Source organism: Malus domestica, chromosome 11 (assembly GCF_042453785.1).
Source record: "Malus domestica chromosome 11, GDT2T_hap1".
Classification (NCBI taxonomy): Eukaryota; Viridiplantae; Streptophyta; class Magnoliopsida; order Rosales; family Rosaceae; genus Malus; species Malus domestica.
In genome coordinates, this window is record NC_091671.1 from 5,995,362 (window position 1) to 6,064,306 (window position 68,945).

At 38.1% G+C, this 68,945-nt stretch overlaps 9 protein-coding genes, 1 non-coding gene and 2 pseudogenes across 13 annotated transcripts in view; 7 read left to right on the forward strand and 5 right to left on the reverse strand.

Annotated features, from left to right (window-relative positions):
* Positions 1 to 711: 711 nt before the first annotated feature.
* On the reverse strand, positions 712 to 5,130 carry LOC103447384 (protein SMAX1-LIKE 6-like). The gene is made up of 3 exons (XM_008386572.4): positions 3,558 to 5,130; positions 2,890 to 3,136; positions 712 to 2,724 (listed from the first exon to the last, which is right to left on the reverse strand). Exons 1-3 carry the CDS (start codon positions 4,733 to 4,735, stop codon positions 826 to 828), a joined length of 3,324 nt encoding a protein of 1,107 aa, XP_008384794.2. The 5' UTR covers positions 4,736 to 5,130; the 3' UTR covers positions 712 to 825.
* Positions 5,131 to 8,750: 3,620 nt separating this feature from the next.
* Positions 8,751 to 9,892, forward strand: LOC139189616 (uncharacterized). The gene is made up of 4 exons (XM_070808645.1): positions 8,751 to 9,069; positions 9,257 to 9,405; positions 9,517 to 9,597; positions 9,671 to 9,892. Exons 1-4 carry the CDS (start codon positions 8,891 to 8,893, stop codon positions 9,730 to 9,732), a joined length of 471 nt encoding a protein of 156 aa, XP_070664746.1. The 5' UTR covers positions 8,751 to 8,890; the 3' UTR covers positions 9,733 to 9,892.
* Positions 9,893 to 25,855: 15,963 nt separating this feature from the next.
* Positions 25,856 to 29,300, forward strand: LOC103447385 (uncharacterized). Of its 3 annotated transcripts, none has more exons than XM_008386573.4 (6): positions 25,856 to 26,012; positions 26,947 to 27,042; positions 27,314 to 27,669; positions 27,872 to 27,967; positions 28,665 to 28,724; positions 28,812 to 29,300. In XM_008386573.4, exons 1-6 carry the CDS (start codon positions 25,871 to 25,873, stop codon positions 29,013 to 29,015), a joined length of 954 nt encoding a protein of 317 aa, XP_008384795.3. In that variant the 5' UTR covers positions 25,856 to 25,870; the 3' UTR covers positions 29,016 to 29,300. The 3 variants fall into 3 exon arrangements, with proteins under 3 accessions (XP_008384795.3, XP_070664000.1, XP_070663999.1); XM_070807899.1 differs by having other exon boundaries at positions 25,882 to 26,012; positions 26,906 to 27,042; XM_070807898.1 differs by having other exon boundaries at positions 25,885 to 26,012; positions 26,930 to 27,042.
* A 2,865-nt stretch (positions 29,301 to 32,165) lies between these two features.
* LOC103447386 (putative serine/threonine-protein kinase-like protein CCR3) lies at positions 32,166 to 34,716 on the forward strand. The gene has a single exon (XM_008386574.4). It carries the CDS (start codon positions 32,237 to 32,239, stop codon positions 34,640 to 34,642), a length of 2,406 nt encoding a protein of 801 aa, XP_008384796.2. The 5' UTR covers positions 32,166 to 32,236; the 3' UTR covers positions 34,643 to 34,716.
* Positions 34,717 to 36,052: 1,336 nt separating this feature from the next.
* Positions 36,053 to 39,586, reverse strand: LOC103447387 (phosphoinositide phospholipase C 2-like; annotated as a pseudogene).
* A 2,595-nt stretch (positions 39,587 to 42,181) lies between these two features.
* Positions 42,182 to 43,535, reverse strand: LOC103447388 (probable pyridoxal 5'-phosphate synthase subunit PDX1). Its single transcript, XM_008386576.4, has one exon. It carries the CDS (start codon positions 43,408 to 43,410, stop codon positions 42,472 to 42,474), a length of 939 nt encoding a protein of 312 aa, XP_008384798.1. The 5' UTR covers positions 43,411 to 43,535; the 3' UTR covers positions 42,182 to 42,471.
* Positions 43,536 to 43,613: 78 nt separating this feature from the next.
* LOC103447390 (accelerated cell death 11-like) lies at positions 43,614 to 46,319 on the forward strand. The gene is made up of 5 exons (XM_070808561.1): positions 43,614 to 43,861; positions 43,960 to 44,427; positions 44,757 to 44,929; positions 45,590 to 45,735; positions 46,050 to 46,319. The coding sequence occupies exons 2-5, from the start codon at positions 44,224 to 44,226 to the stop codon at positions 46,166 to 46,168; spliced, it is 642 nt and encodes a 213-aa protein (XP_070664662.1). The 5' UTR covers positions 43,614 to 43,861; positions 43,960 to 44,223; the 3' UTR covers positions 46,169 to 46,319.
* Positions 46,320 to 50,786: 4,467 nt separating this feature from the next.
* LOC103447642 (uncharacterized) lies at positions 50,787 to 53,728 on the reverse strand (annotated as a pseudogene).
* A 1,072-nt stretch (positions 53,729 to 54,800) lies between these two features.
* On the reverse strand, positions 54,801 to 58,419 carry LOC103447392 (E3 ubiquitin-protein ligase APD2-like). The gene is made up of 11 exons (XM_008386579.4): positions 58,279 to 58,419; positions 57,907 to 58,178; positions 57,166 to 57,272; positions 56,956 to 57,081; positions 56,772 to 56,868; positions 56,280 to 56,354; positions 56,112 to 56,194; positions 55,867 to 56,013; positions 55,702 to 55,774; positions 55,259 to 55,607; positions 54,801 to 55,103 (listed from the first exon to the last, which is right to left on the reverse strand). Exons 2-11 carry the CDS (start codon positions 58,175 to 58,177, stop codon positions 55,028 to 55,030), a joined length of 1,404 nt encoding a protein of 467 aa, XP_008384801.2. The 5' UTR covers position 58,178; positions 58,279 to 58,419; the 3' UTR covers positions 54,801 to 55,027.
* Positions 58,420 to 62,579: 4,160 nt separating this feature from the next.
* On the forward strand, positions 62,580 to 65,022 carry LOC103447391 (peptidyl-prolyl cis-trans isomerase CYP19-4). Its single transcript, XM_008386578.4, has 7 exons — positions 62,580 to 62,803; positions 62,900 to 62,978; positions 63,319 to 63,366; positions 63,463 to 63,486; positions 63,761 to 63,943; positions 64,066 to 64,141; positions 64,641 to 65,022. The coding sequence occupies exons 1-7, from the start codon at positions 62,738 to 62,740 to the stop codon at positions 64,777 to 64,779; spliced, it is 615 nt and encodes a 204-aa protein (XP_008384800.1). The 5' UTR covers positions 62,580 to 62,737; the 3' UTR covers positions 64,780 to 65,022.
* Positions 64,244 to 64,436, forward strand: LOC114819895 (small nucleolar RNA snoR143). Its single transcript, XR_003767193.1, has one exon. It is a non-coding gene; the product is annotated as a small nucleolar RNA snoR143 (small nucleolar RNA).
* A 924-nt stretch (positions 65,023 to 65,946) lies between the features above and the next one.
* Positions 65,947 to 68,945, forward strand: part of LOC103422673 (mitogen-activated protein kinase kinase kinase 3-like) — a 5,735-nt gene continuing 2,736 nt past the window's right edge. The window contains exons 1-6 of one of the 2 annotated variants that reach the window (XM_008360737.4): positions 65,947 to 66,338; positions 66,627 to 67,091; positions 67,717 to 68,034; positions 68,342 to 68,429; positions 68,597 to 68,659; positions 68,865 to 68,945. The exon at positions 68,865 to 68,945 is cut by the window's right edge and continues 80 nt beyond it. In XM_008360737.4, the coding sequence (XP_008358959.2) occupies positions 66,649 to 67,091; positions 67,717 to 68,034; positions 68,342 to 68,429; positions 68,597 to 68,659; positions 68,865 to 68,945 (993 nt within the window). In that variant the 5' untranslated portion in view covers positions 65,947 to 66,338; positions 66,627 to 66,648. The remainder of the gene's footprint in view (positions 66,339 to 66,626; positions 67,092 to 67,716; positions 68,035 to 68,341; positions 68,430 to 68,596; positions 68,660 to 68,864) is intronic. The other variant, XM_008360738.4, reaches the window with a different exon arrangement.

Below are 68,945 nucleotides of genomic sequence, written 5' to 3' on the forward strand. Positions count from 1 at the left end.
CTAAAAAGTCAATCATGGTACTATTCAGTTTATTCTTTTATTTTATCTTTATCGTTAAAACTCAAAATTTTCAAGTTATTTTCATTAATTTTCGTAAATTTATATCCTATTAATTACGTTTGTTTGGATCAAGATCTTATCCATTGACAAGTCTAGCTGCCGGACCCAAAGTTTTGTTGTTCAGATCGAACCCAAATTAGTGACGAAAGATTTTCTCGTCAGAAGTTTGGGGCCCGTTTTAGGTTGAGTTAACAATTTGAAGACTATCTTCTAGAATTTCAGTGAAAGCCAACAGAAAAAGCCTGTGCCAGTAATACAATGCAGTTCTAGCTTTTTGCCAGTTGTGGGAGTCGATTTTTGTTGGGAAGTTGGAGAACCAACCGAAAATCAACCAAACGTTTAGTTTAGTGATATTTCTCTTTCCAATCTTCAAAGACGTCCGAAACTCAAATCCCTCGTTTCCCATTGAACAGAATGGAGAAAGAAAACCATTGTCTTTGAAGATATAAAGACTGAAGCCTAGCAGACGAAAGACACTTACATGCAACCAAGATGCTAGTTTGACGATATTCAAGCCTATCACACTACTTGATGTGGTTTAATTTACCAGCATGATATTACTTAATTGTTTTGAGATACCACTACCTTGGTCCTTGACGTCCTAGTCAGCATATACATTCTTACATAAGTCATTAATACAACACAAATGGATTCACCCAAAAAAATTATAGGACTGAGTAGAAAAACAAAGGCTTTATGTCAAATGCTATATGCCAAAAGCTACAGTTTACAACATGTACTACAAAAAGCACAGTTTCGCAAAAATTAACCTAGACCAATTCGAGCAGGAAGGCAAACGCCGGGAGCTTGTTCGTCGACGGAAAGGGTTCCAGCGGCAGCCAATTTTATTACAGAATGAGCAGTGAGACGGAACTTCAGGCATGCTTCGACAAAGCTTCTGCTGAGAACTTGTTCAACCCACTCCTCTACGGCTTTCTTCTTGTCCGATAACCAGCCAGCTGCGAGTATCTGCACCATGACTCCAAAATCAATCTCCAGCTGAACCTCATATCCGAAGATTTTCTTCAATTCGCGGTTGATTTCCTTCACTATTTTCTCAGCGAGTGCTTCAAAATCAAATGGCTTCAAAACCACTTTTTCGTTCACTCGACCAAGGAAATCTTCCAGCCAAGCTTCAGAGTTTTCGGAGATGGAGTCGCTGTCACAATCTTCAGAATCTATGTTCTTGTCAGGCTCCGCTACTGGCAGATTCAAATCGAGAAAGTTCCTTAATTGCTTGTTGGACTGCTTCTGTAGTTCAGAGAATCGCTCTAAGGAGGCATTGGTGTCAATCAGCTTTCTTTTATTTGTAGAAGAAGACGGGTTTGAGGTTCCATCTCTTGGTGCAATCCTCACATTCATGCCCTTGCTTTGATTGGCATCCCCAAGATTCCGAATTTGCATTTGACATTTCTTGGCGGCAAGTATGACCTCCTCGGAGAATTTATGGGGTTCATTCTCTCCAGAGCGGCTTTTGCTGCTGCTTTTGATAGTGGAGGTAGTCACAAAGATTATGTCGTTAATGCTGATTTCTCTCCCATGCGAATCTGGAAACTTTCCAGTCCTAATGGCCTGGGACAAGCTTCTCTGGGCAAGAAAGTCCGCCTTATCGACATTTTCAAGGAATACCACCGAATGAGGTCTCCTGCTTAACTCCCCTGCAACATAATCAACAACTGTCTTACCCCTAAACTTCACATTGTAATCATCTACACCTTCGGATTGAAAAACAGAGTTTGTTTGGCAACCCCTATCTTGGGAACACATATCAGCAGAAATTAAGCTTTCTCTGGAGCCAAAAAGTATCTCAGCAAGTGCTAAAGCAATTTTCTTCTTTCCGACTTTGTCAGGTCCAACCAAAGTCAGCCATATATCTCCTCTGAGTTTCGAACACTGATTCCTTCCACTACCAGACTTGCAACATGCCACAGCTTGACTAATACTGCAAATGGCTTCATTTTGCCAGCCAACCTTTTCTGTGAGAACTCTCCTAAGTGATTTGATATCACTTGGATCAACCTGCCCTCCAAGATCAGACGCAGAGCAGGAAGAGGACCGGGCAATATGGCGTGAACTATTTTCACTCAATGCATCAAATTCAGCAGAAATGGAACCAGAGAGGTGTCTGGAACTCTCTCTAATATCTTGTAATTTAGGACTTCTTGGCCCTTGACTGGTTGATCCATACAATGTTCCCAATCCCAAATCTGTTGCTACAGAAGTAACTGATGAAGACGATGTGTGGTCAGTGGAAAGATTCATATTGTGGATGGGGTAAGTAGTCTGGCAGGAGCTTCTCATTTCAACTTGCTGACCCTTTGAATCTTTAATCAATAGCTCTGACCGGAGGCTAGCATTCTCAGCAGCATCGGAAACTACTTGCATAGGCAAGTTCTGTTTTGATAGAAGACTCGTTTGCATGTCCATCGGCTGGCAGCGATAATGAATAGCATGTCCGCTTTCATTTAGAGATGAATCTTCACCGCTGTTTTCTTTTCTATTCCAGACTGCTAGGGAGCCCTCACCAGATGCAACTTGAGGCCCTGCTTGATAAACGTCCACTTTAGGGAATGGTTGAGGGTGATGATTTTGTTGGCAGATATCATCCCATTTTTTCTGCAGTGCAGATACTGTAACATTCGTTGTTGTTTTATCATCTTTGGTCTGCACTGAATAATGAAGCACACTTACACATGTTCTCAAGGAAATAAGGGTAACAAATTAAAATCCAACCAGTTACAAGAAACATGCTCGTTAAACTACATGCTTTTGTGTGCACAAGAGTTATTCCAACTCGATACAAAATTAAACTCTAAAGGGGTTACATACCTTTGCTAGATCGTCTCCCTTGCCAGTGTCAAGTTCGCACGTTTGCAACCAAGAAGGCAAACTATCTGACCGCTGATCAGCTGCTGAATTAGTTGATCCTATTTTCAGAACAGAAGCACCTTCTTGCTCATACTTCTCTGTGCACTGATGACAACGTTTAAAGGATTGATATGCGCTGCTCAATGGACTTTTGAAGTCGGACGGTGCAGGAAAGAATCCGCCAAATGGAACGAAGGACCCCATCAAACTGTAAGTATATCATGAGCACGGAACTGTGAGATCCAACAAGCACAAAACAGTCAGACACTTAAGTGTTTTACCTGAAACATACTCTCCATGCATTCACACAACTTATACCAGCGCTATCGACTTAAACATTATAACATGTACATCGAGACATGAATGCATATATGGATTGAATGCTCTCACTCTGAAGTTAGCAAATTATGCAGCTTACTGCCTAAACCAGAGTAATGAAATCAAACACTTCATGGCTTTAGGGAACAAAACATCATATGTTTCGCGTATCAAACCCGAAACCACAATCAAATTATGACTTCAAGCAACTTCAGACACACATCAAGCATGAATCCACAAAAGAGAATATTGAGCATTTGCCCCAACAAGTTGAAAAGGAGCATAAAACAAATTCAGAGTTAGATAACCACCTGGATTTCGAGTAAACTCCTTCCATTGAAGCTTTAGAAGAAGTAATGGGAAGAAGATGAAGATCCCAATCCTTCTCAATCGTCGAAAACCGAAGCAAAAGCTTCCTAAACACTTCATGGCTCGCCGCCCCGCCAATCAACCGCAATTTTACACCATGGATCTCCAACAAGCTCTTCAGCTGCAGCACCACAAAGCTCAGAGCTTCCTCCGCCACCACACCCTCACCCACTAAACCCTTCAAATCCCCAATATTTACAATAACACCACTTCCAGATCCAGAGCAGCGCTCCGCCATTCGACCCACCTCCTCAAACTTGCAACCCATCTCCTCCTTGCTTCCGCCATTGAGGACGAACTCAGAAATCTCCGTCTCGATGGAAACTACGCTGAAGCTAGCCACTTCAGCAGGTAAAATCCCCGCTTTACCCTTCTGCACGGCCTCGGTGAAGCTCTTCAGAGCCTCGGCGGCGCAGACGCCGAGTAGCAGCGGGTTTTTCCCGCTCTTTTTAACCAACAAGTCGGCGATTCTTCTCGAGTTCTCGTCTCCGTCTTCGAACCCGGAAAGCGGCAAGCTGAATCCGGGTCGGGCGGGGTCCGCGTCCGTTAAGTTGCATAGGAAAATGGGCGGGCATCGGGTCCGAGGAAACCGAGCCGATTGAGTCACCGGCGGGTGAATAATCGCGACCTTTATGTCACAGCTTCGAAACCCAGCTTCTCCGAAGACCCGACTGACAATCGGATCGTCCAAGATTGATATGACGAAGTGTTTCAGCTCGACCTTCAAAAGCGAGGCCGCTTGCTGCTGGCTGTGAATATGGTGCAAGTGGAAGCTCTCCGGTTGCCGCCTCTGGTTCGCCTGGGACCGCTTGATCGCCGCCATGAGCGAGTTCGATACGGGAGGCTCGTCCTGCGCCTTCGACGACGGCAACCTGTCCAAGGAAACTCCGACAGACAGCTCAAGAGCCCGGAACTGAAGGCGTGGAGAGTACGCGCTGCTCTTGGCGCGGGCGCATGCGTCGCGGAGGGCCGAAGACGGCAAGGAAAGCAAGGCCGAGACGGCGTGGAGCGACGTCGTCTGGGCGTGGCTCCGCCTACGCGCTACAGCAACCGCGTCGTCTAAAGCACGCGCCGCCTCGTCCGTCAAACATTGCCTGGCTGCACTCACCGGCGTCGGCATCGCCGGCTCAGCGTGTATAGTAAAATATAATATATGTATATGTATCCACGGACGAAAACACAAACACCTTTCTATGCGATGAATACGTGTCTTTGTGTAGCGATTTCGAAATAAAATATGGAAAAATACTGAGAAAGTTTCGATTAAATTATGCAATCTCGGAGGAGAGCACAAAAATGGTAAGAGAGAGGGGGAGGGAGAGATGAGAGAGAGATTTTGTTGTGCTGGTGGTGTTGCTGTATGCCGCGGATGTACCAACAGTTTTTGGGCGGGGAAGGTGATGGGACATTGGATTAGACATTAATACAAACACATGGCGAGCATGGCATAAATTCGCTTCTTTCTTCTCTCCCCCCCCTTTTGGTTTTTCGTTGTTTTGAAAAAGTTTAGACACCACTTGTACGAAATTATACTAGTGCAACTTATCTGTTTAATTGCAGAATTAAATTTTGATAGTTTTAGTCTACCCGATTAAATACAAATGCATCTCTTACGCTTAGAAAAACCATGACTCGTAACGTTCTTTCTATTTCCTTCATTATCTTTTCGTGTGGTCTTGAGCCTCCTTAACATTTTTAGAAGTGTCATTTATTGTATAATTAAAATCGCGCTCTTATAAAACTATTTTTTTTTAATTATTATAAAAATTTGTCATTTAGAATTACGGTTTAGTGCTATTTCATTTCATTTGTAAGTAAGATGTATTAAATTCGATTCTCGTCAATAACAAATTTAAACCATATTATTGCTAGTTAGAAAAAAATAATATGAAATTGTACTCATAAAATCAATTTACTGTAAAAGGCCAAGGCGACGATTGGGAGGAAGAATCGACCACTGGTGGTAGGAGAAGATTGACATTTGATCCTGATGCCGTGTCCACTGGCGAAGATTTACAAATGGGCCAACATCATGATATTAGCCGTCGATGTCAAGCTGTTGAGCCCCTTGAGAATTAGCCTTTCTTTATGTTTTGACGATAAATTTCCCAAATTGGTGATGTCAAAGTGAATTAAGTGATAAAGGCCATTTGGAGGAGCAATGTGAAATTTTATCTCTTACTTAGTCAATGGTTTTTCTTATCGTAATGGCATTGGCTTTTAGTGGGTGGTTTACTTATTAACTGATAAGCATTTATTGAGCAAGTAGTGTCATTAGATAAACTCTGCCAAATAAAGTCGACTCTGATTCCAAATTACGTAGTTTGATTGCTATTCCAACTTTTTAGGTTTATCAGCATAATCATCTATCAACATTACCGATATCATTCTAACTTAAAACCTATTTACTAAGTGTTGGGTTTTCTTACAAAAGGTATTGGTGATTTTAAAGGTGGAAATCTCATACTTTTACGACAAATGTCCTACAAATAAATAGATTATGTCTTGTAACCAAGATAGATTCGACCACAATTCATTGAGTGCATACAACGTGTCCAAAAACTGAAAAGAAGATAAGAATTTAGTATTGGGATAAACGCTACCTGGTCCTTAAGAATTCGATAAGTCGGTAATAAGGGATAGTATGAGAATTATTGGACGATGATGACTTGGTTACAAAACAAATTCGGCCTACAAATAACGTGTTAACATGATCCGACGTTCCTACCCAAGTTTTTTTCCTCCTATAGTCTCAAGTCTCAAATAATAGAGGTGTTTGATTTTGACGTGTTGTTTTTGTTGTTTGTACTCGTCCTTTGTTCAACCTTTCGTTTTCCTTTTTCCTTGCTTTTTTTTGTTTGTGCTGCATTTACACACACAGGTAAACATATGAATGTCAAAAACAGTCTGAATACACTACAAACTAAAATATTGTGTACTTTTGACACACATACGTGTATTACTTAAGTTCATTGTCCTATTCATTTTTCATCTCCATCGGAAGGAAGAGATCAATTTAAGTTCCTTCTCTTCTAGCCACCTCCTGCAACCTTTGTGATAAGCCTTTATTTTTCATGTATCATGATGACACCTGAAATCAAGAGTCGAACTCCATATTTCTTTTAGCCATTCGTCAAGTGCTTAAGTGTATCACTTATTTTACCAAGCCCCTTTTAACCTATATTTGTCCTCCTCCTGCTTCCTTTGTTTTTGGTTATCGTCTCATCCAATCCTTATGCATATTTATTATATATTTTATTAGTCCTTAAGTTTTGGAGTCGCCTAAGGCACTATTTATAGGAGCTAAGGCATCTCCAATTGACCCAGCCAAATGGTTATAGGGCTAAAAATAGCTCGAAATGACATGAAAATTGTCTTCAACTGAGGGCTAGGCCAAAGGGCTCGTGGGTCCCATCAGGTCAAAAATGGGAAAACTAGCCAACCGGTTGGCCAAGAGCAGCCAGCCCCAAGCCGGCCCAATTGTTTGAATGCAACGGCTACCTTGTGTCAGCATGACGCCAGCTAGCAACGGCTAGATGAAGTCATGTTGACGCCAGGTTACTATTGCCTTTGAATTTTTTTTCCTATAAACACCTAAGTCATTCATACACCATTTCTCACATAATTTTTACCATTTCATACTATCTTACCTCATTTTAAATTTAATAACATTAAACTTAAACAACACAATCTCCACCCTAGTACTACTTGGGGGAGTTATTCAAACTTAAACAACATGAAATTTAAACAACATTAAACAAACCATTTAACAACATAAAACTTAAACACCTACTTCATGGTTCTTTTGGCCCAAAGATGTGCACGAGATTATGTTGTAGGTACTTGTTTGTGGCACGCAAATGTATCATCCTATGATGCCTCATGTACTCATTTAAAGAGATATTACCAATTCTTAGATCCAAAGGCAAATTAGACTCATCATATATTTTTGCATGATCCCTGATTGACCTATTTGGATTATCTTGGTTGTCATCAAACTCTCCATTAATATAGCTATCTCGCTCATCCTCCGCAATCATGTTGTGTAATATGGTGCATGACATCATGATAGAGTTCAATTTATCTCGACTTCACCCTTTTACCACTTCCTTAATGATATTCCACCGTGCTTATAGAATACTGAAAGCTCTCTCAACATCTTTCTGGTATGCCTCTTGGTGTAAGGTAAACCACATTTGAGCGTCATCCACATGGTTTGCAATTGCTTGGACAAGTGTCGCTCACTTTGGGTAGATGTCATCTGCCAAGTAATACCTTATATTGTACCGACAATCGTTGAGGTTGTAAGAGTGACCAGCAATAGAGCCACCCTAATGAGGTTGTCCTTCAATTGCTTCGCACACCATGACCCCACCATTGCTGCTATATATGTTGTGTTGTGCCATGCTTCATCTTCTTCATCGGACTTTTCATCTTCTCGTATCATCTGCATCCATTTATCTTCCAATTCAGAATTGGATGAGGACCTCTAGTTGGAATGCAAAGAGGATCCAAAGTTAGAATTCATTCAAACTTGAATTGAAAGAGATACTGGAAAAGGCAAAGATGAAAGTGTGTGAATTATACCCCAATATCCAGCCTATGTATTAACATTGGAAGTTGAAAATAATAAGTGCCACATAGATAAGAATCCTATCTAAAATTTGCACAACCAATTACATCTTGACATGTGGCACTCGAAATCCTATCCGAAAAATTATTGAGATTACATTTCGACAAGAAATCTGAAGAGTTGCTCACTTTAGGGGTGGGTTCAAAAAACCGAAAACCGAAAACCAAACCGGACCGAAGCCGAAAAAAACCGAACCGAAAAAAAAACCGAACCGAAACTCTCAAACCGAACCGAACCGAATCTGTTCAGTTCGGTTTCGGTTTTTGAGGTTCGAAAACCGAACCGAACCGATATATATATTTAATTATTTTTTTCAATGTTTATAAATAGTTTAGTCATACAATTATAACAAAACAGAACTTGTTGTGAAGTTGGTTAGTGAAACTTTCCAAGTTGGTGGAGGGCATGAGTTCGAACCCTCTTCACGCCCCTCGGATTTTGGGATTTTTTTTTTAAAAATTTTTTATAATCAAATCAATAAAACCCTAGCAGCCACACTTTTTCTATTTGTCACTTCCCTCATCTCTCTCTGCGCAGCCACACCTCCAGACAGTACTTCCTCCATGCCTCCAATTTCTCCCTCTTCTCTCTCTCGTCCCCTCTTCTCTCTCAGTCCTCCCTCAAGCTCCAGCACCGATCCCCATGGCTGCGAGCGTGCAGACCCTGCAGCAACCCTTCCTCTCACTCGCCGTCGCCGTCTCTAGCACCCATCCTCGTCGCCGTCTCTCAGCGATCTTTCTCTTATCCCTCTCACTCGCCGTCGACTTTCTCTCGCCGGTTCAAGGCTCAAGTGTCGACCCACAAATCCCCTCCTTTGCAAGGTTAGTCTCTCACCCCATGATGCGTTTTGCAGATTTTTTTTTTCAATTTCGTTGGTTTTGAACTTCTGATGAATTTGATCTGTAGCTTCTAAATTTCATGGTTTTGCAATTTGTTTTGAGTTGCTGCAGATTACTTGTTGTTTGTTGTGTCTGAGATTGTGAATAACTAGTTTAATCCATCTGGTAGTAAATTTAAAGTGGAAGCGGAGAGGAAGATCATTTTGGAGGTGAGGGAGGGACAAAATAATGAAATGGCTTGTGAAAATTTAAGTGGGAAAAGAACCGAACCCAGCCCTACCCGAACTTGCCATTCAGCAGATCCTTCCTTTCGTAAAGGTTGCACATCTCACTTAACCTATGGTTATACTTTCCCTAAGAAGTTTGTTGTAGTTTTTAGGCAGTTCTAAATACTGTTATGCTTTTACTTACTATGTTTGCCTGCCATAGGAATTGTCGACAGATTCTTCCCAGCACGTTCGTTCTGCATTGGCTTCAGTAATACTGGGAATGGCACAAGTTTTAGGAAAGGCAAGAAAATTTTGGGGCTGTTATTTAATTCAAATTCTTACTTCGAAGCTAATTTTTCTCCCTCTCACTGCAGGATGCAACTATAGAGCAGCTGCTGCCTATTTTTCTTTCTCTTCTAAAAGACGAGTTTCCTGATGTTTCAATATCTCATGTTTGAAGGCTTCTGGTTTGAGTATTGATGTTTCAATATCTCATGTTTATCTCTTGGCTCAGAAAAGCAAAAAGAACAAGAAAAGGAGTGATGTTTATGGGTTTTTGTTTCTTTTCCATCATCATATACAATGAATTTGCTGCCTATGATGGTTAATCAACTAAAAACATAGAATCCTTTTCTGTGGGTGGTTGACAGGTGGTGTGATTTCAAAATGTATAAATTGTAGTATTCGGTGATGCAATATTGCCTCGTTTTAGATCTATTTTACTGAGAAAAAAAAAAACCGAAAAAAAACCGAAACCGAACCGAAAAAACCGAACCGAAATTTCGGTTTGGTTTCGGTTTTGGCAAAAAACCGAACCGAAAAGAACCGAACCCAGCCCTAGCTCACTTTAGCGACACGTGTCACTCGAAATCTTATCCGAAAATTTATTGAGATTACATCTCGACAAGAAATCTGAAGAGTTACTCACATCACGTGTCACTCGAAATCCTATCCGAAAAATTATTAAGATTACATCTCGACAAGAAATCTAGAGAGTTACTCACGTTAATGACACGTGTCACTTAAAATCCTATCTGGGAAATTATTGAGATTACATCTCGACAAGAAATCTGGAGAGTTACTCACGTTAGCGATATGTGTCACTCGAAATCCTATCAAAAAGATTATTGAGATTATAGAATGATAAGAAATCCGGAGGCTTATTCATTTGGTGACAAGTGACACTCAAAATATGTCCGAAAACCTTATTTTAATATGGTAGTTTAATTAAGTAACCATATTAATTCAATTAAAATAATAAATTATGTTTGGCCTATGGCCCTTTGGCCCCCTCGGTTGGAGATGATTTTTTATCAAATGACTATGTTTTGCCTATAGCCCTTTGGTCCCCTCGGTTGGAGATGATATAAAATCTGGCATGGCACTGTTCATTAAAATATAATTTCTTGGAGGGCTATAAGGCTAAAGGGAGCCTTCTGGCCTTCTTTCGGTTGGAAATGGGCTAAGCTCCTTGTTTTTAGTACTTGAGGCAGCATGCAATGCATGCTTAATAAGATCCATACAATAGAAAGGAAAAAAGAGGGTGAAAGATAGAGAAAGATAGTGTTAGGGTTTTACATGTAGAGTTTGTATTAGCATGGTTGTTTTTCCAAAGTTTGGATTATCGAAGTGAGTAGTTTATGTAATCTGTTCTAACAAATTTTATTTTCAGATAAATGTGAAAGCTATGAGCTATTGTGGTTTTACTCTATGTTCAAGTCAAGGATGTTTGATTTCGTGTAATCGCTTTCCATATGTATAGCAGTATATTTACACATTTTATGTGGAATTGTTTGAGATGTTCATAGAACATGAGAACTTTAGTGTTGCATTAATACAATTTGGCCTCGTTTGGCAGCTCAGACTATACTGACTATTTCTGTCGGATAGGATAAATAGTCACTGGATAGTACTGACTAAATTAGTCGACTGTTTGGTGTAGTATCAGACTAATGATCGTATTATTTATACTATGTTTAGTATTATACCGGATATGAGGAATCAAAATTAAAAAACAAATTAAAAAAAAAGTGAAATCATATTTTTGTTCCTAGATCTCTCCGCACCCCCTCCCCAAAACTACCTCTCTCTATCTCTCCCTTCTTCTTCTTCCCCGACTACAGAAGAATCCCAAATAATTGTTCCCCAGATCTCTCCGTCACACCCCCAAACTCCCTCCCTTTCTTTCCTTTATTCTTTTTTCCCGACTGCAGAAGAATCCCAAATAAATTCAAACAGCCAGTTGCAGAAGAATCCCAAATTGAAATCATTTCTCCACCACACCATGTTTCTTTGCAAGACCCAGTGGCAGGGGAGGACGGCGAGTAGGCGATGAGGAAGGCCACAAGGAGAGGATGACGAGGAAGGCGAAGAAAACTAGGAGAGCAGAGATGGCGAGAGAAAACGACGTGACAGAAGACAATGGGGAGGACGGAGATGGCAAGAGAAGGTGACGGGGAGGACGACGATGCTGAGAGAAGGCAAGAGAGAGAGGGTCGAGTTCGCTAGAAAGGAGAGCGAACCCGACTAATAATCCAAGCGTTTTGGTTGGTTTTATTAAGTAGGCGTAAACCGTGTTAAATAACCGGTTAAATTAATCCGGCGCTTATTTAGTACGAGGGAACGCCAAACACCCGAGTCCGTATAACTAGTATTATCCGATCATTTACTCGATCTGCCAAACAGGGCCTTTAAGTCCTGAAATTTAGGTCTGGAGTATTTGATGATAGTCATTGTTCATAGAGCTATATTTTTGTCTTTTATAGTAGACCTAAATATTTGAGTTTAGGTCCAAGTATTGGAGTTGGTATAATCAAATATCATTTGTATAACCATCGTTTTGAGGTATTTAGTTTTTCAAAAGCGGCCTTTTTAGAAGCATGTCAATATTTTAATCAAAATGCACGATATTTTAATCAAAATACAATGTTCTTTTTTCTAAAAGCACTTAAGTGCTTTTGACATCAGACCATTTTTAACTTTTTCTTCCAAATATTATTATGAACATTTTTAGGATGTGTTTCTTCTAGGAGCTGGAACCCGACAATTTGAGACCCGTTAGGGGAGTTGGCGTGTTGGGTTGGTGATTCAACAGCGGATGGCGTGAAAGTCCAAGCTTTCCAATAGATGTGCGATAGGCGGGAAAGGGAAGGGAAAGGAAGTAGACGAGCGCAGTAGAGGAACAAAGTAGGTCTTAGCTAGTCCTATGGTTTTCCGGGACTCTCACTAAAAACTTCTAGCAAAGCTATGAGTCTTGGCTAATCTCATTAATGTTAGTCCTGCATGATAACAAACACTGGACTACACTAGGAGTTAGTTCAGTCTAGTCCAATGAAACTTAGTGAAGCCAAACAAACGGTACCTTAGTGATTTTAGTTTTTTCAAAGGACATTGTTATTGCCACTCTAAAAATTCAATAACATAAGCATGCCTAACTTTGTGTCGAGTTTGACTCACATCATAATTAAATTAGTAATCATAAAGGCAAAGCTGCAAGAGTCTAAGTTTATAGCATGTTTACTTATCATGAATGAGTATAAAAAAATAAAAAAACAAGTTGGCTACACATTAAGATTAGTAATTTGATACTTTTCCCCGATTTCAATTTCACAGTCAAATAACATGATTGGTCCTCAGACCAAAACAAAAACAAAAAACAAAAAACAAAAAACATGAATGGTCCAACATGTTTCTATCTCAAAATTTTTAGGTCATTTTTTCCCAGTACATATAAATCTTCCCCAGAAGCAAACATTTTATTTATTTTAAGGTGTTGGACCGGACTAACCCTAACCCAATAAGCAAACTTAAAATTGTTCATGTGAACATAATCTCTCCATCATTCTCTTTATATTCATATCGTAATCCCTCATTCCCTTCTCTCTTTTTCTCCCTCTCTCTCCTATAAATGTTGGAGTTGATGTTTATGGTTCCTAGTGCTATCTTTGCACGGACTTGGATTCTCTGCCCTCCCATTTCGGTGCCCTTCCCGTGCCCTCATGTTTTGTACGGTCACGGTTAATCCATGCTAACATTTTATATTGTTTTTTATAAAAATAATAAGACAAAAAAAAATAGTAATATAAAATATTAACGTGGCTTAATCATGACCACACAAACAGAAGGGCACGAAGAAGGCACCGAATTGGGAGGGCAGAGAATCCAAGTCCATCTTTGCACACATCAATTTCTCCACCTCTTAAGTCTTACCCTTCCAAATACCGCAAGAGTCACCTCCCAGGAATCACATCCCATTCCCATCCCATCCCCCACCCCACCAAAAAGCTCTTTACTCGTGACAGCCTCTTTTGGACTAGCATGCATCAACTTGCACGTCCAACTCCACTCCACTAGAGTAATAATTGTCTGTTAATTCGGCAAAGATAATTATTACTAAGAACAATTGTTCAAATGCATCTTCACCTGTAAATGAATTGTCTGGATAATTAGTATTGAAAAATTAAATTTAAAAAAAATTAATAGGAGTAAGTATATAAAACTCTCCAACGTTTTAGTGTCATACCAAATTGGTCTCAAACTTTTTAAACATTGTAAACAAGTACCCAACCTATTAAAAATGTCATATCCGTTAAACCCCAGTTAATTTTCAAACATAAATTATATTCAAAACCCACTAATTGGGTATATCATGGTTATCATTAATTAGTTGCCTCAAAATTTGAATTTGAATCATAGATTATATACTATGGAATGATCAAACATGTTTGAATTGAATCGAAAATGGACTCAAATCAAAATTGACACAAATTGAATCTCATAACAAAGAAAAGGGTTAAGAATTCAGGTAAAAATTCAAGGAACTAGTTTCCGTTTATGTCATTTCCTCATTCATCGATTCTCAACTCTTAAAGTTTCTAGTTCTTCTTTGTGGATGGTAAAGATAGTGGTGGCCGCATCATGACAATCCAGATCATTTCAGCAATCTCCATGACCTTCTTCTCGATGTTGGCGGCTTGAGTTATACGGTGGAGTTTGTGGTTTTGTATTGGGTTTGGAGGTGATGGAGTGATAGGGGTGGTGGTGACCTTAGTTGGTGGAGACTATTCTTCCATGACATTTTATTGATTTAGGAGACAAAGTAAGCACTACTTAATTTAACATATTTTTAATTGGGGCTTAACAAATGTTACATTTTGAATAGGTTGGGTACTTGTTTGGGATGTTTAAAAAGATTGAGTTTAATTTGGAATGACACTAAAAGGTACGAAGAGTTTAGGTACTTAATCCAAATTAATATTATGTTTAATTTTGAATAGGACTTGTGACCATTCTCGTCAATGCCACGTGTCATTGTCTGAAATTACAATCCTGTCTCATCATACCATGATTCATATTCTCTTAATTTTATTTTATTTTTTGCGTTTTTGTGGTATATTTTTATAATTTTTAAACATTTTTTCTAGTTCAATTAATATGGGCCTTTGGATTACATTTTTTTATAATCCAACAGCCCATATTGTGCCACGTGGACCGAATAATAAAAAGAGAATTTTTCAGATATTTATTTTTTAATTGTTTTTGTCAGAAAAATCTGGACCGGAGGATAGGTAACCATTAGAAATCTAACGTTTGTAGAGGTGAGTGTGCCTCCAGCGCTGGCCCCAGGGCGATAGAGTTGTCGACTCACTCGCTCATTTTCGGGGTGTGTAACCCACGCGGTAAACGCAAAAATAAAATGAAAGTGGCTGACGTCAAATCCTTAGGCTCAAGATCGGGCTATTCCTGCCCGATTCCTCTCAGTCCGGCTCGCGTGGACTTTCCTATAGCCCGACTAATTGCCCAATTAGGCAATTGGCAGGGAAGGACTTGCTCCTCTAAGTAGAGTTCCAAAATGTTAATAAAATGGACCCTCAGATAAAATGTTAACAAAAATAAGAGTATTTTCCACAAGGATTAGATAAAAGCTTTACTTTGATAGCTGATGTGATAATTTGTTAATGAGATGTGATTTGCCCAAACATTAGGCAAATAGTCTTATCAAACTCCGTTAGGTATTTTTGTCTAGTCATTTGCCTAGTTTATCGAAGGGAGGCAAATTGTTGCCCTTTAGTTTGGGTGTCATTTTCATCTCCTTCTATTTGTACGATCATGGTTAAATCATGTTAATATTTTATATTCTTATTATTTTTTGTCTTATTATCTCTATAAAAAAATTAAAATATAATATTAATGTGGCTTAATCGTAACCGCACAAAATAGGAGGAGATAGAAAAGGTATCCAAACAGAGGGCAGACAATCTGCCTCCTTATCGAAGGGTGATTTTGCTGAACATGTATGGCGCATCAAAATAGAACTGCCTGGTCGTTTGATTAGGCTTTTGGAGATGCCGGCTGAAGGACAATGTTTAATTCTTTACATGTAATAACTCGTTCTTTCTTAAATGAGGACTTTGCATTGTTTTATCATACAACTTTTATAATCATAATCATTTATTCTCTTTATTATCATTTAAACATCATCTTTAGAAAATTTTATTTGATTAAAAGATAGTTTAGTTATCCATGTGAAACAAACTAACTAGTAGTTTATTATAGGGATGTTACTTGTTTATGTAATAGTTGATTTATTCGGCAAATATATGGCTCGTTTGGATGTGCTTTTAAAATGATTAAAAACGCTTTTAGAGAAAATATTTTTTGGTCCCAAAAACACTTAAAGTGCTTTTTGCAAGAAGCACTAGTTATGTGCTTCTCCATAATTTACTTACATTTTTACTAAGGATTGGTTATAAAAACATTTTCATCAAAAATATTTTTAGTCATTTAAAAAGCATATCCCCACGAGCTCATAAATGATTAAGCATTCCAAACAAAATAAATTTATGGCTTTTTAACCAAAATGATCTTTCACTTTGGTCCATGAGATTTAAAATTGATATAACTAGTTCCTGAATTTGTTTACTGTCAATTATTTTGGTCATTCCGTAAAAAAACCCCATTAAATAAGAATAAAATGACAAAAATACCGTCAATTTTTGTCAAATTATTTTGGCTCATTGTTCATTATATTGAGGGATTTTTATCATTTTTGTCCTTATTTAACAGAGAATTTTACGGAATGACCAAAATAATTGACAATGGACAAACTCAAAGACCACTTCTATCAATTTCAAATATGAGGAACCAAAGTGATGAGTTATGTCAATCTTAGAAACCATTTTGGCTAAAATGCTTAAATTTTTCTAGAAATAAATTTTAGACGAAGATAAAGAGAATCAACATTGAATTGTATAACATTTCTAAGGTCAAATAATATCAGGTCTATTTCTTACATATAAGAAGCTAAGAAATAAGAGTATATCGTCATAAAAATAATGCTAGTCCTTTACAGGGAGATGCGATTTACTCTCCTATTACCATGGGGACGTAAAGCTTATTAGTTTGCCTTGATATTTAGGCAAGTGGGAATTGCATGCAAGAGTTTTAATGGGGTCTTTTGTTGTTGCTGGTGAAAAAAATAGAGGAGGAGAGATTTTATATTCATGGGCCTTGAGTCTCACTTTCTGCATAATGTGAGTTCTGCATAGTTTGGAACACCTGCATTTGCTCCATGTTCAGTTCCCACCTCGTTCAGTGGCTTCTGTTCCTCATTTGTGCCCACACCAGACAACACACACTTGGTCTTTTTGCCAATCTCTGTATCGTCTGTGGGACTAGCTAGCTAGTCTTTAAGCTTCTAACATGTCATTTGCTACTTTTCTAGGCCATTCTAAAAGTTGCTTCAAGGAAAAGGAAAAGGTAATTGTTATGGACATCTTTCCTCATCGACCGTGTTTTTTTTTTTTAACAAATAATTATTATCTACACTAATGGAGTGAAAAAGTGTGGTAAATTTCACAATGTGCTAGCAATAATATGGTTCAAATTCGTTTTTGGCAAGAATCAAACCTAAGACCTCTCAATTTACAAGTGAAGAGGAATACCATTAGACCGTAGTACTAAGTAGTTTGACCATCACGTTACTTATGCACTCTTTAATGCACGTGAACTTATATATACTTATTTATAATAGAGATTAGTAGTGACGGAGTTAGATTTTTATGACCGATGTACAATTTGTGCAAAATCAAGAAATAATGTAGGCTTGCTCAAATTTTGGGAGGGGAGGATATGTTTGGATTGTACGATACTATTCTTGAAGTGTTAAAAAAATCTTTTCAAGAAAATTGGAATTTCCCATTAAAATTTAAAGTAAAACAAATAGACTAAGACCATCTCCAATGCACCAAAAACTTAGGACTCAAATATTATATTTTAGTCTAAACCTCACCAATGCATCAAAGACTTAAAACTCACATACGGGTCTCTAGCCAAGTGAGAGCATTTTAATATGATATAATTTGAGTCCAAGTTGTAGCCTATGCTAACAAAGAAAACGTGTTATCCTCTATAATAATCTTCAATGCACATATCCAACTTGTCAAAACTCACACTCTAATTTTATCTTCTTCAATCAAATCTTAAAACTTAAAATATAATAAGGAAAAATTAGTATCGGATCCTTAGTTATTAATGTTCTTTGATTGAAACCTTATTAGTTTTCAGATTTTGATCAAGGTTCTTAACATTAATGCAATAATGAATTTACATGTCAGTTACATAATTTTTAAAACAAAAATTAATAATTGATTTAGGATTTTAATACTCACACCTTTATTAAATTCCTAAATAATTTTCAATTCAAAACATTTCCAAAATAAAAAAAAATTAGAATAAGTTTGTACCCCTTAATTTTTTATAAAAAGATTTCCAATTTTATAATCTTATATGTACCCATTCATGTAACTTTTCATTTTTTTTTAATCTTAAAATGTACCCATTCTTAAATATACCAATTTGTTGTAGTAAAATGAACCCTTTTTTTTAGGAGTAATTAGGTTTTCATCCTTATTTTTACTACTCTATTGATTAAAACCTTATTACTTTTCAATTTTTGATCAAGGTCCTTTGTATTAATAATATCATTAATTATTTCAATAATAAAATATTTTTTATTTCTAAAAATATTCATTTAATATTAAAAATATTACAATTAGTATATTTATATTTATGGCTAAATTTTTTATCATATATTTTTATTTTTAGTTTGTACCCATTTTTAATTTGCAACCCTTTTTTAATTTGTACCAATTTTCCTTTCAGTTTTAATTTGTACCCATATATTAATTTCTTTTTGTGCCCATATTTTTTAAAGTTTTATTTGTATTGTACCCATATTTTTTTATTTATTTGTACCCATTTTTATTTTTGCTAAATGTACCCATTTTGAAGAATGTACCCATGTTTTGATACAATAATTTTTTGGTTATTTTTTATGAATGTACCCATGTTTACACACACACACACAATAGTATATTTATATTTTAATATTTTTAATCACACAAATTATGGTTTTTTATTTAAAATCTCATTACTATAAACAACTATAAATTTTAATTTTTAATTTAAAAAATATAGTAACGTACATAGAAATAAATTATCAATTAATTTCAGGGACTTGGATCAAAAAATGAAAACCAACAAGGTTTCAGTCAAAGACTATTCATAACTAGGGACCGCATCCAAAGTCTCCCTTTTTTTTATATAAAATCTATTCAATTTTTTTCTAATCCATTTTTAAACTTATATAGGTACATTCTTTTTCTTGATTTGAGAATGTATCCATGTCAAGTTCAATCAAATAAACGTACTAATGTTATTTTTTGTGTGGTTTTCAAGAATGTACCCATATTTTGGTACAATAATTTTTTTGTTAATTTTGATGAATGTACCCATATTTACACACACACACACACACACACACACAATATTGGAGAGTATACTTTATATTTTAATAATTTAAATCCACATATTATGGGGTTTTTTATTTAAAATATCATTAATACAAAATTTTCAATTTTTAATTTAAAAAATATAATAACCTACATAAAAATACATTATCAAATTAGGGATTTCGATCAAAAATTGAAAACCAACAAGATTTCAGTCAAAATGTCCCATATAATAATTTAGATATAGCCCTAGAGCCGTTGGTCCAAATGATTTTAGAAGTGCTAAAAGAGTTTTCAATTAAAAAATGAAAATATCGCATATTGGATTTTTTTTCTTATGAAGCACTTTTAAATGTTTTTACCAAAAGAACTTAAATTTGTACTTAATAAAAGTATGCTTCTAACATGACTACAAAAATATTTCTATAAACATTTACGAGCATAAATACTTTCTACAAGAATGATCTCTAACAAACCATAAAGAAATTCGCATTAATCTTTTGGATTATGAGGGGTTGGTTTGCGTAGATTGGCCGATTCTTGAATATGGATAGTTTAGACTTGCAAGTTGCAATTAAAGAAGTGATTAGTTTTATTAAGTCGTTTGAAATTGTAAAGTGATGATGTTGACTATGATTCGTGCAAAAGTCAAAGATTTGCACCCATATCATTAACCACTAGGATCATGGCATCATATTCATACTTTGTTAAATCAAGGAAAAAAACCCACCAGAATCCAGCAAAGTGGTATCGATGTATTATCAATAACTTTTACCCAAAAAATAACTTTAAGGATAACGCTTGTGTCCTTTTCATATGGAGACTTGTAACATTTACGATTAACGAATATTTATTGCCTAAACATTATAATTGGAGCTATTCACTCTTTTTCATTATCAAATCATTTGCAAAAAATGTAGATTGTTTTGTCGTTTAGACGTGTTAAATTAATCAACGATTTTGGTAACAAATAACATCTTCATGATAAACCGTTCATTTGTTTGATGCATATGAATAATTAAAAAGTCTCCAATTTGAATAATTTGTTGCATGTATGATCTTAAATGATAATAAAAAAATAAATAAGTCTGATTATAATGTTCCAACAATAAAAGTTCGTTAATTATAAGTGAAGAAACGAATAAATCCCCATGAAAGTGACAATCATTAACCAAACTTTAATCTTGCCTAGTGGTATTTTTAAGTTAAAAAAATCCACTCAGGTGCCAAAGTTTATGCTTATCTAGTTACATATCTACATAAGCTTCTTAACATGTTCTGAACACAATATTCATGATTTTTTTTATTTTTTTCTTCCCCCATCACGTGGGCACCATCAACTTTGTCATTTTTTTATTCTTTTTTCTCCTCCCTTTCATTTTTTTAGGAAGTTTTAACAAAACACTCCCGGTACTGTTCACTTTTAACGAAAAATCACATTTTTACTTTTAACTGGCACTATTCATTATACCTTTAAAAATGGCTTTTCGTTAAAAGAGAAGTTTTTTTGAACTTTTCATTAGTTTTCTTTTTTTTTTAAATTCTTTTCTCTCACCCATTTATATTTATATTATATTATATGATGACCAAATTACCAAATTACCCTTGCATGATTTGATATATTATATTGGGCTACTTTTTTTGGTTGAGGGTCAATTTTTTCCTATTATTTTTTGTTGAAGTCATGACCCCAAATTGGGGCTCTGGCTTTATATATTACTAGCCTTCGTGCACGCATTTATGCACGTGCATAAAATATTTTTTGAATCACTGCATGTTATGCATGATTTATACGTTTTAAATGTATTTATATACGTAAATTGACAAAAAGAAAGTCAAATATTTGAAGTAAATGAATAATCTTATATCAAATATCGTTTGTTAAAAAAATCAATCATTTGACAACTAATTTAATCACATTATATCCGCGTGGGAAAGATCTTTTTTATAACTAACGAATCAGATTATTATCCGCGTGGAAAATACCTTTTTTATAATCGGCATTACAAGCCTCTTAAGATATTTTAAACGTATTTAAAAATAGAGAAAATAATATTTCATGAATATTTGATTGAATCATATTATTACTAGCCTATTATAAGGTACTAATTAAAAAAAAATGTACTAATTTATCACCGGCGCGGTGCCTCTTAAGATGTTTTCAACACAACATTTATGATTTTCTTTATTTTTTATTATATTTTTCTTTCCTCTTCACGTGGGCACCATCAACTTTCACTCATCCTTCTATTTTTTTATTCTTTTCTCCCCCTCACTTATTATTTATATTATAATATTATATTTTATGATGACCAAATTACCCATTGCATTATTTGATATATTTTATTGGGCTACTTTGGATTTTTTTGGCTGAGGGGCAATTTGGTTCAATTTTTTTTGTCGAAGCCGGTGACACCAAAACAGCCTTCTGACTTTATATATAGATATAGATATAGATAACATAAAAGCAACAAACATATCATGTACGACATTCCATAGTGGCTCACAAAATTTTCGTTCGAGTCTAGACGTTGAATGTAATATATATGGGTCTCGTGAATTGATTCATATTCATAGTAAAGCCACAAAATTAATTTATACTACTACAACAATAATGTTATAAGTTACGAACTCAGACAACGTGATTTGTAAATACGAGGAATAAACTGACATAAATTATTGTGGAAAGTTTGAAGGGATAAAAATTATTTAATTTATAAATCGTTTAATCATCTATATGTGTTAAAGCAATCAATGATTTTGGTACAAGTAATATCCTCATGATAAATAGTTCATTTGTTTGATGCATCTGAATGACTAAACAATCTTCAAATTGAATAATTTTTAGACTATGATAAAGAGAAATTCCGATTATGATATTCGTATGTAAAAATACATTAAACATACGTAGATAGACAAGTAGATTACCTATGAGAGTAACACAAGCATTATCTTTTGTCGAAATCTTACTCATTACATACAACAACATATTCTCATTTTCCAATTTAAATTCCAATCTGTTTTTTTATAAACATTTCCTGAACCCTCTTATAGAACTATCGGTTGATTTTTTTTAATAAGACATCCATGATTATTTCCTCCAAAATCAATCTAAAGCCTGTGGAAGTGATTTCATGAGAAAAGCTAGCAAATGCTAATCAGATTAAGGATTTGAACTAAACAAGTTTAATTATTAGTAAAGTCAAAATCATCAAGGGCGCGACTATGAAAAAAATAAAGCTTCGGGCTCAAGAACGGAGTTATCCTAATGAGATTCACTAGTTATATAACTATCGTATTAAAAAAATATCTTTTTATGAAGATAAAGAAATAGATAAATAAAAAATCTATAAATAAGAAGGCTAGCCGAGAGGTGCAGCAGTGGCAGAAGCCCGAAGTTGGGTGGGTCAAGTGCAATTTTGATGGGACATGGAGTCGAAATGGGAGTAGAGGGGGATTTGGGGTGGTAATTCGTAATCATTTTGGGGAGTTTTTGGTTGCTGCTGCATGTCCGATTGAGATGACTCAATCTACATTTCATGCGGAGTTGATAGCTCTTCAAAGTGCAATTTTATTGGTTAAAAATAATTGTCCTCTTGGCTGGAAGGTTATTTTTGAAGGAGATTCTAGCTTGGTGCTTGCGGCAATGAAGGATCAAGGGGAAGATTGCTCACCCTTGGGTCCTGTAATAAACGATGTTAGATTCTTCCTCAGAGGATACTCACTCGAGGTTTACTCATGTGCAACGGGAGGGGAATTCAGCAGCTCATCGCCTTGCTCGTATGGGTATTGGGAGTACTCAAGAGTTTATGTGGTTTGAGGAGCCTCCGGACTTACTCCAAGATGTTTTAGTTGAGGAGGGAATGTAATTTCTTTATTGTTCAGCTAAGGATAGGTTACATTGTTGTGCGGGACACTCTTTTTCCCTTCGACTGGGTTGAAATCCCCGGCAAGATTTTTATCGAGGCCCAGTATGCATACTATTCTCAGATTATATGTATTCTTTGCCGTTTAATGAGTGTTGTACCGTTTCTCAAAAAAAAAAAATCTATAAATTAGAGCTGAAGAATACTTTGATTCCATCCTACACCGATCCTTATTCTCTTTATAAAATAAGTGCAAAAGTTGATTTAAGAAAAAAAAAAGGAGTAAGTGTAAAAAGGTAAGTACAATAGTAGTGGAAATGTATCACTTAGTACTACGGTTTAGTTCTCTTCACTTATAAGTGAGTGATCTTAGGTTCGATTCTAGCCCATTGTAAGACTAAACCCACCCTCTTAGTGTAGATAATATCATTTGTTCAAAAAAAAAATTTGTGGTGGAAATGTGTTGAGTCATTGTATGATGGTTTGGGTTCAAACCTCGTCGATGATTAATTTAACATCTAATCTAACAAAATTTATCGTTTAACAAAAAATAAAATAAAAAGGTAAATACAAAAGTGGGTGATAAGCTAACTTTAATTTAATCTATCATTTTCTCATTTAAAGATGAAGAACAAGTAAAAGTAAAATTCCTTAACCTTATCGCACATATAAAGTTAAACAAATTCAAAGGTTAAAAAGATAGATTTTTTTCTTTTTTAGTTTAGAGCTATATTTGGCTAAAGGGAGGGATTTTGTGCTAAATCATATAATGAGTTTGTTAAATATATTGGTGTGAGAGTTGAATTTAAATTTTATTTACAAATAGAGAATAATATAATTAGACCGTACAAAAACACAAATTTTGATTTCAATCCTAATATAACTTTATTCACAACATGGTTGCTTGATCAAACCCTAGGTAGTGCTATCTTGTCATTCTAATTATCCAAATTAATTATGTCACTTTTGGGGTTATTTTCATGCAATGTCGTTCTTGGGAGACTGATTAGGCAAACATGGTGAATAATTCCATAAAAATCAAGCAAAGTCTTGCATCGTGTGCCATTAAAAGATCCCAAAATTGAACGATAAGATTAGGGGTTGATCATGATGTGACACCATTGTTGCATTCTCCATGTGAAAAGGACTTGAAGTGGGGAAGAAAATAATGAAAGATCAAACTGGGGCAATGTGTTTGATAAATGTTGGATTTCCAAATTATGTACATAGATTCTTGATGAACATATTCAACCTCCCACTTACTTCGTGGCTGAAAACTACTCACCATTTGGCTTTTACCTTTTTGCCTAACCCAATTATATTTTATCTACTATTTGTGATTGTTAAGATTTATCAATTTATGCGTTGGAAAAATGAGAGATCTTATATGTACTTATAAAAGATTGAGTTAATTCTCGGATTGTCAAATGATTTTATGGTGAACCCTAACTTTCATCATGGTATCAAAGCAGGTTGTCCATGTGTGAAGTCTAGCGGTCACACGTGCCCAATTTATGTTGTCCATATGTTAGGCTTGAAAATTCGTCACACATAAGGGACATGTTGAGAATGAATCTCACATTAATAGGAGGATGGGCATTACATGTGCTTATAAGTAATTTGACTATTCTCTATATTGTCAATTACTTTAATAGTGAAAACTTATTTGCTAATACATGCATACGAATGCTCTAATCACTTAAACTCCAACACTCATTTTAATCAAGTTATCATGTTTGGTACTGGCATGTGGTCCAATACTTAGTGGATATGATGTTAGGTTCCCACTTATACGTTCCTGTCACATCCCGGCTCGGGCGGGACAATTTCCCGGGTTCGACTCCACCGTAGCACGATATTGTCCGCTTTGGGCCCCGACCACGCCCTCACGGTTTTGTTTTTGGGAACTCACGAGCAATTTCCCAGGAGGGTCACCCATCCTGGGATTGTTCTAGCCCAAACTCGCTTAACTTCAGAGTTCCAACGGAATCCGAAACCAGTGAGCTCCCAAAAGGCCTCGTGCTAGGTAAAGATGAGAATATACATATAAGGCTTACAGGATCCACTCCCTAATGTGATGTGGGATCTTACAATCCACCCCTCTTAGGGGCCCGACATCCTCGTCGGCACACTTTCGCCTAGGGATTGGCTCTGATACCAAATTGTCACATCCCGGCCCAGGCGGGACCACTTTCGGGGCTCGACTCCACCGTAGCACGGTATTGTTCGCTTTGGGCTCTGACTACACCCGGGGTGGATTGTAACATCCCACATCGCCTAGGGGAGTGATCTTTAAATGTATATTCTCATCTTTACCTAGTACCAGACTTTTTGGGAGCTTACTGGCTTCGGGTTCCGTAGGAACTCCGAAGTTAAGCGAGAAGGAGGCCAGAGCACTCCTAGGATGGGTGACCCACTGGGAAGTTGCTCGAGAGTTCCCAAAAACAAAACCGTGAGGGAATGGTAAGCCTAAAGCGAACAATATCGTGCTATGGTGGTGGAACGGGCCCTGAATATGGTGGATATTGTCGACTTTGGGCTTACCATTCCCTCACGGTTTTGTTTTTGGGAACTCACGAGCAACTTCTCAGTAGGTCACCCATCTTGGGATTGCTCTGACCACCTTCTCGCTTAACTTCGGAGTTCCTACGGAACCCGAAGCCAGTGAGCTCCCAAAAGGTCTCGTGCTAGGTAGAGATGAGAATATACATATAAGGCTTACATGATCCACTCCCTAGAGTGATGTGGGATCTTACAGTTCTGGTCTCGAAACTCTCATTCTCTAAATTAGTGTAACATAAGGAGACCAAATAAAGAGCCCCCATCTATTCTATCATTAATGTTCTGTTGGGCTTCTTGCTTGTTAAATGGGCCATGTACTTCTTCTATCTAGGCCCAAATTCAAACATCAAAATTTATGCTCAAATCTGGAGCCCAATTAGGCTTAATTGGTACACAAGTCCCTCCGTTCTCGCTAGCCCTAGAAAACAGAGGACTGAACCCTCTCTTCTTCTTCATCTGCGGTCTTCATTTCATCTCGGAATCGCCAATTGCTTCAGGTACTGATTGAATTTCTGATGTTCTCGAATTGGGTCTGTAAATTCGAACTTGTTTTTGTTCCTTTTGCATCCGAACTCGTTTTTCATCTTGTTTATCTTAATGGGCATTTCCGAAGTGTTCAATTGGTTTTCATTTCGTGCATTTTTTTAATTTTTGGTTTTCTTTTTCTGCTCGATGATTTATTTATGAAAGCATTGATCTTGGCATGAAAATTGGGTGACATTGTTGTGATTGGTGCCGTTTGCTCATAAGAGTTCTTAATTTCTAGTTTTTATTTAGGGTTTAGGGTTTGGTTTCTAGTTTTCGTTTGCTAAACCGTCATAAGAGTTCTTAATTTCTAGTCTTTGTTGATGGTGTGTAGTTGGGAGACTGATCGTTGGATACTACACGTAGTAAGAAATTACCTTCTTCTGTTAGGGAAAAAGAAAATCCAATCTTTACAAGTATAGTAAGAATACTTCCACCTGGGAAGCCATGGAACAATCGAAAAATCTTCAAAACGTGTTCATGTAGTCTTTTCGGTGCTTTAGTGAGCAAGAACATAAGATTTTTTAAGATGACAATGTTTCCATGCTTTCTATGTATTGTATAGCCGTTAGAGTTAGTTAATAAGACTTCTCTGACAAAGTATTCAACCAACATGTCATTCCAGTTGCGAATTCTCTTTCGATTAGCTTCTCATTTGTTGTATTTTTTGGAAATGGAAGGCTTCGATTATTCCTTACCGAAAGAAAGTTTCTTTGTACATAGAAAATTTTCATAGGGTTTGCTAGAAATATCGACATTCATGTTTGTGTTATAAAGTAGTATCTGTGATTACTAGTTCCTGTTATTAGTTACCTTTATTTTTACACGTAATGGGCTTCTTCTGATGTGTATTTATCGTCCGGAGATTCCAACCTGTACTTCTTCACAGGCTTTGATATTTTTCAGAAATGAAAATTGTTCGGTTTGCTTTGCGATCCTTCAATGACAGTCGCCGATTTCATCAGCCACATGTGAGAACTCTGTCTACATACATGACATCAGGTACTTTTTCGTATAATCCCTTGCAGTAACTCTCTATGCTGGTGCCATTTTCGTGTGTGTGTGATAATTTATGCACTGAAATTTCGCTTGAGGTAGTACGGCCATAGATTTTATTCTGGTCTTTGGAGGTTATTTTTAGGGCATGGTTTGTTTTCACTTATTATGAAGCTTCTATTTTTCAAGTATTATTCACTCTGGAATTTTTTTTTTGTTGCTTAAAACCTTAAACGCTTCAAACCGGACTATGCACATTACCATTTATCTGTGTCAGGTGGAGGAATGGATGATAAGAAAATTTCTAATTCCTTTGAATCTTCTGATGATTTCGAGCGGCGCATCTTCAGTGAAACTTCTGGGGGTAACTTTTTCTCAAAGCTAGATAGGCTTGGGAAGGCTCATGATGGACATGTTTCAGATCTTGGTGGAGGATTTGGAATTGGAAGTGGAAGTGGTTCCCATGTACTTGATGGCTTAGATGAGAGTTTAAACACATTATCTGATGGAATGGATGGAAAATTAGAGAAAGCAGCCACCTACTTTGAGTATGATGAGGAAGAAGTAGACAAAGATGATTATTCTTTCAGACCAGATATGACTTTTAAGCCAGGAATGACTTATGAAAAAAAAGTACGTTATGGAGCAACCGAACCTTGATTTTTTTTCCATCTCTTTTCCTCTAATCGTTTGTTCCTTATTTTGTGGTATTACAAACTTATAACCTAATTTTAGGCCTTATTTTTCCCAAGTGGAAAATGCATACAATTCAGCCCTTCCTCATTTACAACTGAATCATTTTATTCTTATGTAATCACTATTTGGCTATGTGCAGGATCTGGATCTTACTAAGCCAGGAGTAAGTAAACTTCCCCGTAGGTATGAGTTTGAAGTAACTACAAAGGAAGTTCTTAGAAAAGCTGATTTCAGGGTATGCCTACCTGTCCATCTCCCAAATATATTAAATTTCAAAGAATTACATAGCAAAAAAATAAATAAATGGAGGATCCCCGTTGCTTTGTATATGTTAAGTCAAATCTAAAGCTTCGTTTCTATTGTTGATGACTCTAAACCTATTTGTCCTGTTATGCATAACTAGCATTTGAGACCTAAATTATGCAAAGTAAATCCATCTAAATTGTGCAAGGGATGGTCTATCTTGATTCAGACTTGGTTTCAGAGTTAAATTATTTAGTGAATATGATTTCAGACCATGCAAGGGATGGTCTTTTTATCATGGTGTCTCATGTTTTCTTAGATAATTCAAGAATACTCTTGTCTTTATTATATGTGTTGGTTGCAACTAATTCAGATTATTAGAGAACTTAAATTTTAGCACGATAGAAAGGTTTATGTAAAATGCTCGCAGTTGCCTTGATGTCATTGTTACTCTCCCCCCTGCCACCAGACATTGTTCAAATGTATGTTTTAGCTCTTCATTTTTTTTGGTCCTGGGCTTCCACTGAAATCTGTAATCTGAAATCTTGTTTCACCAGTTTTACAGGTGTGCTTGCATATATTAATCAAGCTCTGAGTTAGGCAGTTTTAATGTTGATTTAGGTTGTCTATCCTATTGATCTCTGATGCTTCAGATGTGTTCTCGCTAAATGTATTATTATTCTGTGCAGAATGTGAGATTCCTTGCGAATTTCTTAACAGAGGCTGGAATTCTTATCAAAAGAAGCAAGGTAAATATGATTGCATGTCGAGTGACTTCAACTTTATTAAACGTGCGCTGAAATTTGATGGTTTATATTTCTTCACTCATAATGTAGACTGGAATTAGCGCCAAAGCTCAGAGGAAGGTCGCCAGGGAAATCAAAACAGCTCGAGCTTTTGGTTTAATGCCTTTCACGACAATGGGGACAAAATCATTCGTTTTTGGGAAAACTATGGAGAGTCTGGATGAAGATTATGAGTACGAAAGTTATGATAACCATATGGGTGATGCCGATGAAAGAGACCCTCTGGCACCCTAAAAGGTCATGCCCGTTATAGTGAGACGCTCTTGAATCTAGAATTTACAGTTGACAGCATAACTATCAAACCTGCCCCTACTCCATAAGAGTACACAAAATGAGAAGGAAGTGATGGAAACAGATGGGTGCTTGGTGAAGGTGAATCCCAGCAGGCCGGTAAATCCACGTTCTGGTTGGTACGTAGGTTATTCAGTTTTTACGGTTTCCAGATGACAATCACTGTAATAACAGCCAAAGTTGTTCGCCTTGGTAATTCAAGTCTATTGGATTTTGGGGTTTTTATTATATTTTGGTATTTTTAGTATATCCATATTTTGTTTTCCGAAAGATAAAGCGTGCCAAAGGAACTACATTTTTCTGAGATCAGTTCTCTTCTTAGTTCAAAATTAAACAAAGATTGAGATGAGTGGTGGGAACTGGCATTTTTTGTGTTTATGTTGAATAAATTGGTGTGATATTGGATAAATTTATGATATCAATATTGAATAAACCCTATATCGTTCCAATTTTATCGGATGTCCCCGAGAATTGAATGATTATCATAAATAAATAAATATAAGGGCAGATTTGCGACCCTATTTTTTAAACACAATTTTTGACATGTTTTTGTAAATTCCACTTTATAATATATTTCAACTATCTGAATAGTCTATCTTTTAGGTATTCCCTCAAAGATTCTGAATACCAAAAATCATCCTAATTTGAAATCATATGACCACTGGATTAAGAGTTTAAGGTCTCTTTGTAGTACCCGTATTGTCCATTTGCTTCACTACAAATGAATGTTTCAATGCTTTTAGATTTGTCTAATTTTTTGCAAAGATAATCTATGGAGGATGTTCTAAAAGATAGACAGTTCATATCGTTGATATACTTTACAAAGTGGACATTAACAAAAACGTGTCTAAACTTGTGTAAAAAAAAATAGTGCTACATATTCGTCTCTATATATCCAATAAATAAATAAATATGGTGTAAATTATGACCCATACAGCGGGTATTTCTAGTGGGGTTTTCACATTACACTAGTTTCCAAACGGAGTTATTTCCAATCGTGGGTAAATTAGAGGCCTAATCGGATAAATGGTCCCGTGGTCATAAGGTATTCGGATGATAGCCCCTGTGGTAAAAAAATTCGGATTTAAACCCCTATGGTCTAAGTCTGTTAGGATTTATGCCCTTCTGTTAAATAATGTTGACGTGGCTGTCACATATATGCCACGTGGCTGCCAAATGTCTGCCACGTGGCAAAAATAAAATTTTTTAATTTTTTTTAAAAACCTGAATTTTTACAAAAAAAAAAAAAAAAAACCCAGAAGCTCCCCCCGCCCTCCGCCCGTTCCCCCCCCCCCGCCGGACTTCTTCTTTTTCTTCCCGCCGGAGCCCTCTCCCCGCGCGACCCTCCTCCCTCTCCTTCTTCCTTCTTCTTCTTCTTCCCGCCGGTCTCCCCGCGCGACTCCTCCCTCTCCCTCTTCCTTCTTCTTCTTCTTCTTCTTCTTCTTCTTCTTCTTCTTCTTCTTCTTCTTCTTCTTCTTCTTCTTCTTCTTCTTCTTCTTCTTCTTCTTCTTCTTCTTCTTCTTCTTCCCGCCGGAGACCAGCTCCCCCCCTCGCCGGAGCCCTCTCCCCGCGCGACCCTCCTCCCTCTCCCTTTTCCTTCTTCTTCTTCTTCTTCTTGCAGATCTGGGTTTTTTTTTTTGGTGTAAAAATTCAGGTTTTTAACTTTAAAAAAAAAAAATTATTATTTTTGCCACGTGGCAGACATTTGGCAGCCACGTGGCATATATGTGGCAGCCACGTCAGCATTATTTAACAGAAGGGCATAAATCCTAACAGAGTTAGACCACAGGGGTTTAAATCCGAATTTTTTTACCACAGGGGCTATCATCCGAATACCTTATGACCACGGGGACCATTTATCCAATTAGGCCTAAATTAGATAATGAGCATTTGAATTAGCAAAGATTTTTTATTTTTTATTTTTATTTTTTTTATTTTTTTTAGTGTCATTTAGTAGTTTATTTGTTACTTTCTTTAAAAATTTGTTACTTCAATCCACTTTCAAATTTTATTTTCATTAGTATCTTAACTTTATTTTATCTGTAAGGTTTAAATTTTATTTACGAACTATTTACTAAACAATATTTATGAATAAAATATGTTGTGGGAAGTAATTTGCTAACTTGAATAAGTAGCAAATGACTTTACAAGTATAAAAGATTAGTTGCTACTTCTTCAATTTGCTAATTGGGTAAAAAATGTCAATCCGCATTTGAGTTTGGATTGAAATTTTATTTTGATTGTTGCAAGTTGCAACCTCTGCTGAAGACGTGTTTACTGTTTTTGTTACGTGAAATAAAAAATCTAACTTTACCTAGTTGCCACCTCCATGATGCTCTTAGTTGTTAGTTTGTCTAATCATTCCATAAAGAAGTTTGGCCTATCTAACAAATTATGGTTCAATTTAGAAAAAATAATCATTCTCTGCATATGTCGGTTAGTCTACCTGACCAAGTCAGTGTGTTCGTTCTCTTATACATCATTTTGAATTCTCTTTATAAATTAGAATATTAGAACAGAATATCATTGTTGCAGAAAATATTAAAATCAGCTTTCCATAATCCTCTTAATTTAACATAAAACAAAAATTAAATAAACAAGGAAACCTTGTTTTAGAGCCTTACCCGTCGATCTTTGTATCTAGGGACCAAAGGACAAAAAGACATTAATTTTAATGGCACTCAGTACCCCTTGTCAAAAATATCATAGCAGAGGTTTAAGGGTTGCTTTCATGGTTCAATTTTCTGATGAATTTATTCACATATTCTACTTAGAAGAACCAACAAATAAAAATAGAAACAAACAGCCAAGCAGCGTTGCATGTTCCTCTTCTTTTTTTGTTGGCAACAACACTACGAATGTTAAAGGGACCATATGATCGAAAGATTTTTCAATGTGATCAATACACAGAATGGTATATCACGTGTTATTATATAAATTGTGGAATATGTGTGCTAGAAAGTTAATAATTAAAAAAATAAAATTTCTCACCACTTATATTAAAACACGGTGTACCATTTGTGTCCCGTCACAATTAAAAATTTCTCCACATGCTCCACCCTCTTGCCTATTATATTCTGTCACCTTCTTCCTCAGCCCCTCTCCCTCCAAATGAAGAAGAAAAACCAGAAACCCCCACTTACCCATCACCCAAATCTTCATAAATGACACTTCCACGCGAACCCTTCTCTCTCACCGCCGCAATCTTGATCACAACCTTCATATCTTCTCTCATCACACCACATGATTGGTGGTTGGCCGACGCCCTTGGCTTAGCCTCCACCACAGCTATCACATATGGCACTCCGACGGTTTGTGGCATTGTGGCTGAGAGCCCCACACAGAGCATACAGTGCTTTCAAAACGGTCAGATTGCCATTTCAGTCCAACCCAATATTTCTTTTCAATCCATTTCTGGAGGGAAGAGCTTCTTCTGTGGCCTCAGGTCTGGAGGGTTTGCCCTTCTCTGCTGGGAGACCAGCTTGTCTAGCTCAAATAGGTTTCGGCCGAAACTAATATATCACAGTGGAAGTGTAGCTTTGACTGATCTGGCTGTGGGTGATGAGCAAGTTTGCGCTAGGGAAGTCAACTCTAGAATGGTCAGGTGCTGGAGAGGAAGAGATAATGCAAGTGGGGTTTTGTTTTCCTCACCTGGGGAAGCATTGTGGTTTCAAACAATCACATCCGGAAGCGGGTTTTCGTGTGGGATTTTGTTGAATGATGGGAGAGTTCTGTGTTGGGGCAAGAGTGATGTTGGAGCTGAGATTCAAACAGGGTTTGAGAAAGTGAACATGTCAAGCCTTGTTGCAGGCGGATCTCATGCTTGTGGCTTGAGTATGAATGGAACATTGGTCTGCAGAGGAAACAACGATTTCGGGCAATTGAATGTACCTTCAAGTACTTCGACTTTCCAGTTTTCAGGCCTTGCGTTGGGGGCAAATTTTACTTGTGCCATTCGGCGAAAAAATGGATTCGTTGTATGCTGGGGAGGAAGAAACATATTTGAATATGACAGTGTTGTAATTACAAATGTTTCATTTGAGTTAATTTCTGCAGGTTTGAATTTCGTGTGCGGCGTGACAACGAGTAATTTATCAGTGATTTGTTGGGGACCAGGGTGGTCTAGTTCGCATGATAATCTTCCACTGGGAATGATTATTCCTGGTCCATGTGTGCAGGGTCCATGTACTAGCTGTGTGTACCCGAATTCGGAGACTCTTTGTGGTGGTTCGGGGGAAATATGCAGATCATGCCGGGCTGAACTTCCATTAGCACTTCCATTGCCTCCAATAAATCAACCTACACAAGCTTCAAAGCCGGGTTTTTCGTTATTCAAAACAAAAAATAGGCTTCTGTTGGTTTTTGCAATAGTTGGATCAGTTGGGACATTTGCAGGACTCTGCACTATTGTCTTTTGCCTACGGACTGGACTCTGTGGTTCTTGGTTAAACTGCCATGACTCTGTACGAACCGAAAGTTTTCCTGATCCAAATGTGGGTTGTTCTGCTGCTAGAGTCGCCAATGTTCCTACTTCATTAGCATCAAGTTCCATGAAGGGCAGTTTAAGTGGTTCATCGTCGAAGCATGGTGACAAGATTGAGTCATTTCACCTGGTAGAGCTTTCCACTGCCACCAAATATTTCTCCACCGAAAACAAGATCGGTGCTGGGAGCTTTGGCATTGTCTATAAAGGCAAGCTTGCGGATGGTCGTGAAGTGGCCATCAAGAGGGGACATACAAGTACCAGGAACAAGAAATTTCAGGAGAAAGAGAGCGCGTTTGACTCCGAATTAGCATTGCTGTCCCGGCTTCACCACAAACACCTGGTGAAGCTAGTGGGATCCTGTGAAGCTAACGACGAGAGGCTTTTGGTTTACGAGTACATGAGCAACGGTTCACTTCATGATCACTTGCATAGCAAGGAAAATGTGGAGAAAAATAGCAGCAATGTGAATTCTTGGAAAATGAGGATAAAAATCGCGCTTGGTGCAGCCAGGGGAGTAGAGTATCTTCACAATTATGCAGTGCCAACAATAATTCACAGGGACATCAAGTCCTCAAACATTCTTTTGGATGCAAATTGGAATGCAAGGGTATCAGATTTTGGACTGTCATTATTGGGGCCGGGATCAAACCAAGAGATCATGTCGTCCAAAGCTGTTGGAACAATTGGGTACATTGATCCCGAGTACTTTGTGTCAAACGTTTTGACAGCAAGGAGTGATGTCTACGGATTTGGAGTGGTTCTATTGGAGCTTTTGACAGGGAAGAAGGCTCTGTTTAGAAGTAGTGAAGACGGAGGTCCAATGACGGTTGTGGAATACGTAGGGCCGCGAATAATGGCAGGGGAGCTGCAAAGCATGTTGGATAAAAGGGTGGGGCAGCCCGACCCAAATGAAGGCGAAGCAGTTGAGCTCTTGGCTTATACTGCTATGCGTTGTGTGAACTTGGAGGGGAAGGGAAGGCCTAGCATGACTGACATTGTAGCCAATTTAGAGAGGGCTCTTGCTCTTTGCGAGGATGATCCTTTTAGCTTCTCTACCACCACAATTTCCCTCCCTTCAGTGTAAAATTCTATTCCAAAAAAAAAAAAAAATGTTCATTCTTTTCTACCTTATTAATTCCATACCAATTTTTGTTTTCTTTTCTGTTTCGCCTTTTACTTTAATTTGGACGAGTCTTTGCGCAACAAAAATGTTGTTTCTTTGTGATCGAAAGGTCACAAGTTGAAGTCGTGGAAATAATCTCTTTGCAAAATAAGGGTATGATTGCTTACCATACATGTTCGCAAAGCGTGGAGCCTCATTGGCTTAGAGTCGCCCTTGACGTTTTATCCTTGTTATTAAGATTTTTTTTTCTCCTGTCATGATGGCCTTGTGTGATCTTGTTTGCGGTGCTAAGAGTATCTCTTCACTTTTTGCTCCTCAATGTTGGAGCTGTTGAATAAGACTTGGTTGGTGTGGGATAAATGGGGCCGTGATAGAGATTCTAATCAACTCCATCAATCCCTACAAAGTGGATCTTTAATCACTTTTCTAAACCTAAAAATAGTTTGGAATTATAGTTTAATTGATTAAGAATATTTATCTATGCATAAAAAAGGCCCATAGTTCATAGTTTAGTTGATTAAGAGTATCCACCTATGCACATGAGGTTTCAAATTCGATTATATAACATAAAAATAGCTCATGATGAAAATAAAAGAACTAAGTCGCGTTGAAAGACGCGCATAACAAGTTTAGTATGCTCCTGAGTATACAATTTAACTATTTGAAATCTATTTTAAAAACAAAAGGAAATTACCAAATATTGGGTTTGGATATTTAAATAACAAAGTTGACAAAAAAAAAAAAAAAACAAAGAAAAAGATCAAGAATTTTGAGTCACACTAGTTGAAAAACGCGGTGCCTCTGCCTCTGGCGGCTGCACCGTTTGATAAATCACAGGCTGTACAACAGCTATGTGCTGATGATGAAAGTGGGGTTATAAAAAATAGTAAGTCTAAGATTACTAGTTAGCTTATTAATTAATTACTAATTAGGTACCAAATGATGAATCATATGAAGCAATAGGAAGTTGGAACCTACTATAATATTTATCGACATTCAAATTATTGCTTTAGGAAGATTCTAGGGATCTTTTACACGATTTTTTTTCAAATGTTCTTCGTTAAGCTAATGTGGTCACCCATCGTAGTAGCTAGTTTAACTTGTTTATTACAATTGAAATGTTATGATTTGAAAAACCTCGTAATTTCAATCACAACATTCTCTTTGTTGATTGTACATTTTTTAGAGTGCTAAAACACTGTTTTTCTCATAAAAAAAAAAAAAACTATTTTAGGTGTCGGAAAAAAAAAAGAATGTATTATTAAACACAAAAATTCGAGTGCAGGTGAATACATTACTTGATTTACAAGCTTTGTATTTTGTTGTAAGCTCTATTTTTTGTGCATAATAAGAATATATCAAATACAAAACTTCAGATACAACGGGATATATTTTTATAGCAGCTGCAAGGTTAGTGTGTGCAATATTTAACATAGAATATACAGCAGATTATGAGTAAGCACACTTAATTAAACCTCATTTGTCAATTCAAATCTCATCAGAAGCCTCACAGATCTATACTTTTGACCTCTTTCGCTGTGCAGAGGAACAGCTCGGATCCCAGTTCTGAGCTCTCGTATTGGCAGACATGTTTGGCCACCAAAGTCATGTCTGGCGGGAGTGTCATACTCATTGACTTCAACTCTAAGCACAGCCAGCTCTGGAACCCTCAATGGGAAGGTGAACTCCTTGTTCCAAACTGGCACCCATTGGTCCTCTATTGGTTCGGTTTTCAGCATTTTTGTTTTGTCCCTCGGGACTCCCTCAATTCCAACCTGTACGTGATAATATTTAATTTGTTTACGTTGAAATTCACTTTGAATCTCATCTATTTGCATATATGAGTTAGTGTTATGTTATGTATCATATTAGTTGATACAAATAATTGAAATAAAAATTTATGCATGAGAGCGAAAGATGATATTTATGGTAGATATTAGACTTGTTTGACTGTTAATTTAAACCATGCATTAAACAAGAATTTATTTAATCAACTTGTCTACATTAACCCTTGTGTCAAGATGTTACGTCTCAATGAGGAAAGTTATACATTCATTTAAACAGTGAGCAATTGGCATGATATGTGTCATAGTAGGTAATGAAAAGTTAAGATAAAAGTGGATACATGTACTCTTTCTTGGAATTATTTGATTTATAGCAACTACTAGTTATTGGTTAATATTGTATCTGTCAAACAGTTAATTTGGACTGGCTACTCAAATTAGAACCCTATATATTGAATTAGTTTGGCAATCTGACAACATAAATCGATAATTTCTCGCTGAATAAAGGATGCATGGGGATGTAAATGTGAATGAACATTTTGTTGTCATACCCTCACGTAGAAGTCCGGTGGAGAACATAGATCAAAGTGTGTGCGGTGGAAATCTAAACGCCATCCGTCACCCATGTATACTTTTACCTGCTTGTCAAGAAAATGTTACGGAGGAAGAGTAACAGTAACTGACATGCTTAATAAGTTTCATCAGATATACCTTCAAAGTTTTTTTCACCGGTAAAGATGCATTAGGGTCAAAAACCTCATTATTTGGGCTAGCCAGCAAAAATTCAGGTTTCTTCACATAGCCGCAACCTCCATTTGCTCTGAACATTCCTTCCATAATCCAAAGGTGCTTTCCATGTCCCTTTGAGAAATACACAGTTGTGATATAAGCAGGGAATTGGGTGAGAATAGAAGAAGAAAATTTTAGCAATTCCTCATTAACTCACTCGACTTTCTATTTGCTTATGAGCTTCTTAATCTTTTAAAACGTGTCAATGTACATTACAATGATCAAACTTATCACTTTTATATGAGTTTTTCTTCTCTTGAATAGACAAAAGTAACTCTCAATTTAACCGAAAATTTGACAGATCTTGTGGTAGAGACCAAATTGTCACGTTCTAAATGATTAGGGGGGCTCAAAGCCAAATGGAAAATCGAATGGGCAAATCAAAAGAATGTACCAAGTTCAAAGGGCCGTGCTAAAATTTTCCTTTCCTAGTAAGTAAGTTCTTAACTACATGTTCATATATTGTCAAAGAAGTAGAAGCCGATTATCTAAAAAGCAATCTACAATTTTCAAAAGAAATCTAACTTGCATATTGAATGCCACCATTTGAGCTCCATGAGTCCATGCAAGCATAGGCTTATAATTTGATGAGTTCAAACGTGTACCCTTTGGATAAACCCTCAACAAATTCCTCTGAGTAAACCTAGACAAAGATTAAAGCATATTCTATCATTTAGATGGTGAAAAAAGAATTACCCCATAACCTTCTTATGCATAACATCACCTGACAATGTCGGATCCACGAGTTCTTGTTTCATTTTCGAGTTGTTGCTCGCTCAAGCTAAGACGTCTGACTTTATTTGGATCGATATGCCATTTATCTAACCCACGTTTCGGCTTCCCTGCGTGAATCGCAATCAACTGTTTATATTCCGGAATAGCATTCTCCTCGTCTTTATCTTCATCTTCTTCATCATCTTGTTCGCTTTCCTGCCATCAAGTGTGTAATGATACATTAAAAAGGGTAACATGATTTGTGATGAGTTAAGCATATATATGTTAGGCTTACTAATACAATGTAGATTATTTCTAATGCACCTTATGATCAGTGGATCCAGATTGATCTCTAGGTTTCTGCGATTCAGGATACTTCGGTGGCTTGGTAGAAATCAAAATTTTCCTCTTCAATGATGCCGGTGAAGGGAATTCCGTTAAGGATTCTGAATGGGGAGAGTACAGCATGTCACCAAATGTCTCAGTGAGCATCTGCAATCACATTTTTTTGAAAATTTGAAACCACAAAAATTAATGCGTTGAAAACTATAAAATAGGAAAGCCTAAGGTAGGAAATTATATTCACCGTTGCCACTATAGCTTGAAGATTTGAAGGTAAGTGGTCTCAAATGTTATGACAACAGGGTACTCAGAAGCAACAAAAGCGTTGTCCTTGATCGCGCGCAAACATTTGACGAGGTCCACCGAACTTGTAAGCGTCCTAAAGGTTGGAAGAGATTAAATTCTATAATGAAAATATTGTCAATCAGTTAGGATAAATAATTTGTACGAGAGCAACCAAAGATTAAATTCATACCTTCCGTGACGAACCTTCACGTCATTTTTCTTAGAACTCGGCCACAAGTCTAATTCGATAACTCTAACACCTTGTTGCAGCGCGTTAATTATCGGACGGACACTGCTGTTACTGCTGAGTTGATTTCCCTTTAAGTAAGAGTTGTGGCCGGTAAATAGGAAATAATGAGCCAATGGAGAATTCATGTCATGGTGCACCTAAATCCCAACACATTTATCATCAAATTTCAATACACTAATCGTCATTTTGTCACGTTAATATGCTATAGAGCTGCGAATATTTTTTTAGAAAGTTTAGATGCGGTAGTACTTTTTTAAAATGAAATCATCTTCAGCACTCCGTCCATGTGAGACGAACCAGAGAATAAAAAGTTTGATGAAATTACCTTTGAAGAGAGAGGAGGATTAAGGTCACCGAGGAGATATCGAAAGAAGGCATCAAGGTCGAGATCCTTTCGTTGAAAGATGTTGAGATGCTTGAGATTGTTGAAAATGGCATGAGCATCCTCCTTGGTAGCACTGGATTCTCCTTGAAACTCAATCAGAAATTTCTGCAGGCCATCAATGGTCATGGTGCCATTTTCCGCGTATAGATCAAAAAGGTTCTTAATGTCTTCAGGAGGTTCTGCCATCCAGAGCCTAAATTTTCTCTGGAAGCAAAAGCAGACATTGAAAGACTGCTTATTAGACATTTTTTAAACTACTTTCTCCAGTTTATTTTATTAGAACAGAGAAAGGAAGAAATGAATTAAGTTTTGGTTTCGACAGTCATCTACGTATTCATCCCGGCTTTTATGTATGAGTGACCTACACTGGAACTCGCATACATTAACGGCTAACAAATGTTTAGCATCTCCCGAAAAGAACATATTTGGCTAGAGATTCTTAGGACTGGCTTTGCAGCAATGTCAGAATCTGTGCTCTTGAAAACTTTAATTCCCAGCCCTCCACATTCCCTACTCTTTCTGTAAAAGTCAGGTACAAGCTGTTATATATATGACAATTCCTATCTCAATCAAACAAAGAGAATGCTGCTTTAATACCTGCCTTTCTCACTTGTAGATTCTCTTCTGTCAGTGCAAATTGGCTAAAATGATCTTTATATCCCGATAAATTTCATATTCGGACAACTACGATGTTCCTTAGATTTTGAGGAGTGATACGCAAGGCACGTAAATTTTATATGGTTAATTTCGGAAAGAAAAAGTTTCAAACAGCATTTGGTTCTATGGCCCGGGGACAAAAAGAGTGAATTTATCCATATCGATCTGCAGCTTAAATCATAAATGTGAAAAAGATGAAGGGAAACAAAAGGGCACTGAATATATGTTTCTAGAGAGAGAGAGAGAGAGAGAGTGAGTGAGAGAGAGGGCATGTAATTGGAAGTTTGAATATATCAATAGTTCTTGTTGTTAACGTGAGCATTAGCAGCCCAGCCGCGTCGGGTTACCTAGTTGACTTTATATTAGGGTTTCCTATGATTGTATAATTATCATGTATAATCTCTTGTAAATCATATATGTACGTATTTGCCTTCTTAACGGAGTAGAATAATATACGAAAATTCTCAAATATTTTAGCATGGTATAGAGAGAAGAACGATTCTATGATCACTCTCTCAAATACCCAATATTTAAAATCAATATAATTCCAGCAACACAGTAAATGTAGTTCAGTTTTAAGGGGTGAATTACTTAAATCCTGAGTCAATTTAATTTTATTTTCGATTTCACGACCACGTGGAACTTATTGTTTTAAGTTTGTTAACTTGTAATTTTTGAGTGTTAAATGCTGCAATTGATATTTAGCAACCACTGAAATTCGTGGCTCAATGAGAAATTATGGGTCAAGGGATCGTTGATTGATTATATAGATCGTCATGGTTGATGGGACGATTTATTCGGTTAGGTACCGCAGAGGAAATCTGGATTAAGAAAATAACAAAATATTGAAATATGGTAATTTTACAGAATGTTGATCAAACATAGTAAAATGTTGGAATTTTTTCTAAAAATATCTTGTGAAGGACTTAGAAAAGGTATTCCGGTTTTTAATTTGTTCTGAAGATAGTTCATGTTATTTTCTTACACGAGTAATGTTAGGGAGACTAAATTTGTAAACTAAATTTGCAAACTAAATGATGTATCACCAATAGGAATGTACGTTTATCAACGCTTAAGCAATAAACCAATCATCAACTTCCATCTCCTTTAGTTTCCAAAATTTAGTTTACAAATTTAGTCTCCCTAGCATTACCCTTTCTTATAGCTATCGCGATAGTCTCTTACTAATGTACAACGCTAACTAGAGAAAACTTACACTTATCATTGTATCGTTAGTGTACAACGCTACAATGGTGGTGTACCCATGCCGTTTTATCGTAAATGAAAGAAAAAAAAAAAGGATAAGTGTAGGAGGGAAAAAGGGTGCAGAAATCACTTGTTGAAGGATAAAAAAAAAACAAAAACAAAAAACAAAACTGAAAAAACCAAGGCATAATAGCGACGACAAAATCTGGTGAAAGAGAGACTTAAAACTTAAACATTATTAGCTCTCCCAAACTTGACGACTAAACAATGACAAGAACCTCCGGCGGCCAAAGAGACACAATATGGTTTAATCTACCAGTTCGAGCTGAAATACAGGCAAATAAAAAGTTTGAACAAAAATCATGACCTATAACAAGAAATTAAATGCTCAGAAAAAATCGATTATTTAAATTTGTTTTGGAAAACTTGCTGATCGCGGATTAATTAGTGCATTCTGCACTGCCAGCGTCCTTAAATCAAAGGTGCACGTGGTGAAGGGGCAGGGCGGACCGGCCTCCCACGGTGCCATTTTCTTTGGCCAACACACGTATGAACAGGTCACGCACCATGCAATCTATCCAATTCACCGTACCTTCTAAGACTCGAAACCGAAGCTCCATGATTAAACTTTCAAACCAGAAACTGCATTCGCATACGACACACATAGTTTTACACATGAATTCCACGATCACATGGATTAAGGACATTCTTTCTTGATGAAGTCAAGCACGTAAGATCCCATCACGACGTTTACAGATTGATGATTCAATACACATAAGAACATGAGATTTTGAAGAAAAAGCAGGAAGAACAATGTAGGAGGTAGAACTAGAGAAAGGCAAAGCTAATGTCTGAAAATATGCTTATGTGTAGAAGGCATGAAAAGAATTAGAAAATTTTGAGTTTTAAAGATAAAGACAAAATAAAAGGTAAAGTTAATAGTACCTGTATTTACCTTTTAGTGTAAAGATATGATTTTTCGTTAAAATAAATAGTACCGGGAGTTTTTCGTTAAAGTTCCTTAAAACAATGCCATCACCAATGAGGCGCAAGCAATGTATGATGTAACACAACAGTGGAGAATGACATGACGCGAGAATAGTTACTGATAAATTTAAGATAATTTTGAGATACAAACACGACATATGAACACGATATAGTGTTATACTTTTGTTATATACATGTGAAACATTATTTCGGAAATAACAAAAGAAAGAAGAAATAAAAATTCCAGAAATAAATCCGGCTGAGCCATGAAATTTAAATTTACCACAAATGGTGTATACGGGCAATGTTCATATGGTTCTAAAAGTTGAAAACTTTAAGCTTTTAGCCCTTTGGGGATCACCAAAAAGCTCCAAACTCAAAACTCACCGTTTCAGTCAGACCGAAATGCGAACCTCTCGACCTTCTCGTCGTTCAGATTAATCCCGGCCATTGCCTCGCCCAATCCGCAGCTGATGTCCGCCAGCACATCCGGGTCACTGTAATGGGTCGAAGCCTGCACAATCGCCCGGGCTCTCCGGGCCGGGTCGCTGCTCTTGAACACACCCGACCCGACGAAAACCCCGTCGCACCCCAACTGCATCATCAGCGCCGCGTCTGCGGGAGTCGCCACGCCGCCGGCGGCAAAATGCACCACCGGCAGCCTCCCGACCTGCTTCGTCTGCATCATGAGATCGTACGGGGCCGAGATTCTCTTCGCGTACGCAAACACCTCGTCGTCGTCCATGTTCCTCAAGACCCTGATGTCCCCCATCACGTGCCGGACGTGCCGAACGGCTTCGACGATGTTCCCGGTGCCGGCTTCCCCCTTCGTCCGGATCATCGCGGCGCCCTCGCGGATCCGGCGGAGCGCCTCGCCGAGATCCCGGCATCCGCAGACGAACGGGACTCGAAAATTGTGCTTGTTGATGTGGTGCTCGTCGTCGGCGAGGGTGAGGACTTCGCTCTCGTCGACGTAGTCGACGCCGATGGCTTCGAGGATTTGGGCCTCGACAAAATGGCCGATGCGGGCTTTGGCCATGACGGGGATGGTGACGGAGCGCTTGATCTCCTTGATGAGCTGGGGATCGGACATTCGAGCAACACCACCCTGTGATCGGATATCGGAGGGGACGCGCTCGAGGGCCATGACGGCGCAGGCACCGGATTCCTCGGCGATACGGGCCTGGGCGGGGTTGACGACGTCCATGATGACGCCACCGCGGAGCATTTGGGCGAGGCCGACTTTGACGGAGAACGGGGAAGACTTGCTGGTGGTTTCGTATATGGCGCCTTTGCCGTAGACGGTGACGACGCCGCTTCTGTCAGCCATTTTCTGGGGGATTTGTGGATTGTGAGATTTCGCAAGAAAGGAGGAGGAAGGTGGTGGAGAACGATGGTATTTTTATTTTATTTTATTTTTAACTTCCCGCTCTGTTACTCCGATTTCCAGTATCTATTTTTAGAAACTCCAATTACTTTTTAGACTTGGGTGGATTTTGAGTTATTTACAAAATTGCCACCGCCTCTTCACCGCCGTTCAGATTGGAAATTTTAATTTATTTACGAAATTGTCACCGCTTTGCACAGTGGAAGAGCGCCCACGCGTCAATCATCGTGGATTGCTTCGACTGCTTTTCCTTCCGTTTCCATCCCTTTTGCCTTCCCTCCATCAAATCAGTCCGTACATTCCTGTTACGTTCCTCCGCTTACCTAATTTTTTTGCTACGATTCCGGCGAAGGCCGTGTCGAAGCTGGTCAAAAACGATTCCTCAGTGCATCAGGTAACTTCTATACGGTTTTCCCAAAATTAGCTCGTTTCTAATTCCGATCTGTGTTCTTCAATCATGTCGTGTTCGTCTGTTTTTAATTGTTGGTGCAGGTTCTTGACTATTTTCAAGGTATGTGGCTGTGAGCCCACTCCAGAGGCCGTTTCGACGTTCCGTTGTTAGTGAGGTCGCCACGAAGAAGCCCGACTCTGCTGTGAAGAGAGCTCGGCAGGCCGAAAACAAAACCCGGGTGAAGAGGGTACGTCTCTTTTCGGCAAGCTATTTGGGGTCCAAATTTTGTTTGGTTTTCCAAATTTTCCTATAAAATTAAAGTGTCTGAGAGAGGAGCGGAGACTTGGTGAAAAGAAAGCTATAGAATGGCAAGGGTAGTGAAAAGGAAAGATGAGAGAATTCTGACAAGGCTGGCAGATGAGTTCGAACAACTGGCCGCTCAGCTGAACTCTCCGGCACCGATAACCATGGAAATTGGCAAGTTCACCCAAGCCTGTCGTCTCGTTTCTCCTCTCGTTCGACACTTCGGCGTCGCTTTGAAGTTCGCCGACATAGAGTACTCTGCTGAGGTATTATTCATCTCTTAAACTTGAGAGTTTGATGCTTTTTGGTGAAGGGGAGATTTGGGTTGCAAACTTGTCATTGTCTTCTACATTTGAATCAAATTTCAAAAGTTTGATATAAAATTTGGGTGTTCTTTAGGGTTTGGTGGATTGTGATTGATGAGTGCTTTGATTTCAGTTACTCATTTTTAAATACACAATTAAGACATTTTACATATTTCAAAGATGATCTTAATTATTTATATTTTCCTTCTGATTTTGTTCAAATATACTTCCCTTTGCTGTGAGTGTTTCTTTGTTTTTAATTAAATTTTAATTAATGTGGTGGTTGCCAGGTTAATGGGATTGAAAAGGCAGGAAAGTCAGTTAATACCCTAGAAGATTTGCTTGACCGTGAAATACAACAGAATACCATGAAGGACCAAAGTAGTGCTTCGAGATCCCTCATCAGAGTGAAGCGTTCACTTGAGATGTTTAAGATAATATTCGAGCAAACCATGGCCTCAAGGTTTTACTTATCTCAAACCTAGCCTCGATCTTCTCTGAATTCACTGTTTCATTAACATGTCTAAAATCATTTTCGTTTGCAAATGCAATATCATATTAAGCGTGCTGCTACATCCACTCATATGTTCTATTTTCTCTTATCCACTAATTTATATTTCCGTTCATCGTGAATTTTTTTTAATATTTAATATTCATCAAGTGCTTTTAAAATAATTGAAAGCACTTCTAAGAAAAGTGTTTTTGGGTTTCAAGAGCACTTAAAGTGCTTCTTACAAGAAGTATCAATTATGTGATTTTTGCAGGAAGCACTTCAAGTGTTTTTTCAGAATTCACTTACATTTTTACCAATGATTGGTTTGAAATTGGTTTGAAAAGTACTCTCATCAAACGCATTTTCAGTTATTTTAAAAGCACTTCCAAACGAGCCCATAAACTCCTCGTGATATCTGTTATACCATGACTTAATTATTCTACTTAAGGCACATAATTATTTATTGACTAATCTTTGAATTAATTATTCACAAAAGAACAAACCCTAAATCAATGACTGCTATCTCTAATTTTTTTATGTCTCTATCATTTTGCAGCTAGCTGTTATTCTGCTATCACAGATTCACAGTTACTTATAACTTGAATGTTTTTAATTTTCTTACTTTGGCAGCGGAAATTCAATCATGGATCCGGTTAACACAGCATATAAACAAGTTTTTTACCCCTACCACGGGTGGGCTACCAGAAAGGCTGTTGCGGGTGCACTGTACACCCTTCCTACAAAGTCACTGTTCTTGACGAGGCTAAAATTAGATGGTAAGACTCTTCCTAGTATGTAACTCATCATTGTCATATTATCTGCTTCCAAACCAGGCTTCTAGCAGACTAGCTCATATCTAGTGACATTAAGCTAGAGATTTGGGATTGATCGGTTTGACTGCTCATGGTAGCGGTAGCTACCGTGGCCGGTTGCAGGTTCTTTTTTTCATATCCAATATAGGGAAGAAGAAAAAGAAAAAAAATCTTACGTGCAGATATTGAGCATGTATAATTAACATGAATTTTCTATGAATGCTATATGTACATGGGTATTTTGGTTACACAATTTGTTTGGTATTCTATTTTATCAGAGGCATCGGCTTTTGTTCTGATGCAAAGGACAGTTACAGCATTGGCTCCTCTGATACACTACATCGACAACTTATTCCATTCAAGGGAGTCAGCTCAAGAGCTGCTACGCTTGATTTGATCGATTTCCGTCTTTCGCACGTACGCATGCATTTTTACAAATATGCTTTGATTTCCGTGTTTCATATGTATAGTATGATTGAATATCAGCGTGAACCTTATAAGGATTGTTATTCTATTTGGTTATAGTTATGATACTTTTCCTTTTTCCATTGCCTGCCATTCTATACTTCATGTACTGTTGGTCAACTTTTTTGAACTAGAAGGTCTGGAGAGTTCGAAGCGTGGTAAGAACTCAAAAATGCGCCACTAGTTTTTCCTAAAAAAAAGAGTTTTTAGTGTACGGTTGGTGACGAAATTTTGTAAATTAAATTGTTTGTTTTACGAATAAGAAACAAATACGTTAATCGACACTTAATAATTCAATCATCTACAACATTATCATTTTGTTTGTAAATTTGGTTTTAAAAAATTGGTCTCCCTACCAGTACTCGTAATTAAATAACGCATTTTTTGTTTTTTGCGTTTAATACACGAAAGTTTCATACCAATTTTAGTGATAGCTGATTCACGTATCCTATGTGTATTTTAAATATACTATTGAAAAGATAAATATTTCACACTTTCTATGTTTGGAGCGATTTTCAAACAGGTCATGAATTCTCAATTTTCTTTCCTTGTTCCCCTAGAGTTTCAAAATAGTGTCTGTTTATACCATACGTAGGCCTTCGTATTTAGATCTCGTATAAATACTCGGGGGACTTAAATGTAATTATGTAATAAAGGAAAAGGCAAATATGTAATAAGTGATGAGCTATTATTCTATAAAAGGATTCCTCACCGTCACAATTAGGAGGAGCCTCACTCTCACCCTCAGAGGCCAATTCTTAGGCCGGACTCTCACCCTCTCAGAGCCTCACTCTCATTACAGAGGCTCTCTCTATCCCTCACAATCCTCTCAGAAATACTTGGACGTAGCCCAAACTTTGGGGTGAACCACGATACATCTTGTGTCATTTACTTTCTTGCAGATTCACGGTTGGATTTACGTTGTTCCAAGACCTCCGGTTTTGTGCATCAACATTTGGCGCCGTCTGTGGGAATCGACACGAAAAGCTATGTCGGTTATCTCTCAATTTTTCACCTCCGCTGTGAATCTGCAGAAACCCAAGAACCAACAACCCAACACCCACACTCAGAGACACACCCATTCAATCTACAGAGAGGAAGAAACAAAACATGGGTTCTCCTGCAATGTTTGTGCAGCTCTCGGTCCTTCTACTGAGCTTCTTCACTGTCTTCGATAATGTAATTACCATTTTACCCGCCATTCCTCCACACCACAGCGTTCACTATTCCCACACCACAACGTTCACTACCATCCCACGTCAGCAAGGAGCAGAAGTAACTTCCGCGTCAGCAAGTAGCAGAAGTAGAAAAACTCTCCTATCTTCGTTTGTGATCAACAACGACAAATTTAGTTTAGACATTGTTGAAGATGATGACGCGGCTGACCAAAAACAACAAGTGGGGAATGCCAATGCGAATGAGACCCTTCTCTACTCCTTCAGTCTTTTGCCTCTGCTGCTTCTGGCTGCTCTTCTTGGAGGTATACCTATAATCTTAACTCTCAAAATTTTCAGCCTGCCTCGTATTCAGGGCCTCTACATATGCTGACACACTCACAGAAGCCTCCAGATCGAAGACGACGGTGGTGAGGCGTGAAAGAAGGCAGCTGGTTAGAGCGAGGAGTCACTTAAACCCCGCAACCATGGCGTCCCCGACCAGGAGACAAGAAAAGAAGTTCTCGCTTTCCGGTGAAGCAAGTCCAGTGAGAGACCGATCGCTTATTAATATGCTTTTTCAAACAATCTTTGAGTAAATAATTTCAGTATATGGCTTATACCGCTGCGACGTTGTTGATTGTTCACAGCGGCGACGGCGGTCTTATTGGCTGGGTTACCGGGAGCAAAATCAGAGTACATAGCTTTAACACGACGACGAGAATTGCCCCAGAAGAATCAATTTTCATTTAGTTCTTCACTTTCACGACGACGTCGGGTGGCTTAAGATCGTTGACCAGTACTTCGTAGGCGCTAACAACTCAATTCGCGGCGCTTGCGTCCAGAACGTCCTCGACGCTGTAATTTCGGCCTTGCTGAAGAAGAAGAATCAGAAGTTCATCTATGTCGAGATTGCATTCTTTCAGAGATGGTGGAGACAGTAAAGCCCGACCTTGAAGGCTAAAGTCAATGAGTTGGTCAGCTCGAGTTCATAAATGGAGGAATGTGGATGCACAACGAGGCCACCCCGCATTACATGGACTTGATTGATCAGACAATTTTAGGCCATCAATTTATTTTGAAAGAATTTGGTCAGGTTCCTCGAATCGGTTGGCAGATTGACCCTCTTGGCCACTCTGTTGTTCAAGCTTACCTACTTGGTGCTGAGTTAGGATTCTGTTATGTGCATCAACTTTTGGGTCGGAGATAATTGCAGAAAGCAAAAAGAGAAAAAGCAGAAAGCATGGCTACCCACAAATGCACAGTAGCCCAAACTCCAAGTTAATTAAAGGAATCAACTTGGCAAGATGACAGCGCAGAAGATGCCCACCAACTTTCATCATACATGTTCCTCCTACTCTTCACAGACGACACCATGATGTTAAAGAAAAAGCAAAAGCAGAAAGCAAAAGAAGATAAAAAGAAGCAGACATAATTACGGTGGTGATGGCATGCAGATAAGGGAATTATAGGCGTAACCCATTGAGCATGAAGGTCGGATTTATTTTCGAATGATGTAATTTAGTTTTCTTATTTTCGAATGATATAACCCCATCAGAGGGTAGTAAAAAAAAAAAAAAAAAAAAAACTAAAGGCCCAAAATAATGGGCTAGAATGTTATGTGGAGGGCGAAGGCCCATATGCCCAAGAGAGTCAGGCCCTCTATTATCACCAGCCAGGTGATCAAAAGTATGTCCAATACTACAAAAAAATATTCGGCAGCCTGCCGTTATTACCACCAACCAGGTGATCAAAAGTACGCCCAGTACTTCAAATTATACATGAGCATTACTCATATCAATCATACATAAACATTCATGAGCATTACTCATATCAATCATACATAAACATTCATGAGCATCACTCATGTCAACATCCATGAGCATCACTCATGTCAATTAATATAAACATTCATGAGCATCACTTATGTCAATCAGCTTCAAAAGCTTCATTTACAGAGCTCTAGCTACAAAAGCTTCATTTACAAAAGCTCTAGCTTCAAAAACTTCATTTACAAAAGCTCCAGCTTCAAAGCTTCACTTGCAAAGCTTCACCTACAAAGCTTCAGTGCAGGGTATATAAATACCGCCTCCGAACAACCGCCACTTCGGCCCATACATGGATTCAATTTGAAGTCTCCAGCCAACAGACTCTATTGACTGAAGACTTGGGGGACTACACTATGTACCATATATTGGGCCTCAACTGGGCCTCATGAAAAATACTTGGGGGACTTAGCCCATTATTTATGTACTGAGGAGCTAGCTCTTATTCTATAAAAGGGACTCCCTCACTTTCATTAGAGAGCACCCATTATTCATGTACTGAGGAGCGATCCCTTATTTTATAAAAGGGACTCCCTCACCTTCATTAGAAAGCATCGCTGCCAACTGAGCAACCGCTTCGCCGCGAGCATCACTCCTAACCCATTATTCATGTACTGAGGAGCGATCCCTTATTTCATAAAAGGGACTTTCTCACTTTCATTAGAGAGCATCGCTGCGAGCATCACTCTTAACCCATCACTTATGTATTGAGGAGCGAACCCTTATTCTATAAAAGGGACTACCCCACCTTCAATGCCACAAGCCGAACCAACCAAGGCAACATAAGCCACAAACAGAGCAGCCTTGCAACATGTGCTACTTGAGCATCATTTCTCTTTGAGCACCGCCCATATCAAGTATCAGTTCAAGACGATATCTAGTTACTTCGGCCCACACATGGACTGAATTTCAAGTCTCCAGCCAAAAGACTCTCTTGATTAAAGACTTGTGGGACTACTGTTTATACCATACTTAGGGCCTCCGTATTTAGATCTCGTATAAATACTCAGGGGACTTAAATGTAATTATGTAATAAAGGAATGGGCAAATATGTAATAAGTGAGGAGCCCTTATTCTATAAAAGGACCCTTCACCCTCACAGGGGGAGTCTCACTCTCACCCTCAGAGGCCAATTCTTAGGCCGGACCCTCACCTTATCAGGGCCTCACTCTCATTACAAAGGCTCTCTCTCTCTCCCTCACAATCCTTTTAGAAATACAATAATTAGTGTGGACGTAGCCCAAACCTTAGGGTGAACCACGATACATCTTGTATCATTTACTTTCTTGCAGATTCACGGTTGGATTTACGTTGTTCCAAGACCTCCGATTTTGTGCATCAACAATGTCAATTTACACTTTTTGTCTAATGAATTATTTGAATTTTTATTACATTAATGACAATGACATGTAAGCTTCATTTGCACGCATTGATTTAAAAAGTTGTATATTTAGATGTTCAAATATTCAAAAGGTGTAAATTAATATAATTTCAAAATCTCAGGATGTAATGTGAGAAAATTAAAACCCTTACCGTCTATTTTAAAGTCAAAACTTGCAATGTGAAAAAATTAAAACCCCAATAAAAATTTAATTTTTATTGTTCTCTCCCAAGTGCTGTGTGTCAATGAGCAATGCTAGATTTCTCTACAGGGGCAAGAAAACCTTACTTCAGGAGCCATCTAAGACTACACCATCAACTACAAAACTAAAAGAATTATGATTATTACACTACGACAGCATACATCCTAGTTTAATCGTCTCCGTTCCTTCGGATTCATGTCCTCCACAGCGTCCATCGTTTCTTGTTTTCGCCGCTTCCATCTCTTGATGAGACTACTATCAGCCGACTGGAGAGTGCAGGGGGGGCTAGGAGAAGGGTACACGGTAGACTTTTTAAGACATTCCCTCTGTATCGGGTCAGCAAGACAAAGCAGGGATTCTGGCAGAAGCTGGAATGTCTAGCTTGAAGTCCAGCAGCTTTGAGTACTCCGTTATGAGGTGAAACATGTAATCATAGACCCGATCCATGCTTAAGCTTTCCATGAAATCCTGCCCTCTTTGTCCCATTGCCTTAGCCTGTTCAGCCATTGGAGAATATTGTAGCCTTGATTATGTTGTTCTTTCATATGAAGATATAAACTTAAAGGGAAAGCCGGGGGAAAACTGAATTGTACATTACTGATGCGAAATATAACGACGAGAACAAGAACATAATATAGAATACTACTAACAGTTGAAAGATACCTCAGATTGGTGTCCAAGAGCCCAGTCAACAGCAGACTTTATGGACGGGCATATAGCGTTAGGGGAGATGGGCCAATAATTAATCTTAGGAATGAGACCGCGGCTTAAGAAATCCTCATATTGCGGTGTTATTATTAGTGTAAGAGAACCACATGATACGATATATTTCAAGCTGACCGACCAAGCATAGCCTTCTGCATAGATTTTGTACCTACAAAAGGTGGAAAAGATTTCTGAGCTGCAGGATCAAATCCACATGCCAATTAGATAATAAGACGCCAACGGAGTACAGCTATACATAACAGCTACTCATCAACCGAGGAGAAAGAGGAGAAGGAAACATTTTGCGAATCACTGGAACGGTAAAGGTCCACTAGATAAAAAGAAAACACGCAAAAGAGAATGTCAAGTCCTCCTTGAAAGTTAAAGGTTGCCCAGGTTTCAGAACTTCAAAACTATAAACTGCAAACTGCATCATTTTCATAGATGCGGAAAATTGAACTAGATAGACAAAAGCAAAAGGACTACAAAGCAGAGTCAACATATCAACTGCGGGACAAGATCTTAGGCCAATAAGTAATAAATGATCAAGCCACATCTTCCCTTGGACTATATATTGAATATGATGATAGGCCATCACTTTTAGAAGCTTTACTTACTGATGATTACACTGCTTAGAGAGTTTGGACTGCTCATAACCAGCTCTTGCTTCCGCTTCCCAATCCTATGATGTATATTAGAAAAACAATGTCAGGTCTGGTCATAGGCCTATCACTTCAACAGTTCAAGTTAAAGAGAGATCAACATGCAGTTTTAACTCAACCTGACGCATAACCTGCGCACTCCACATCTTCGTGTCGTTGCAGTTAAGTAACTCTGTACGAACGGGGGAACTAACATTTGGGTTTCCTTTCCAATATGCAAAAGGCTCCTTCTTTTTCCAACTTCTTTCCTGAGAACCCCACTTTTTTTTTTTTTTTTTAAACCGAAGATAGAAGATTGAGAACCCCACTTGATTTCTCGGAACTGCTCTTCCCAGGGATGAATGTTAAGCTCTGGCCTGTGCAGTAATCATAAACTATAAAGACAATCAGCACGAATAAAACCATAACCACGCATTTGACGCCAAAATAAATGAAGCACTTTCATGTCATACAAATCAGTAAAAGGTTAGCATACAATGTCAATCTTGTTAAATTAAATCCGCCTAATAACCACCATGTAATTGATGCAAGCTTACAAGCATTGAGTAATTTATTTACTTTTTAGAAATTTTTACAGCAATTCAATAAATTCAGGTTCTTTCCCATTGAATCATTGACAATGCAATCGCAAACACGAAAAATTTTTGCGAAAAATTATCTGAAAAAAAACTAGAAACTTGGAAAATTTAACAATTAATGTGAATCAGAAGACAATCAAAGAATGATGATTCTTACCAACCCCAGAAGGACCAATCAGGAAATGGGATATCAAAGTGATCACCGTCCGTGCAATACCGGAAAACCGGCAAAGGCATCGATTGGTGCTCGGCCGGTTGATGATGGGCTTATCCATACAATCAAACATGATATCCACATCCGGAACTCGACCCGGATACCTGGCAAGGAGCTGCAGAAACCCCCAAATGGTGAACATGGCGCGGCTCTGCACGCAAGCCCAGTACAAATCCACATACAGCCTCCCGTCAACAATCACCACGCGGAACGCCGCGTATTGCTTGGCGGTCTCCAAATGGGCGGCGGAGATCCGGGTCCGGGCCCAGGGCTCCAGATCGTGGTGGATCCAACGGAAGAACTCGGGGCATTTCGGGGCTTTCGCGCGGGACGATGGAGGACGGCGTCGTTCAGGGACTTCGTTGCTTTTGTAGCGGCAGGCGAGGTAGGAGCAGTGGATGAGCTTGTACGCTCGGTCGTGGAGGGTCTCGTCGGTGAAGGTTTTTGGTGGGAAGAAGTGCCACGGCGTCGGCTCGAGGTTGTGGACGGCCAGTGTCTTGGTCTGAGTGGCGAAGTCGTTCACCTGTTCGACGAAATGCCCCAATGAAATATTTTTCATATACCAAAAAATTAAAAAACCGGAAAAACGACGCTGCGTTTTAAACCTTGTAGATAACGAAGCCGAGAGAGAGAAGGGAGAGGGCGATGACGGATGGGAGGATGTGAGAGGGACCGGCGGATCTCGGAGCCATGAGCCGATGCGGCGGCGGCGGTGGATGAGTTGTGGTGCTGCTGCATTGTGTCTGTTTGTTGTCAAAGCCTTTTCTGTTTCAGTTGGGTCCCACCGGGAAGCAGTGTTTGCCACGTGGGCGGTTTTTGTAGCTTTTTACCGGTTTTTTCCCGGGAAAAAAGGGATGACGGGGGACCACCCTCCGCGCAATAAACTGCGAAGTGGACCAGCTTCACCAAGCGTTACGGAATAAAACTTTGGTAAGGTACATTAAATATCAATAATCACCCATGAAATAATTTTATCATAGGATTTAGGGGTAGGCACGAACCGAGCCGGGAAAAATTTAGGGAATTTTAACGAAAAGCACCCGGTACTGTTCACTTTAACGAAAAACCATATTTTTACACTAAAAAGTCAATCCTGGTACTATTCACTTTACCCTTTATTTTGTCCTTATCATTAAAACTCAAAGTTTTCAAGCCATTTTCATTAGTTTTCCTAAAATTTTAAGCGATTTGATTTAGTTTTGTGAGATTGTTTTTAGCAATATAATCAAATTAAACTAAGTTGTCAAAAATAAGCAAACGAGTATCGTTCAGAAATCTAACATTTTTTTTTGTTAAATGTTCAGAGATCCAACTCAAATAAGGCAAATGAAACGTTCAATTAGGAAAAATAAATGCTCCTAATAGTTGCTCGCTTACGCAACCTTTCATGGCTATGAGCTCCACAGCTCATCAAGGGCCGGCAATCAGTTAGCAGCCGGCGGTGGTAATCGTCCCTAGCACAACTTTTAGAGCATGTTTATTTACTTCGTGTGAGAATTAGTACTGGTTTGATACTGAGACACTTTTATAAAAAATGGGTGTTAAAAAAAGTTGAGCTAAAAAATGTGTTTGGTAAACACTTAAAAACAGCTTATTTTCACAGTTTTGGGTGAAAAAAAAAACTAAAAACATGAAGCAGCAAAAATGAACTTATTCTCAGCAAAAATGAGTTTATTCTCAGCAAAAATGAGTTTATTCTCACAGCACAACAGAAACAGTTTTTTTTTTTTCAAAACACAGCAATACCAAACCAGAAAGATTGACGATGACAATAAATGTCGGATAAATAACCCCCTAAATTATTTCTTACCTTAAACTTTCAAGCATGACATACCCAAATCATTTGCAAACCTAGTTTATGCACAAAATACATGTGCGGTAATCACATCTGCAAACCTCCTCAAAAGATTCATGCCAAAAACCAGAATTCTACCAAAAAAGAAAAGGCCTTATAGTACAATTGAAACCACAAGCTCATCTGTAAGCGAAAAAATATCCACAGAGAACCATAAAAACTATGGTACAAGGGAGCTCCTCCCTGCAAACTTGGTTCGCATATGTACTCAAGCTCAAACTGTAAAAATCTTCCTCACTTTCTTCATCCTTCTACGGCATATCGGGCACGTACCAGCCTCCTCAGCAATCCTGCACCGTGAATCCGTTTAGAAATCCAACTCTTCTTTGATTTGGTAGAAGTTGAAAATGTTGCAAGTGTAGTTTATGTTCAAAGTCATTATATATAACGTATCGTATAGAGGGTTATAAGCAGAAGACTACGGCATTGATTCAGATTTGTATACCTTGTTCCGCAAGTAAAACAAACAGCGCAGTGCCCACAGGGAAGAAAGAAGCAATCCCTTGGACCATCAAAGCAAATGACACAAAGACGCCGAGTATTGTTGCTATCTGCTTCACTTGTTAACCCTCCTTCAAGGGAACTCGCTGCAAGGCACTCATCCAAATCTTCCTCAGTATTGGAAACAGATTCATATGACGAACCCCAACTCAAAACATCATCGTCTTTGGGTGGAAGCAACGGGGTTTGCTCGGATTCTTCCTCCTCTGCTTGAAATTCGGTTGTGTCTTCACTAGAATTTTGGAATTTGTAATAAATTTTAAAGGCCGTTAAGAGGAGCAAAGTCATAACGCCTACAAGCAAACATAGAGGTAGATGTAAACAAAACAATTTCTTTTCCAATGTAACGAGAAGGATACGAAAGGATGATAAGAATTCAGAAATAACCTGCTACAAGAAAATACATGGCCCATCTCGGTCCATAAGACAGGCTTACATACCAATCATTGTCAGGGACACCCTAAGGATTCAGAAAGTGATGGAAGTTGTATCAATGGCCTGAAAAGGGACAGAAGGAAAACAAAACTCGGGGATGAGAGTCTTTTACATTACCTCTTCCGGACCTGGAGACGTTATGACAGCAACATTTGCCCGAAAGAGGGAAAGCTTTAAGCTGCATAACCGGTTATACAAAGAGCATTTGTAATACGCCTTGGTTGTGTTATAAAGAATAGATTTTATGTTGAATACCAACTCTACCTGTGTTATACATAAACATTGGAAGCTCAATAAAGTTGGAAACTAATGATTTTTGTTGATATAATTATAACCATTGGATTAAACTTTTGAATAATTACCTCAACATTCTCCGGGTTCAAGTTCCCTACTGCGATATAGTAAGTAGAAGACTTTGGAATTTCCTGCTGGATCCTACCACTTGCTGTGAAGAAAACAGGTTGACTTAGAAGTTTACAACATTGTAATTGGTTCCTAAAGAGAGAATCAATTTGAGTGATGAATCTTACCATAAATTATATTCCAAGACAATGTTGCGTTACCATATGACGGATCCTCTATCCATTCAGCTAGGCTCTCACTACCTGCAGGTTCATATAAAAGTTTACAACACCAGAAAATACATTTGAGTTCTAGTACCACCTCTACCACCACCGCCACAAAAAAAGGAGGAGAAAATAACCGAAAAACAAAAGTCCCCCGTATCACATACGCTAGATAAACCTTCTGCAGAGGCATTTGGACTCGTGGGAAAGTGGTTATATTTAAGAGTCGGAGAGGAAGGAAGACTCAGAAATTGGAGAAGTTTCAGAATTTTACTAAATCTACAACCATTCCAAGTGTCGGAGAGTAAAGAAGCCGTTACAGAACATTATCCCAAATCTACAACTATTTGATTCGACATAAATCCTAGACCTTAGTACATTAAGTTTAGATAACCATATACGAGGTACTTCAACAGAAACCAAGCAAAATATCTGAAACTAGAAGTTGGGAATTACCTTGTGCGATTACAAGGGTTAAAGGCGAGGAACTTGTAGGCATTACACGGTAAATAATATCGATACTAGACCCTTTGTTTAGAAAGTAAATCCATGCCTGTTACATGAAAAGAAGTAAACTTTTATCCCATCAACCAAACCAGATGACAAAAACTTAGATATGAAATGGCAAGGAAGATCTTGCCTTGTGATAATTGGCTGGAACAAGCGTATCCTTCGTTTCGGTCCATGCTGTTTCAACATCCAGGGGAGGAGGTTTGTGGAATCCATATAACATTGGCCCAGGTTTTTGCTCATCAAGCTCCTGTGCCTATTGTTTTATAGACCAGATGAGTTTTACTGCACGCCAGTTCTTCACTAAATGAGAATTACAAGATGAAATGCAGTTGATCACCTTAATGGATTGCACAAAGAATGGATTAGTTTGTATCAAGCGCGAGCAGTTCGGGCCTAGTTGTAGATTGCCGGATCCATAGAAACCAAGAATCAGAGTCATAGACGCTGTGCGCGACGAACATCAAAAACCAGAAGTAGTACCAACAGACCAAATTAATCAGATGCTCAAGTCATTAACAAACGAGTTCATTAAGTAACAACACATGGAAAAACTTAAGAAAAGAAGAGGAAAAACCGAATGATCAACTGAAAAGTTAAATAATTTCAGTCCATTTTACGGAAGAACAAAATTCAAAACCCTCTCCTCAACTACACATGAAACAAGCAAAAGGGGTTGACTGGACAAAGATTTGGTTTCACTTTTTGTCAGAAGTACATTTTGCTTCTGGGAAGAACTTAACTACATGTTACAGTCATTGTGTCGGTATTTTACACGGATAAAAAGTACAATATTTTTAAAGTGAAATGATTTTCGCGTACTTATTTTCTCGTTATGCACTCTTTTTATGTCTCTTTATTCTCATCTGAGTTATTTAATCTAAAAGTAAAAAATAAACATAGATGTGCATGAGGAGAAAATGATGCCCATAAATCATTTCCTATTTGAACTTTCTAATGTGACAGCAGTTGATTGACTTGAGATACAACCGTGGTTTCTCAATCCCAAAACTAATTAAAGAAACATGAAACAAATTCACACAAGCACTGTAGTAAGCGATTGATGAGGAGGGAAACTGACCAAAGAACCAAAAGGTGATAAGCACAGCAAGGGCCGACCAAATATCATCCTTCACTTCAGACGCTGCTACATCGGACACCCACAAGTTCACATGATAAGTAAAAGTCCTAGAACTTCTCATCCGCTGCTGCTCAGCAAAATTGTCCCCATTTGAATGTCTGTCTCTTTCTTCTTCTTCTTCTTCTTCTTCCACCCGTGAGCTCGACAGCGGAGAAGAAGAAGAAGATGGAAAGGATGCATCTTCTCTTCGATCTGGTTCTTGGGTTTCCATGCTGAAAACACAAAATTCAAAGTTGTACCTATAAATTTATATGAAAAAGAAAGGAAGAAGGAAAGGAATGATTTTTCCTTTTTTGGTTTCTAAGATTTTACCTGGATGATGGGAGTTTTGGGAGGCAGCAGCATCCATTGAGGAAGCAAGGGCGGTGGTGAGGAGGCTGCGAAGCTCACCAAAAAGTCGTGTTTTCTGATTCCATTTTTGGGTTTTTCTACATTGGAATGGTAGTTGGTGACGGTTAGTTAATGTGTCATTTGATTTTCTATTATTTTCCTTTTCGATTTCTGGTTTCTGGTCCCTCGGAGGTGGAGCCTGTCAACGAGGTTCAAGGATATGACATGTGAGTTGGGGTCGCCCTGCGGATCACTTAATATCGAATATATGTTTTATTTAGGATAATGTTATTCATACATTCATTTTTATTTTTCACACATGCTTTTTAATTTTCAATCGTGGGACGAAATGAATTAAAAAAAATCAATAACAAAAAAAAAAAGGAAAAAATGGTGTGTGGAAGGTAAAAAAAATTGTGTAAATAAAATAACATTATCCTTTATTAATTGATGTTATATGATCAGATAGTTATTCATATCGTTATGTTCGTTAGTGAATATTTAGTGGAAAGTAAATAATAACGTGACACATTGAGTGGTTGGATAAGATGCATGGTCAGACCAACTATCTAAAATTTTGCTTGGATAGTGCTTTTGTTGGTAAATCTTATTACCTCAGTTGAAATTGACCTTCTGAACTAGTATTTTGGTAAATTAACCCTTTGAACTTTTAATTAACCCCTCATTGTTATTTGATGAAATTTCATCCACTTGCAGTCAAATACTGGCATGAATTTACCTTCAAGGTGAATAACGTGTTGGTCACGTGGCAGTATTTGACGGCAAAGTTGATGAAATTTCATCGAATCTGATAATGAGGTTAATTGGCTGATTTCAAATAGGTCATGGGCTTAATTTACCCAAAAAATAGTTCAAAGGTCAACTTTAATTGAAATACTAATTTAGAGGGTCAAACGGCAGTATACTCTTTCTCTAATTATGTTCGTGTCTAAACTTTGTTCTCAATTGTCCCTTTCTTCATTTGTTTTGGGTTTGTTGTTGGAGTATAGTATTGTCCACCATATCATAACACTGTTGAAATGTCCTACATCAACCGTATCAATGATAAAAGAATAGTTTAAATACCTTAATCTCACTCCAACTAATACTGAGGCCTTTTGTGATAAATCCCCACACCTGACGGATTATGTAGGTGGTAATTACCAAGTTGGGGACAATATCGGTGTTGTTGGAAGTGGGTCGAATGGCTCGTTTCTTTGATAAGTCTACATGGTATCAGAGCCAGGGAACAGGCTTGTACTGTACTATCATATGATGGGTGGGTCCCCTTGGCCTCACACGATGATGGTGGGTCCCTTGGCCTCGGTGTAAGGTGAGTCCCCTTGGCCCCACACGATAATGGTGGGTCCCTTGGCCCCGCGTGTAAGGTGAGTCCCTTTCACTCCACGTGGTTGTCGATGTGTGGATCTCCCACATGTGACCCACTAATGGGTCCCACGTGAGGGAGCATGTTGAAATGTCTCACACCGACCGTATCAATGACAAAATAAGACTTTAAATACCCTAATCTCACTCCAACTAAAATCGAGGCCTTTTGTGATAAAACCCCACACTTGACGGATTGTGCATGTGGTAATTACCAAGTTGTGGATAATATCGGTGTTGTTGGAAGTGGGTCGTATGACCCGTCTCTCTGATAATTCTACAAACACAACATTTATCCAAATCTACTTTATTATTTGGATGAAAGTCCAGTTTTGTTTTGGTTTGTCTTGTTTTTCATAATAGAGAGAATAAATTCGGTTGCGGAATTTTTTTCACTAAACTAAGAGTTAGCAGGTTCTGAACGATAGAAGTAACATAATTGACGAGTGGAATTTATTTTGAAGAGTGATTGAAGTCTTTGGTTATAAGGTCGGGACAGAAATACAAAGTTATTTCACATTTTCATTCTTTTAATCTGACGTTTAGATTTGCTCTTTTAAGATCATAGCATATTACAAGAGTGGAATTGATAGATTTCTAGTGCTACCACATGCCACATATTCAATTTAAATTCAGAAGACAATGTGTTGAATAAGAATGTTCTAACCACCAGAACAATCTGTTGCTTTCATTGACCTAAAAACTTAAGGATGAAGCCTATAATGGGAGCATAATGAAATCAAGAAAGCTTAACTTAAATCAAATGTGTAGTTGTGTTGACCCTAAAAAACTACTAAGCCTACGTGGCGCGCAGACTGAGTAATTAATAAGCTAACTACGTCATTCGGTTGTTTGTGGGGTGTACCAACTCGTCGGGCGAGGAGTAAAATGTGTTGATGTTGCATTAAGTGCACATCTGACTTCTTGATCTTGCGACTGCGGCCGAGGAAGGAACACTCTCGGCCTTCGGGTTCTAGAGCCTGAAGACAAATATGCTAGTTTTGCGAATTCACAAATCGTCGGCGCCGGATTCGGTCACTGTGATTATGTTTGTGAGAGTATAAGCAAGCCGAATAGACACCAGAGTATAGGGACACAAATACTCAAAACAAATGTACGTCGTGATTATGAAAGTGGTTCGGCCGTCAGAATGCCGAATTCTAAAACCTACTTGCGAATAACCAATCATAAACAACTCGGCATTCGATGTGCCAAGCCCTAGTAACACCTCACTTCGCCGAGAAGGCTGATGAGATGACCTCTGCCAATAAGGATCCAAAAATCCTTCTCAACCGAGACTTGGATAGATAACCAATCGACCATGTTGCAGTGCTATTTATCCAAACTGAAGGTGTTTCACGGTCTGCTGATTCTACGGCAACAGTGCTGTTTATCCAAACTGAAGATGTTCGCTGGTTGCCTCCACAATGTTGTTTATCCAGATTGAAGGTATGTCGGCGGAAAAAGAAAGTAAAAACCTCAAGGTTGTTGAGAGGTTTCGCGTAGAACGAGAGTTTACGCAGGGCAATTTGTGTGTTGAATTGGAGGGGCTTTGTTCGATGTCCTCCCTCCCTATTTATAATAGCCAACCTGCATTGAATCCCAATCATTCTCGGATTAGGACTCATTTCCCCAATCCAACCTTATCTCGGCCAGTTCTACTCTTACTAGGACTTTGAACTTAACTTGTTATCAAGCCGCATTCAATCTCAAACTCCATCATCCTTATCTTGTCGAAACTCTTTCTCGTAATAGGACTCACCCACATCCCACAGGTTCCCGATGAGACACGCCCAGCTTCGACTGCGCGGCCCGTGAGCTGGATAACCCCCAACGACACTTAAACATGGCCTTTGGGCCGAGAACAATTCTAAACTCGGCCCAAACCAATATTTTTGGGCCCAAACAAGTTGGTACCAAAAGGATAGGAAGCAAAGGATGGTAACTTGAAATTGATTGTCTACACTCTTTAGAATTACAATTTAGTAAGTTAAAATTATTTGAAAACATGATTCCTATTTCTATGCAACAAGTTAATGTGTATATGCATATAGAACTCGTGATATGCAAAATGACACAACTCGAATTAACCCCGTATGCTTTCTATTTTTAACATGAATTAGTCTTAGGTGGTCAGGGGCTAAGCGCTTACGCGTCTTGACGAGGCTTAGGTTTTCTTTTTAATTTTAATTAAATTTATTAAATATTATATAAATAAATGTTTATTTGTACTTAAAAATACATAATTGTATTGGGATACATAAATTGCAAAATAGAATAACATATAAAGCTCGTTTAGCAAATGCTTTTAAAACATTGAAAGCGCTTTTATGGAAAATGTTTTTGGGTTCCAAAAGCACTTGAAGTGCTCTCTGCTAAAAGCACCAGTTATGTGCTTTTTGCTGGAAACACTTAAGGTGTTTAGAATTAACTTGCATCTTTGTTAAGATTTGGTTCAAAAAACATTTTATTTAAAATCGCTTTCAGTCGTTCCCAAATGAGCTCATAGATTATAAACTATTAGAATATATAGAAAACATAAGGAATAAGCATATAATGAGTTTTCATTTAAGAATTTAAAAAAAGTCTTTTACAACTATTGAAAAAATAAAATGAAAAATGAAAGTTATGTATTTTTTGTCTAAGTGAAAGTTGCAGCCTAAGCGAGCTATGCGCTATTTCTTAATTTTCAAATGTTTAGGAATTAATCGAAACAGTAGACAATCGGCTAGCACCTAGGTAAAATATTTAGAACAGTAAATTAATATTATTGAATTATTGGAAAAGAAAAAAAAACCTAGAATGAGGCTTCAAGGCCCAAATACATCTTAGCATCCGGCCCACATCCAACTCATTACCCAACTTTTTATGCAACTCTTGACGGGACCCCAGACGGCTCAACCAATGACATAACGCCAAAACACCAGCATGTCATACGTGTCGCACCGCTATTGGCTGAACCGCTAAACACTGGGACCCGCACATCAGTACAAATCAATGAATCTGAAGTGGGAGAGGAGTGTCTGAGAGTTCACAGAACTGAAAAAGCAAAGAGATGGCTAGAGCGACGTCGTTGCTGCTCTGTACCCTCGTCCTCTTTGGAACCCTAGCTCTCATTGAGGTGAAATTTATAGTTTTGATTAAATTTATTAATTTTGTTTGATTCAATTGCGTTTTCAAGGATTAATGTTTAAATTTTGTGTAAATTCTTGATCAGGCAAAGAAGTCGAAGGAGGATCTGAAGGAAGTGACCCACAAGGTTTACTTTGATGTCGAGATATCTGGAAAGCCTGCTGGTATGCTGTTTAATTTGCATTAATTTTGTTAATCCTTAGAACAAATTCGACCCATTTGCTCAAAATTCAATTGGATTAAGGGACTTTAATCCCAGATTTGATATTGATTTCCGGTTAATATGATATATGAGCTCAATTGGGAGCTGAACGCCGATAGGTGATCATTTGTGTAGAGGTGGATGTGTTTCTGTGGAGTTGGAGAAATGTTTATGTGCATAGAGTTTTGCAAATGAAAATTTGGGTGCCCTAGTTTGATGAATTATTGGGATTTTTTTTGGTGGTGGTGCTTTTTGTTTCTGGCTAATCGGTATTGATACTTGTTTCGATCACTGTGTTTCAGGACGGGTTGTGATCGGTCTCTTTGGGAAGGCGGTTCCCAAGACTGCAGGTATTGAATAATATTACTATCATTTTGTGGGTTCTATGTGTTAAACTAAGTCTAACAATTTCAGAACATTACTAATTCATTCCTTTGGTGTTTCAGAGAATTTTCGAGCTCTTTGCACAGGTAACCAGTTACTCATCTTCGTTTCCTCGTATTAAGTTTAGCAGTTGATATGTAGTGTCTACTTTTTGGGGTTTATCATCAGCAATGTATATGAAATGGTCCTTGCTCGAGGCCTTCAAGTTCAGTAACAACTCAATAATTAAAATGGAAGGATGCAAATATTTAGTTGCTACGTACAAATTTTCTGCATACTGCATTAGAACACATTGATTAGAAAGTTGTAAGAGTCGACAATGTTTATAAAGTTTTGAGCTTTTTTGCCCAAATATTTCAGGGGAGAACGGCGTTGGAAAGAGTGGAAAACCTCTCCATTTCAAGGGTAGCAAATTCCACAGGATTATACCCAGTTTCATGATCCAAGGAGGTGATTTCACACTAGGTGATGGAAGAGGTGGAGAATCAATTTACGGAGAGAAGTTTGCTGATGAGAATTTCAAGCTAAAGCATACCGGTCCAGGTAGAGAAATAACCCATCCCACCTGCCTTCTCTTCCAGTGGCATGGATAGCTAGCACCCAATATAATCTTGAAGTTTGAACCTATATTATGTTGTGAACAAAACGCTTGCTCTTTTTTACAGGGCTTTTGTCAATGGCAAATGCTGGTCCCGACACCAATGGTTCACAATTCTTCATCACAACTGTGACAACTAACTGGTAATTCTATGTGCATCCATGCATACTTGAAAAAGCTAAGAATATCTCTAGAATGACTATCTGCTTCTGCATGTTGCATCACTTTCTTAATTTGTGTAATTCCGGCACTTGTTGGTTTTGATTAGAGGAAGCGATTTTGGTTTGCTTTCTCGTGGAGACCAATAGTGCTTACAGTGAATGCCTGATTCCCACCGTTTTGGTGAGAGTTGGGCAGCGGCCAGACAACCGTAGTGATGGTATCCACAGATGGCGGGTTCATTCTGTCCCCTTTTTCTACTGATTCCATCTCACATTTCTTAAATTTCAATCCTATTCCTTGTATAATTCTACACTTGCGCTCATTTAAAATAGTGCTCAACTACTGATTTCATTAGTTTGATCTGAAGCCCTATCCCGTAACAAGGAGGAGGTCCATTACCACTTCTTTTTTAACAGCCATTGGTTTACACATGTATAGTTATCAAAGCTAAAGTTTGATTCCGTATTTGAATGTTTATAGGTTGGATGGCAAACATGTTGTATTCGGAAAGGTGCTGTCCGGAATGGATGTGGTTTACAAGATTGAAGCTGAAGGAAACCAGAGTGGCACACCCAAGAGCAAAGTCGTGATTGCCGACAGTGGTGAACTTCCTCTCTAGATGTTCCTATCGTAGTCTCTCCATTTACCGAGTGCCAATAACTGTTCCGATTTCTCCTTGATTTTCGTTTGTGTAAGACCGGTGAAGATGTTATAGCTCATGTACCGAGTGTGTTCTTACTTTAAGTTCGATAACATCTACAGAATGTTCACGTTATTTTCCCTAAACCCAAAACCCTCCTTGTAAGGACAAGTTTCAAGTTTGTGATAACGTTAACCCTACCAGAAAGAACCATTCATGCAATTGAATTTTAGTTTTAGTGGCGTCACTATCTAATAAACGTTTATCATGTGCTTAAAAAGTGCATTCATCTTTTAAGGGACGATTACCATGTCATGAGTTAGTGGCATGAGAGAATCTCTCATTTCAGAACTTTCCTTTTCATATCATTTGGTTTACTATTTTTCTTATCTAAAACAGAACTTTAAATCACTCATCCCACCTAAACAAAGAAAAGTGAATAAAGCAATGACGTCATTGCTTACTTGATTTACTAATGGCGGGTTTCACAAGGATTAGATATGGGTACACCGTCAAGTTGACGTATTGGTCCAATAACACAATATCATGTTGAATAAAATCATATCACACTATTATTTGAGCCGAAACGCCACCTTGGTTGTTACTTGTGTACCCAATCCATCTAAAGTGCTCATGCAACTTAAGGACTAAGTTGGATTGCAATAATCATCAAAACATGAATTCCATTATTTACAGAAGCGATTCCTGCACTTCTCATTTGTTTATCTCTTAATTTCCTGCCATTAACTGCATCATGTGGCTATAAACACGAGAAAAAATAGAGTACGAAAATCATTTTCCATCGTAATAGCGAGCATCAACCGTTTGTGTTATGAATCTTGTGGCCACTTTTGGTTTTGGAATTTTTTACAAATACCAAATCCGCAATACACTCACTTGGTCACTCACCCCCACACCCACCCACAAGTTTCCCCGACACCCATTGACGCAGTCCACTCCTCCCCCACATGACATCAACATGCATGCATGCAGGCACATGTATGTATGATCATCTCAACATACATACACCTCATCCGTTACATGCGTGTGTACGTAAGCATTTACGTCATATCTCACAACCAGAAACCTGACACGTCACCCCTTCGGCTTTATCCAACCACCGGCTGCCGTCCCCGAAACTCACTCTTTTGTCGTCTCCCTCTCTGCTGAGCTGTTCCTCACACTTGTGCTCTCTCTCTCTCCTCCACAGGTCCCACACACTCTCTCTCTCTCTCTCTCTCCCCGAAAGAAAAAAAGTCTCCGTTTCTTCTTCTTCTTCCTCCTGCGATATAAAATCGAGCTGCAAACCCCGAATTCAAGCTCTTTTCACTCTCAATTTCCTTCTTTCTGAGTCATCTTCTCTCTCTTCTCAATCGAATTAAATTGAATAAAAATAAATTATCTTGCTTTTTAAGAGAGCCTCAGCCTCAGACGGCGGAGGATGTTATAGGCCGCCCCAAGTATTCCTAATTGCATCCGTCGTGCTCTGCCGTTCACGTCTGGAGCTCCGCCACCCAGCTCCTCCGTTCGATTACAAGGTATGTAATTTGGATTTGGATTGAGATTGGGATTGCAATCGGGGGTTGAATTTTGAGAATTTGTTCATTTCGGGGTTCGGATGTTGGGAATTTTGTTGAAATTGATGTTGATTTGAAGTTCTCGTAACTGAAATGGGTGTTGGTTTTTTTGGGAATTTTGAAATTCGTGTTCGAAGTCTGAATCTTTGTGTGTCAATTTTTAAAATTGATCGTTGAGGTCTGATCATTTGGTATTGGAGTGAAGAAAATCAAGCAAATTGATTTGATATTTCAAAATTTTAATGGTAGAAATAGATAAATTGAGGTAAATATGCCTGCTTGGTGGGGAAGAAAATCAAGCAAGAGCAAAGAGGAGCAAGAGAAGGCAGTCCAGCACAAAAACCCCTACTCTAACCGCAACAGCAACAACTTTGTCAACAAATCTTCGATCAGTAACGATAATAAGAAGAAGGAGAAGGACGAAAGGCCGAGGAGCTTCGACGAACAAGTCACGCGGGCATCACCGAGAGCCAGCAGGGAATTTAGTAGCGTTGTCGGTGTCTCTTCTTCTGGCTTTTTGGGTTTTGACTCAGATGGCGGTGAGAGAGCAGCTCATCCCCTGCCTCGCCCATCGGTGTCGTCCCTGCAGGGTTTGGCTTTGGGAAATGATCAGGTCAATGGGTTAGGATCTGGGTCCGCCTCTGTTTCAAGCGTCAGCTCCTCTGGCTCCGACGACCCACTGGTTGCTCATTGTGGTGCTGCTTCCAGCTATAGGTTGGTTTTTTTCTCCACAAAACCCCTGCGTTTTCGGATGAGATAATTTTCTGTTCTGTGCACAATTTGGGACTTTTGAATGTTTTTTCATTCAGTTCAAATCAATTCAATTCATGCTTATAAGAACTTTAATTCAAACGTTCAGTTCCAATCCATACATATATGGTTTAACTGTTTCATTTGTGAATTTATTGGATTCATAGTTACTTATTGGATATTAATTTAGTAATTAGTTAGCTAAATACTCTTGCCTTCTCCATAGAGTTTTTGCTGTCCGAATTTGAGTGATTATCAGCTACTTTTCTGAGTTATTAACTTTTTGAGCTGATATTTCCTTTCCAAACTGGTTTTGGTTTTCTGTCATAGTAGAGTTTGATTTTCTTTTTATGAGGCCACTTGTTTTTAGCATTAACCACATCATGCTGATTAACATAGATATTTTAAGCTATAAATCTTACTATAAATCTTACTAGAATATTTATCAACTTGTTTTGTATTAAGTTGATGGCTTTATTCTTATATTTCCACAAGATGATGATTGGGATCATTGGAATATTTTTTTGATTATATCTGAGATATAAAGAATAATTTTATGCTTCTTATCAATGTCCTATATTATTTACAGATGTATTGGTGATCCAAAGGTCAGCATGATGCCGAAAAGCCCAGGTCCTAGGTCTAGGGGGCCAACTAGCCCAACATCTCCTCTTCACCCACGATTGTGTCCCATGGGTTTGGAGTCTCCAACGGGAAAGCAAGAAGATGGGAAAAGTGTGTATCATCCTCTTCCGCTCCCTCCAGGTTCCCCAACTAGTCCTTTTGCCTTGGCCAGCAGTAGAACTAGTCCAGTCACTGAAAACACAGCTTGTGCGCTATCAAAGTGGAAGAAGGGAAAGCTTTTAGGAAGAGGGACCTTTGGCCATGTTTATGTTGGGTTTAACAGGTAAATGTGAATTTTACTTTTGTGGTGGATTGATTAATAACAAAAAGTGAACGGTCATGTTTGTTAGTTTTGGGAACTAAATTGAATATTTATTCTTTGGGCAAGGGAAACAAAAACTTCAGGCACAAAAATGATTGTATGTATGCACGCACTTTGCACATTACCCTGGAATTTATAAAGGAAACAAAATGGATTCCAAAGTGAGGGCACCAAATAATTGTTTTGCAATAATTGGAGTGCAGACAAGATGTCCTGTTACCATGTATATGTATTCCTTTTCCTAAACTTTTGCTTGTGACATTGACAGTGAAAGTGGGCAAATGTGTGCAATAAAAGAAGTCAGGCTTGTTACAGATGATCAATCATTAAAAGAATGTCTTAAGCAACTGAACCAGGTAACTTTGTCCAGCTACCTTGAAAATATCAGGCATGATGCTTTGCTCCAATTGAGTTGGTATTTCGAGCTGTCACTGAGCATTTACAGTAAATTTACATTGTTAGAAATCTCTCTATCTGATTGTTGGTGCGGACTGGTTTGCATCTAACCTTTTGTTGTTGACAGGAGATAAATTTGCTTAGTCAGCTCTCACATCCAAACATTGTTCGATATCATGGAAGTGAATTGGTGAGAGTTAAATATACTGCTTTAAATGCTGATAAACATGCTTGTCCATTAGCAATAAAAAATACATGCACATTGCCTGAACGCATACATTGGTGTGGGGATAGAAAAAGAGAGCGATGGGTTATTTATTTTCAATTGATTTGGTTAGTTGTTGATTTGGATGTTGCATCAAGGGTTACTATCAACTTTGGCTTGTCCTTTTCAGGGTGAAGATGCACTCTCTGTTTATTTGGAATATGTGTCTGGTGGCTCAATTTATAAACTACTACAAGAATATGGCGCCTTT

Excerpts from the sequence above, each read along its gene's own strand:
- LOC103447386 (XM_008386574.4), top strand. The coding sequence starts at position 32,237 with ATGACACTTCCACGCGAACCCTTCTCTCTCACCGCCGCAATCTTGATC.
- LOC103447385 (XM_008386573.4), top strand. The coding sequence starts at position 25,871 with ATGCTCAAATCTGGAGCCCAATTAGGCTTAATTGGTACACAAGTCCCT. Across the intron at positions 26,013-26,946 it reads GGAATCGCCAATTGCTTCAG|AAATGAAAATTGTTCGGTTT; the intron begins GTACTGATTGAA and ends GATATTTTTCAG. Across the intron at positions 27,968-28,664 it reads TTAGAAAAGCTGATTTCAGG|AATGTGAGATTCCTTGCGAA; the intron begins GTATGCCTACCT and ends TATTCTGTGCAG.
- LOC103447388 (XM_008386576.4), bottom strand. The coding sequence starts at position 43,410 with ATGGCTGACAGAAGCGGCGTCGTCACCGTCTACGGCAAAGGCGCCATA.
- LOC103447391 (XM_008386578.4), top strand. The coding sequence starts at position 62,738 with ATGGCTAGAGCGACGTCGTTGCTGCTCTGTACCCTCGTCCTCTTTGGA. Across the intron at positions 63,944-64,065 it reads GCTAAAGCATACCGGTCCAG|GGCTTTTGTCAATGGCAAAT; the intron begins GTAGAGAAATAA and ends TCTTTTTTACAG. Across the intron at positions 64,142-64,640 it reads ACAACTGTGACAACTAACTG|GTTGGATGGCAAACATGTTG; the intron begins GTAATTCTATGT and ends GAATGTTTATAG.
- LOC139189616 (XM_070808645.1), top strand. The coding sequence starts at position 8,891 with ATGGCTGCGAGCGTGCAGACCCTGCAGCAACCCTTCCTCTCACTCGCC. Across the intron at positions 9,406-9,516 it reads AGATCCTTCCTTTCGTAAAG|GAATTGTCGACAGATTCTTC; the intron begins GTTGCACATCTC and ends TGCCTGCCATAG. Across the intron at positions 9,598-9,670 it reads TGGCACAAGTTTTAGGAAAG|GATGCAACTATAGAGCAGCT; the intron begins GCAAGAAAATTT and ends CTCTCACTGCAG.
- LOC103447392 (XM_008386579.4), bottom strand. The coding sequence starts at position 58,177 with ATGGAAACCCAAGAACCAGATCGAAGAGAAGATGCATCCTTTCCATCT. Across the intron at positions 55,775-55,866 it reads CGTCTCCAGGTCCGGAAGAG|GGTGTCCCTGACAATGATTG; the intron begins GTAATGTAAAAG and ends CTGAATCCTTAG. Across the intron at positions 55,104-55,258 it reads TGTTTTACTTGCGGAACAAG|GATTGCTGAGGAGGCTGGTA; the intron begins GTATACAAATCT and ends TTCACGGTGCAG.
- LOC103447390 (XM_070808561.1), top strand. The coding sequence starts at position 44,224 with ATGGCAAGGGTAGTGAAAAGGAAAGATGAGAGAATTCTGACAAGGCTG. Across the intron at positions 44,930-45,589 it reads GAGCAAACCATGGCCTCAAG|CGGAAATTCAATCATGGATC; the intron begins GTTTTACTTATC and ends TTACTTTGGCAG. Across the intron at positions 45,736-46,049 it reads GACGAGGCTAAAATTAGATG|AGGCATCGGCTTTTGTTCTG; the intron begins GTAAGACTCTTC and ends CTATTTTATCAG.
- LOC103447384 (XM_008386572.4), bottom strand. The coding sequence starts at position 4,735 with ATGCCGACGCCGGTGAGTGCAGCCAGGCAATGTTTGACGGACGAGGCG. Across the intron at positions 3,137-3,557 it reads GGAGTTTACTCGAAATCCAG|TTTGATGGGGTCCTTCGTTC; the intron begins GTGGTTATCTAA and ends ATATACTTACAG. Across the intron at positions 2,725-2,889 it reads AGGGAGACGATCTAGCAAAG|ACCAAAGATGATAAAACAAC; the intron begins GTATGTAACCCC and ends TATTCAGTGCAG.